The sequence below is a fragment of the Pteropus medius genome, unplaced genomic scaffold (assembly GCF_902729225.1).
Source record: "Pteropus medius unplaced genomic scaffold, Ma_sr-lr_union100, whole genome shotgun sequence".
NCBI classification, from domain to species: Eukaryota; Metazoa; Chordata; class Mammalia; order Chiroptera; family Pteropodidae; genus Pteropus; species Pteropus medius.
The window spans coordinates 9,074,698-9,146,786 of record NW_024351730.1 but is presented as its reverse complement, the minus strand read 5'-3'; the positions used below and the strand labels follow the sequence as shown (position 1 = coordinate 9,146,786).

At 42.3% G+C, this 72,089-nt stretch overlaps 1 protein-coding gene and 1 long non-coding RNA gene across 6 annotated transcripts in view; both read right to left on the bottom strand.

The window, feature by feature from the left end:
• LOC120588073 (uncharacterized) overlaps window positions 1-832 on the bottom strand; it is a 12,879-nt gene extending 12,047 nt beyond the window's left edge. The window contains exon 1 of the long non-coding RNA XR_005649137.1: window positions 1-832. This exon is cut by the window's left edge and continues 2,575 nt beyond it. This is a non-coding gene — a long non-coding RNA (uncharacterized LOC120588073).
• Window positions 833-12,959: 12,127 nt separating this feature from the next.
• Window positions 12,960-56,932, bottom strand: PDGFRA (platelet derived growth factor receptor alpha). Of its 5 annotated transcripts, none has more exons than XM_039845196.1 (23): window positions 56,728-56,932; window positions 47,421-47,481; window positions 45,625-45,939; window positions 44,143-44,403; window positions 42,864-42,994; window positions 41,080-41,251; window positions 40,800-40,989; window positions 37,170-37,285; window positions 36,085-36,211; window positions 34,797-34,990; window positions 33,817-33,911; window positions 33,472-33,604; window positions 31,659-31,763; window positions 31,158-31,268; window positions 30,747-30,900; window positions 29,717-29,883; window positions 27,362-27,477; window positions 26,892-27,014; window positions 25,421-25,532; window positions 24,063-24,162; window positions 23,845-23,950; window positions 22,782-23,023; window positions 12,960-16,599 (listed from the first exon to the last, which is right to left on the bottom strand). In XM_039845196.1, the coding sequence occupies exons 2-23, from the start codon at window positions 47,467-47,469 to the stop codon at window positions 16,452-16,454; spliced, it is 3,267 nt and encodes a 1,088-aa protein (XP_039701130.1). In that variant the 5' UTR covers window positions 47,470-47,481; window positions 56,728-56,932; the 3' UTR covers window positions 12,960-16,451. The 5 variants fall into 5 exon arrangements, with proteins under 5 accessions (XP_039701130.1, XP_039701129.1, XP_039701133.1 ...); XM_039845195.1 differs by lacking the exon at window positions 56,728-56,932 and adding an exon at window positions 55,534-56,115; XM_039845199.1 differs by lacking the exon at window positions 56,728-56,932 and adding an exon at window positions 55,283-55,468.
• Between the last annotated feature and the right edge of the window lie 15,157 nt (window positions 56,933-72,089).

Here is a 72,089-nt window from a genome sequence, read left to right as displayed (position 1 = left end):
GAGTCCTATGTGTCTCTAGTAGCAGCTATCAAGTCAGTAATTGGCTGCATGAGTCTTGAGCTCAGGAGAGAAGATAGCACTGGACATAGAGAGCATGTAGATGATAAATGAAGCTAGATGAGTTTGATAAGATCTACCTTGCAACCCCTGAGTAGGTAGGTATCAAGTGACTGTATGAAGACAATGTACCAACTCTATTTGATAGCTCCTCTTGCATTTTTTTTTTCTAATCTCTATTCTCCTGGGAGTCGATTGAATTTTCATATGTGGTAGAGGCTGCTAGTTACCTACCCATATCCATTCTCCCTTCTGCCTTAATAAAAGATTCTCATATTCTCAAAAATACAAAGCTAGAAAACCACATTTGCCAGCATCTTTTGCAGATAAGGATAGCTAATGGGTACAAATGGAAGTTGTTGAAGGGCTTCTAAAAAAGCCCTTTGAGGGGGTTGACTCATCAAGGAGCCGTGTACCCTTTTGTTTTTACCTTCTTTTATTTCCTCCCTGGAACTTGGGCCTGATGCCTGGGGCTCCAGTGGCCATAGTACACCATGAGATAATCTTCAAGATAGGAGCTGTACATAAAGGGTTGGGAAATGGACAGAAAGATAGTTTCTGGGTCTCCGATGACTGTGGAGCTACCATACTAGCCTAGGTGACTTGTAAGTTTCTTTGATGTGAAATAAAATATTAACCTCCATATCATATAAATTACTCATATTTAGATTTTGTGATTTATGCAATCAAACATAATCTAATTGACGCATCATTTATGTCATAATCAGACAATACAGCAAATTCAAGAAAGAGACTGTACAGGAATGCACAGGAAAGGATAGGCTGATGCATGAAGGAACAAAATACTCTTTCATGTATTATCAGAGAAAATTTCCATGTTTCTTGCAATGCTTGAATTGGCAGTGCAGCAGCCAAAGTGTGTCATCTTAGATTCTTCCACTTGGGAGTCTGTTAGCAATTGAGCATCTCTGAATCACAAGGGAATGTTAATCCACATACTAAAAAGAAATATAAAAATAGTACTCATTGTGATTAAGATCTAATAACTATAATTGAATAATTGCAAAGTTTACAATGTTTCAGACAATTAAGAAAGCACAAGTGTCTTAGCTACATGGAGTACACATCCATTTTATAAAAGTTTCCCAAATATTACATATATATACATATACATATATATATAATTATTCTCAGTTCCCTTTAGTCCACTAATTCTTCTAGAATTCTGTCTCTAGGCTGCCTGACCAAGGGCGTGAATGAGGACTGAAATCCAGCCTGAGCTTAGCTCCCAAAGAGTACCCTGGGATCAGGCCAGGCCAGCCTGGAAGAAGTGGCACTTTTTGCCATTTGTTCATCCAGAGAGGCACCCTTTAGCGCTTAACACAAAGTTGCTTGATGTGCTAGCTGGTTTCCTGGTGAATACATGGGCCCACTTTATTCTTTCCTCTGAAAGCCACATTGATTTAGATTGTGTTCAAGAAGCTGAGAAATAGGAAAGCATATTAGGTGTCTCTCTCCAAACAGCAAAGACAGACGAAGCACTTTGAGGGGTAGGTATAAAGAAAATTATTACAAGCAGACAAATATCAGTAACCCACAGAAGAACCATATCTACTAAGTAAATATAACCCCGAATGGAAGAAAACTTCTTAATTCCTAACAAGACTAAGAAAATGAGGATATGGCCAAAAGGGGAAATTTTAAAGAAGTTCCTTTAGAGTTTCTGTTGCTCTCTAGCAACCCCTTGTGGTACCTGAAACAATCTGCAGCCCAGTGCCTCTATTCTAAGCCCCACTCTTTCTTACCTGCAAGAGATTTGAACCACAAGAAACTGATATCTTGGATGCATTGGAATATCTGTCCTAGACACAAGAATCTTATAGATCTTCCAAGAAAAAAATAACCAAAATACAACCAGCAATGAATCTAGCTCCTGCACACCACTGAAACTCAATTCTTTAAGACAACCAATTTGGTTAAGAATCTTTCTCTCTCTCTCCCCACCCTGCCCCATCCCCCCCAAATTTAATAAGATCCTACTATGTACCAGTCTTACAATTGTTGCTCAGGTAAATAGATGGACACAGTATCACAGTGTTCTAAGACAAAGAGCTAGGAGATGGGCAAGGGTCGGATCATAAAATACACTTTACATTCTGCTGGAAAATTTGAAAGAGATAAGGAAGCATGAAAGATGTAAACAAGGAAGTGATGTATTCAAATCTGCCATTTACAAAAGATCACTCTGGAAACAGGGTGAAGCTGGGTTGGGTGTGGGTGTAAGGGAGAATGATGGATTATGAGACTGAGAAGTCAAGTTAGGATAATCTGACTCAAGGCAAAGGAGTAGGCATAAAGAAAGAAAAAGACAACCTGAAGAGATCTTTGGGAGTAGGATTGAAGGACGTAGCAAATGGGTCAGGGTTCTAACTAAAGCAGCCAAGTGACTGGTGGTGTCAATAACTTATTTGTCAAACTTAGAAGGCTTGGAGTAGGGTAAGGGGTATGGAGATGGGACAAGGGAGAATTTGATGAGGAAGTTAAATGGTTTCATGGAAAGATCTTTGCATCTGGAATCAGGCTCTTGTTCTGACGGCACTTTGTTCTAACTGTATTTTCTCAGACTGCATTTGTCTATTTGACGTTCAGTAATCACAGGGCCAAACTAATGTCCAAAGTTGTTTACTTCACCCATGCAACCCAGCTTTCTCAGGTGCAAAAGAAAATCATATTACAAACCTTATCAATCCCAAACCCATACTTCCAACCACCTATTTTATCTAACTCTCACACATCAAGTCAATACTTCCTCTGTCCAAGTCAACCCAGGGCTAGATACCAGGCAACTAGGGACAGCCCTTAAGCCCCAAAGCCTACTGAAATTATTCAAACCAGCGAGTCCTAAGTTGTTTACTTTGCCTTGCCTTTCTAACAGAAACCCAATAAGGCTGTACCTACACTTTTCCTTTGCCTCCTGACTGAATATGGGACTTCTTCATGTGGCTTGTATGGCATGGTGTGCCCCATCCCCTCAGGATATATAAGTAATAAAAAATCTTCTTTTGATGGCATTAAACTCTTCATGTTGTCACTCAGTCCCCTTATTAACACCTGGGCACAGACTACACCTCTTCTTTTACAATTTTAGACATGTTACTTCTTTCTTTGAACTTTCTTTAGCTCATCTAAAATATAGAAATAACAATAAGAGTTACTTCATGTGATTATCATGAGGCTTATTTAAGATGTGATAAGTCTTTGCACATTATAAGGATGTTTATTATCATTAGCCCCGAAGAACCTAATCTGCTAGTGCCTTTTCCCAACAAAATCAACTTCTGATTATTTTTCTGACAATATAGTTAATGAATCATATTCATGGAGGATCATTATTGTTCAGGTCTGGGGTTCTTATCATAAGCCGGGTAAATTTGTGCGATCGGACTAAAGCAATAGATATAGAGTTACAATTAGCTGGATTGGTTTGTCTTACCTAACATAATATCATATACAAAAGTCTGCATTTGAAAAAGAAATGCATATATATAAAGACTAGATTTATGATCGTTCTAGTCATAACTTTTCAGAAGTTCAGGTAAACAAAGCTTGACCATTAAGCCTTTGCTTAAGCCCAATTGCTAGTTTATAAAAAACTTCCTACCAGATTCTTAATTATTGTTGTTTGAAATACAATGATTTGGCAACAAAAAAAATGAGATAAATGATGTTTTGGGAAAGAAAGGAAGACAATGGTGGGGGGAATAGGAAAAAAAAAATCTGACCTTTTCCAGCAGCAAAATGGTATTTGTTATTCCAAGAAATAACAGGGTTTCCACAGAGAGCTCTCCATAGTTTCAAGATGCTAACAAGAAAAGCCTTGTCCAAAACCAGTCAGAGAGTATCAGAATCAAGATGATCACTCTATTTAAAGGAACTCATCCTGAGGAAATTCTAGATTTCCTGAAGCATTTAATGCTAACTCCATTTGGCTCAGAATGAGAACTGATTACAGCAGGACCATGATCAGGGTGAGGCAAGTGAGATGCCTGGGGCACTAAGTTTAAAGAAGCATTCAGGATTCCCAATTCGGTGAGCGCCCCTGGTCCCCACCCTACATGCGGCTACAGGGAGAGAGAATTTCCATTCTAGTGTCTTTAACATAGAGGAGCTCTATCAAGTGCTATCCCTCAGCTGTAGCATAATCATAATACAGACCATTGTAAGCTGCACTCCAGGCTGAAGCATGCCTCTATGGATAGACTGGATTCTTTGCCAAGAAGCCCCCATCCAAACCTAACCAGAGTCCTGAATTTAAAGAGGAATTGAGACTAAACAATGTTTGCTTATTCATACCAGAAGTGGAACAAATGCTCACTCTTAGTGAGGTAAAAGTCAGTATTTCTGAGAAATTCACCTCAAGTTCTACAAATACACATGTGAGTTTCTTACGAAAATAGCCAGCACCCAAGACCACCCATGTACTTAATTCCAGTGGTGCTCAGGATCAGAAATGCCTCTGTCTCTGTCTCTCATTCCTATTGCCTCACTCCAGGATTGGACAGTTTGCTAGCAAAACTCCGGGTTTTATTTAAAATAAGGAGTATAATTCTTCCCATAAGTCTAAAAGAGATGTTATGATGGCAAATGAGTGCATTTGACAAAGTGTTTGTTTTTTCTAGATTCAGGGGCTCTATTTAAACATTTTTCAGCAATTTTCAGATGTGTCCCTGCTAAAACCTTTTTAAATTCACTATTATGATAGTTGTCCCTTCTTTCACTAGCGCAGAGCACAGCCATTACATCACAGACATTTTGGATTGACACACGTGGACAGGAGCCTAGGAACAACATTGAGTCTGGCCTCAGGAGTTACCAAAGACTTCATGTTGCTTTCTCGGTTCATCTGCTGCCCTGAAGCCCCCATAACTCCTCCCCCTGTGGATGGGTGATTCATTCAATTCTGCAACAAATATTTATTGAGCACTTACTCTAGACTAGGCACTGCTCTAGATACCAGGGATATATCAGTGAAGAAACGAAACACAAATCCTGTCATCACATAGCTTACATTCTAGCAGAGGACGTAGAAGATGGCGAACACACTGATAAACTGTACAATAAATTAGAAGATTGTAAGTGAGGGAATAAAGAGAAAGTAGAGCAGGACAAGTGGGAAAGGAAGTACTGGAGGTAAGGTCCAGCGTGGGATGGGGTGTGGATGGTACCAATGTTAATATTAAATAGGGCAGTCAGGGTCAGCCTTATAGAAAAGGTGAAATTGAGCAGACGTGCGAAGGAAGTGGGAAAATTCTCCAGACATAGCTAGGGGGAAAGCATTCTGGGCAAAGAGAACAACCAGTTCAAAGGCCATAATACGGGTATATCCTTGTTGTGTTCCAGAGACAGCAATGAGGCCAGTGAGGGTGGAAGGGAGTGAGCAAAAGGGAAAATGTGAGAAGGAGATGTGATGGAGGCTGGATCTTAAAGGGCCTTGACAGCTATTTTAAACACTTTATGTTTTACTCTGAGTAAAATAGACAGCCATTGCAGGGTTTTGAGCAAAGGGGTCACCTCAACTTCATTTTAAAAAGATGACCCTGGTTACTGTATTGAAAATAGTCTGTTTTGGGGAGGGGAAAGAATACATCAGGGTAGACTTTTTAAGAAACTACTACAGTAATTCAGGCGAAAGGTGATGGTGGCTTGGCCCAGGGTGGTAGCAACGAAAGTGGTGTGGAGTGGTCATTTTCTGAATACGTTTTGGGTATGCTTAAGGTCAAACCAAAGGCTTAACAGATTAGGTGCAGTGTGAGAGAGAAAAAGAATTGTCAAAGACGACTCCAATATTTGGAGCATAAACTTGCCATCAGCTGAGATGAGGGTGACTGAATGTGGATAAAGCTTGAGGAAAAGAAGTAAGTGTCAAGTTTTGATGTTAAGAGGTCACTATTTGACATCCAAATCAAGATGTTGAGTAGGCAGTCAGACACATGAATCTGTAGTTCAGGAGAGAAGACTGGGTTGGAAATATATATTTAGGAGTTGCCAGCATTTAGATAGTATTTAAAACCATGAGATTAGATAAGAACAAAAAAATAATTGAGGTTCAAAGACTTAGCCCTGGGGCACTCCAACTTAAATAGAAGCCAAGAGAAGGATGAACAAAGAGACTGAGAAAAAGTAACCAGTAGTGCAGGTGGAAAACCAAGAGAAGTTGCTAGAAGCCTAGTGAAGAATATTAAAAGCTGAAATTACAGACATTTCTATGAAACTTTTTAGTTTGTCACAAAAGGGTTGCATCACTTATGAATGCATTTGTTGCAAGTGACCAAAAAAACCACATGAAAATAACCATTTAGACATGTATTTTTCCATGCAAAAAAATAAACTAGAGGTAAGACTAATGCACTTATGCAAGAAAGTCATCTGGGAGCCTGACTTCGTCTACTGACTGCCATTTTTAGTGTATTGTTTTTAATTTCATGGTCAAAAGGTGGCCATTACAACTCCAGGCAGTGTCTTCAAGTTCCAGGTAGGAAGAAATAGGGTGGACAATGTGAGAGATACAAAAACTTTCTCAAAGCTTTGCCTTTCAATGCAATAGGGAAGTCCTCCCCAGAAATTATACCTACATCTTTATCAGCCAGAATTTATGGCCAAATTTTAGCTGCAAGAGAATTTGAGTATTTTGCTTTCCAACATTTGTATTAGAAAAAAGCAATAAAATGATATTGAGAAAGAATGTTGAGTAAGCCAATCTATAGTATCTGCTACAGAGTAAGAAATTATATAAAGATAAATATCTCATGCTGTATAAGTAGATGAGAAATCAGAACTTCCAAGTAATATCTTTTAATAAATGACTGAATCGTAATGACTTTACGATTTAACCAGACCATTGCCCTATTGCTTCCATTTGAATCTCATTTTGTCTTTATTTTGAACAATAGCCAAGAATTTCAAACATGACAATCCTTTTTTGAACCAATACCATTCTCCTTTGAAATGGTATCAGCTAAATGGATAACCTCAAGAGCCAAACAACCTTTCAGCCCCATCATCATTTTGGTTTATGGAAATGACTGGCTCTGTCCCTGCCTTTCAAAGAGATGTAGACTATACTTATTAAATATTCATTAGCACGTTTTTTAAGGGAGAGGTCAATTCATTAATCCTGGCTTATTGTTCTTTTGGCTTAGACCGTTCCTATATTCTTCTCAGCTAGAAAAAAAAGTCCTTCAAAGCCCAGCTCAAATGCTTCTCTCCAGTATCCCCTAGCTTGATTAAAGTCTCTTTTTTCTGCATTATATAATACTTTGAATTATATGTCATGCTATATTTTACCTACATTCATGAGATGCAGCTAAAATAATGCTTAGAGGGAAACTTATAGCATTAAATCCTTATATTAACAAGTGTTAGGGTCTCAAATAGATTATCTAAGATTCTACCTTAAGAAACTAGAAAAAAAAAATTAAACCTAAAGTAAGCGGAATAAAAGAAGTAATAAAGGCAAAAGTAGAAATCAATGAAATAAAAATGGGACAAACAATAGAGAATAGACAGTGAAACCAAAAGTTGATCCTTTGAAACTATCACTAAAATTGATAGACCTGTAGTCAAAATCATCAATAAAAAAATAGAAGACACACAAATTATCAATATCATGAAGGTGGAGACAACACTATAGATCTTACAATATTAAACAATGATAAGAAATGTTATCAAAAACTTCATGCTAATGAAGTCAACAACTTTATACTAATAAATTTATAACTGATGTGGACAAATTGTTCAAAAGCACAAATTATCCAACTTACTCAAGAATAAATAGGTAACTTGAATAATCCTGTGTCTGTTAAGGAAATAGAATTTATAATTTATAACTTTCCAACTAAGAAATTTCCAGGCCCAGTTGGCTTCAATTGGGCAAATTATATGAAACACTTAAAGAGGATATAATACCAATTCTACACAAACTCTTCCAGAAAATAGAAGAGGTGGAAACACATCCAAACTAATTCTGTGAGGCCATTTTATTACTTTGATATCAAACCAAGGCAAAGACACGACAAAAATAGAAAACCACAGGCCAATATTCATCAGAAATATAGATTTCAAAATCCTTAACAAAAGAAAAAAAAAAGCTAACTGAATCCAGTAATATATTAAAAAAAAAAAAGATAATAATAACTAAGAGGATTTTAACCCAAGAATACAAGATTACTTAGCTTTTGGAAATAAGTCAATTTAATTAACCATATTAACAAAGAAAGAAAGAAAAACTATATGATAATCTCAGTAGATACAGAAAAGGCCTTTTATAAAACACAACATCCATGCCAGTTAAAAACTCTCACCAAACTAGGAATACAAGAAAATTTCCTTAACCATGAAAAACCTATAACTAACACACTTAATGGCGAAAGACTGAATATTTTCCCCCTAAGGTCAGGAACAAAGCAAGGATGTGACTTTCACCATTTCTACTCAACTGGAATTCTTACTCAGTGCCATAAGGTAACTAGAAGAAATAAAAGGCATCCAAATTGGGAAGGAAGAAGTAGACTTGTCTTTTTGTTCAGATAACATCATTGTCTACATAAAAAAAAAAAAAAAAAATCCTAAGGAATCTACAAGGTTGCAGAATATAAGGCCAATTGCATTTATAAATACTAGCAACAAATATAAATGAAAAAAAATGCCATTTACAATAGCATTAAAAATGAAATATTTAGAAGTAAATTAACAAAATTTAAGTACACAAAAACCTACTATTATTTAGATAAAATAAAGAAGACCTAAGCAATGGAGAGATATACCACATCCATGAATTGGAAGACTAGATATTGTTACAATGTCAAGCACATAAGTCCTTTAACACAAGCAAATTTTAAGTTTCTATTGTATCATGTCTTGTACCTGTTAGTCAAGTCCAATAGCAATGAAGTGAGAAAATCTGTTTCTCCTATGAAAGAGAGGAAAAGGAACATAGTTCTGGAGTATAATTCAGTTTACCATAATGTTCACTGAACATCCATAATATTAGTATCCTTAGAACTTAACATATGGGAAATGGTTGTCAAATAATAAATAAATGTCTTTTAGAAAAGTATATCAAAATATCACTTCATGTTTCAATTTGGAAGGATCTTTGTTTCAAAAATCATACCTAGACTATCACAACCTTACCCTATGGCGATGACGTTACCTTACTAACCATATCTCTGAGACTCTCATCACTACAGTCTCATGCTGGGAGCAAAAAGAGTTATGACAGGAGTTGAGTGGCAGCACCAAAATACTCACATCTCTCTTGCTAAGAATGAGAAATTGCCATTTTTTTCTTCCTATTTTTATCGAGTGGAGGTGTAATGCTAAGTCAAACATGTATAGAATAGAAAATAACCTTAATTAATTATTATCTCATAACTTCTCCTACATACCTTGTTCTATAGAGTTCATTCTTCCTGCCCCTTTGGATAAAATTAAGAATATGCCCTTTGATATTTTTCGTTTGCTTAAATAATAAAATGTTCTATTTCCTCCAGTATGTAACCATAAACTCTGAACTTTATGTGAAGCTTTACTTTCTATTTCTTCACCTTTGATTTACTGAAGAAGAAAAGACTGCAATGGCAAAAAGAGATGAATATGGTCAATTTCTTTCTCAACTAATGCTTTTCATTCCACTACTTTCCTATTCACTTTGTTGCCACTGGTCCCCCCAGGGTTAAGAGGAGAATCATTTGGTGAAGTAAGGAGATAAGAGAGACCTCACCTGACCAACCTTTGCCCCAGAGGGAGATATTGTCCTTATTATATCAGCCACCAATCAAATCTGCCCTCTGCTCTAGAGAGAGACTAAATCTTCCATGACATAGAGATCTTGTCTGTTGTATTAATTTCTGAATTTCAAGGCCTAAAACAGTCCCTAGCTTAATAACATTGAAAAATAGCGGTATAAAAGTTGGGGAGAATAGATATGAAGGTGGCCGTGGAAGTGTATGGAATCAAGCAAGGCCACCAGGTTGGGCCACCCCAGGCTTAGCTTCTCACTGTCAATTGTTCCAACACTTTGTGTCCTCTGGTTGCAGAAAAGCTTTAGTTTTAACGAAGTCTCCAGTAAGCTATTCTCTATATCCGACTCATCTGGCTATTTGTTACACCCAAGAAGAACTGTGGCCTCCACCTTCCCACAATTTTCTGCTCTGTGACATAATATTCCCCTCAGGTAATTAGCTGGTTGCAGTCAACTCTGCCAGCTGCCTCATTTAGGCTTAAACATTCTAGAGATCAAGTAAACAAAGAAGAGGCGGTTCTCTAATAAATATTTGTTGAAGGAATTAATTAAAAAATGATTTTCTGCAGCAGGATCATTGCATCATGTTCTCGTGCATTTTCTCCACTTAGGAAACCAAATCCCAACCCTACAAGGGAGAAAGAAAGGATGTCTAATAATCTCAGGCTAATGAAAGATGCATCACTTTGTAATTATCTTCAGGCACCAGATATTACATGCAATCTGGTGAGACAGCAAGAAAGAAAATGAGAAATGTAATGGACTACTCCAAACAGAGAAGAAAAGGTTTTCTTCATTTGAAAGTTACTTAATTCCTAATCAAGCCTCCAACTTCAACCAACTAAATGATCTGCAGCTCAAGAGCCACACAGAAAATACTGGATCCAATTCTGTTTGGAGCAGTCAGCATGAAATGTAATGAAATTCAAAATAGACAGGATACACATGCTCCAGAGGGAAGTCATTAATACCCATGAATAATGATATAGCAAAATACCATCTGCCAGGATAATGTGGCAAATCTTTTTAAAATTCCAATTAGCCTATAAACCAGAAACAGCGAACAAATATGCTCCCCCTGCCATGTGAGACTGTGTGTCCTTGATGTCTCCATTGCTTTATATGTAGACCAAAATGTGAGCGATGGAACCATTACCCATGTATGAATATATTTTAGAGGACACTTCATTATCTTTTGGGACACGGGTGCTATTTTGTAACCAGGTGGAACAGAACGTTAGAATCTGCTAATTAAGACCACATACGTATCTTCGTATAGATTTTAATTGTAGAGGTAAAAAGATTGTGTCTGTTCTAAAAACACAGTATATTAATTTTGCTATAACAATGTGGTTGAGTTTAATCCTTATATAGATTTGGAGTCAGAGATAATGAAGTATTTCTATCGCTCTGTTATCCTAGGAAAATTTGTCTAGTTTTTGATGGATTCAAATATGCTAAGCCATTTTCCTGAACTGCATTTTATAAAGCACATAACTATTAAAATCATAATGTCTGTTATTAGAACTGTTGCAGTAGAGCCTGAAAAGAAATTGCTCTTATTACAAAAGCACAAAATAGTTCTACAGGCCATCTAGTTCATCACCTGTCTTTTGAAACATCTCAAGAAGCAAAGCAACCTACTCTGAATGCTGACATTTCCCACTATCTCTTGCTTTTCCATGGTTTTTTGTAGTGTAAACAGCACTGGAATTCGTGTAATTGGAATTTCTGATCCCAATTCTCTCATTACTCAGTCACATGCTTTTTAGAAGTCTTTTGGTTTCCTCATCTATAAAATGTCTTCCCTGCCTCAAAGCACTATTAAAAGAATCAAAATAAGTAAATATGAAAAAGATCTTCAGAAGGTCTTAAAAACCCTCCGGGTGGTAAAAGTCATTTTTTATTATCATGATAGATAAAGGAGGCAGAATTGTCTGCATTATATTAAGAGGTAAAATTATACATTAAAAAGAAGAACAAAACAATCTCTCCACAGGCTTGAAGCATGGATTTGATGTTAGTTTAGGCAGCTATTGTTTAATCAGCGGGATTGTTATTCCCAGTGATCTGTCTCCTTCCTGGGGCTGGAAGTGAGGTTGAGCCAATACCCAATCTCCATGGAGCTCCTCCCAGCTCTAACTCCAACAAGGTGCACTTTAATCTGCAGGCTACTTGACCTTGGATAACAAGGAGTTAGGTTGGAATAAGGTGCTGCATTCTAATTATGAACAACATAATGAATTTCCTTTATTCAGGTGTCGAAAAGAAGGTGAAGTCTATCATGCTTTTTAATTTTCTAAAGTCATTTGATATGGCATGCTTCAGAAGACAAAAATCCACATACTTCCACATGTATCACATTACAGTGTGATATGAGGCAGAGGAAAGCCTAGAAAACTGCAGATAATCTACAAAGCAGGCGATTCACGTGCAGATGTTCAAGAATTTACTGCTACGATCATATCTGAAGACTTGAGCTCAACATTAATTCATTTCTGCACACTCTTTGGTCTAGTAATTTTATTTCTAGAAACCTATCCTTACAGAACACTACTCTGCGTTGGGATGTTCACGAAGTCATTTTCATAGCAAAGAACTGGAAACTCTAAATGCATACATAGGAACACAAGAGCATAAATTATAGTACATTTACACAATGGGGTACTATGCAGCTGATAAAGGAGGGAAGTCTACCTATATATACTTCTCACGAAGATCTCTAAAACATAGCTTTAAAAAGAAAAGCACTGTGGACTCTGGTGATAATGGTGTGTCAGTGTAGGTTCATCAATTGTAATAAATGTACCACTGTGTGGGGATGGTGATAATGAGGGAGGCTATGCATGTGTGGGGGCAGAAGGTATATGAGATATCGCTATACCTTCTCCTCAGTTTTGCTGTGAACCTAAAACTGCTCTAAAAACATAAAGTCTATTTTTAAAAAGAAGAAAAGAGAAAAATAAATTACAAAGCATTACATGAAGTACAATCCCATTTAGGTAACCTACGAAGCAAAAATAGGTATGTATACAGGCATACCTTGTTTTATTGCACTTCACTTTATTATGCTTCACAGATGTTGTATTTTTTACAAATTGAAGGCAAGACTCTCCACAGCAAAAAGATTACGACTTGCTTCATCATGATACTCGCTTTATTGCAGTGGTCTGGAACTGAACCCGCAATATCTCCTAGGTATGCCTGTATATGTATATAAGCAGATACACAGAAAGGGGGCTGAAAGGATAAAAGAACACACACCAAATGATGCAGTTCTACCTTTGGGAAACAGGAAGAAGACAAGGTGAAAAAGGCCTCTAACCTGTACTTTACGCTCTTTTACAATGTTTGAATTCTGTCCAGAGTAAATGCAGTCCTGTACCCCCTTTGTAGGCAAGAAAAACACCACATAACAATATGCTATTATAACAAACAAACGAACAAACAAACAGACAAAGGTAAGATCAAAGATGAGCCAAGTGACAGTCATCTTTAAGTCAAATGCTGGGTCTGAGAACTAACTAGTTCAAATGATGTTTAAATCTTAAATTTTCTATTGGTTTCATCAAACCCATAATAGAGAGAGTCCTACTGGAATGTTGCCAAAAAAGTAAATTGAACAGGATTGATTTAATTTACACGATTAAACTAAAAACAAAAGTGCTGGAACCTTAGCATAACTTTAAATTACATACATATATATATATATATATCTCATTTATTGAAATATAAAGATCTTCATTTACACGTTTAAAAACAAAAACATGAACAGGGGTATTTGTAATACATTTTGCACCATTAGACCCTTCCTATCAAGTTATTCTTCTCACACATTCACCACACCACTGTTTTGGGAACACTTACGTATTTTTCTCTTTATTATTTCTAAAATATAAATTTTGGACATTCAAAAGTGCAACAGTTAATGTGCCTGTGGGGAATATCACAGTTAAAAAAATATAAACAAAGGCAGTGATACAGCTTGTCATAAATGTTTGGCAATATTCTCCAAGTCTATATAGAAATACATATATACATATTGATGTATAACATCATTTTATCTTATGTCCCTCTTCACAAAAATAGGACCATTTTGTTACAGATTGGCAGACCACATTTTAAGGACATCATTGATCATTTAAAAAGTCACGAATTGTGTTTCTCAGGCTAGCTTTGATTGTCTTCATAAAAATAGAAAGCAGAAAGGATTGGTAAATTTTCACCTGGGGACTTTGCAGGAGGCCATAAAGGAACAAATCTGTGATATACTGAAAACACTGTTTTAAAAAAATGCAGTTACACACACATTCAGGTGGGAGCATTCATTAGCACTGGAACCTGCTGGTCTAAGAATTTTCATCCAGTCTCATGATGTCACGCAAGCCTCAAAGGAACATCAAAATGCAAAGTACCAACAAAAGAAGGCTGTACAAGGGTGAGTGAGTGATAAACAGAATGCTTGAGCTGTGATTCTAGAAACACAAATGTATTTCAAGTCTAATTGACTTTACAGAACCTAGTCAGGTTTTCTTTTTTAATTGGCCAATCTGGCTCAGTCTTCAGACCATGAAAAAGGTGGATATAAAAAAGTTGGAGCTTGCACTAAGATTACACCACTAGGTAGTCAAGTACCTTGTTATTGCTTCAACATCTTGCAAAGCATCACCTGCCAGGAGCACATACAGTGATTGCAGTAATCACAGCCCATGTTTCATTCATATGGTGTCAGCGATTAAGCATTATTGCAAAGAATGCCAATGAACCCACACTAACCAATGTGATAGTTTGGATGGATGTGACAATTTGTCTTCCCATCTAAACATCAGTAAAACTTTTTTTTTTTTCAACAAAATATTGAGCTGGTTATAGAGACCTGGCACACTGAAGTGCATCATTTTTGTATATGCATTTTGGGGTGTGGGGAGAAGGGAGTTCAGTTCCTCCATGTGGTGGAAAGCAGTGTCTTTACTTTTAGAAGACCTGCCAAACCAAGATTTAGCTTGCTCAGCCCCAGCTAAGACTAAAAAGTTAAATTAAGGGTAGCAATTGCTAGATATATGGCATTAAATGGCACTGACCCAAAGCCAAAGAGTTAAATGATAGGCTTCCTGCATGGTTGACTTTCAGCTCAGTTCCTAATTTCAAATTAGCTTTTTCCCATGGCACTTTTCTGTAACCTAAGTCAGTGTTTCACAAAGCTGGCTGATCAGAACAGCCAGGGGTGTTTATAAAAATACAGGTTTCTGCTGCCCCCAGACTTAATAATTTAGAATCTCTAGGATGGCGTCCTGGAATCTGGAGATACTCGTTGCCAGCTCCATTTGGGAACCAAGGATCCAGGCTAAGGTACACACAGCCTTCACTAAGCAATGTCTTTATGGTCTCAGAGTTCCAAACTATCTCTCTTTGGGATGAGATGAAGGGAGAAGGCTCATGTTCAGGGCATTCTTCTGACTCTTTTAGGGTTTGTAGAATTTTAAAAATATATATGTTGGGATCCATGAAAGTTGAGATCCACCAAAGTTATCACAAGGCATGATAAAACCTCTGCAAATCTCATCTTTTTGCTGATGATTATATTTTCTGGGTAACATGAAAAGTCATGTTAGGCATAAGCTTATACCTTTATATTGAGAACATTTAGGATTTAGGGGTTTTGATTGTTTCAAATCCCAATACTTCTGAGGGCAGTTTATTGTTTTTAGTACAACAGAATAGGGAACCTATTCAGTACACAGTTAAAAACTCTGACTTCCTGGAAGACACTACTTTTACTTTGTTCTCTATGTTCAACTAAACAATCCACTAAAACTATTACCGTATTTTATAGAGAAACATGTTATTTAATATAAATGTCAAAAACTGTCAAACTTATGACCTACTTAGTAAGAATTTTTTTTTAAATTGTGCTTTTTCTGTGGGGAAAACATGTTACATATCACACATTTAGCATTACTGATAACAGTAGTATTATTATAAGTGTAGATTACAATATAAAAATGAGTTGTTGGATTTCTAAATGACCCAAATCTATTAAACAAGGTTGGTTAATCATTAGCCTTTATCTCTTTAACACTAAAAAAAGTAAAATGCTATAGTACCAGTACCTTTTAAGGTTCAAAAGTGGTTTTGCATGTACTTCACAAGAAAATTCAACAGCAGCTGATACCAGGTTTCAGGTGGGAAGCACATGGATGGGTTGAGTGGTCGGTCTCTTCAGAGGTCCAGAGAAGATAGTTAATACAAATCTAAACACATCCTTGGTTAGAGTTATTTACATAATTACAATGCTGGAGTTTTGTTGAAAGAAAAATTGTGTACATTGGAATCTCACCAATGCCCTTGAAACACAAAGTTGTCTTCTGTGGCCCATTGTTTCCTTGTCCATCTACCTCCAAACTCCACACGTTGAGATGCTACTGAAGCATTGCAAGAGGCAATGCCGAAAAAGTTATTTCAAAATATCCCATTCACTCATATTTAGAAGGCTCTCTGAGGCCCTTGGCTGGGAACTTCTCTTTACACATCATCCAAGTCCTCCTCTCAAACTTTGCATTGCAATAAAGTGGTTTTCTTGAAAGGATCCAAGATGGGTTCAGGAGTGGAAGGTACCCTTCAAATCTGCCAGTTACAGGAAGCTGTCTTCTACCAGGTCTGAGGAATCTATACCAATGTCATCCATCATGTCGATGTCTTCAATGGTCTCATCCTCTCTCTTGATGAAGGTAGAACTGCTGGAACCTGTCTCAATGGCACTCTCTTCGGAGGTCTGTGAGCTGGAGGAAGGGAAGAATAGGAAAGGTTACAACCATGTACAGACCAACTAGACCATGGTGGTGTTTCTAGGGTACCCCACAAAGGCAAAGGAGGTCTTTCTACAAGATCCTTGGCATTCAAACTCAGGCTACTAGGTCAGGCAAGATTCTGCAACCAAGCCAAATAGCTACTCATCACCCATCACACTGCAAGGGGCCACATAGAAAGCCAAGATTCACGAGTCCTCTCTATACTTCAGCTTTCCTTCTCTTCTGCCAAATCTTTCGTTGAAGTTGCTAATAATCTGCAACCATTCCTACTTTCCCTACTCAATTCAGCCTGTAAAAGTTAGGAGGAACCTGGGATGCTCTGGGATGCTCTGGGTCTAGCAGTCAGGAGTCACCATGGTGGTCCAGCCCTCTCTTCAAGCTCAGGGTGGCCTTGGGAGGGGAGTGGGCAAGAGTAAGGCAAGGCTAAATCGTGCTCCCCTAAATTCATAGGCTGAATTTGAAACCATATTATGACTATATTTGGAGATAGGACCTTTAAGAGAAGTAATTACGGTTAAGGTCATAATAATGGAGACTTAATCCAACAGGACTGGTGTCCTTATAAGAGGGCGAGACACCAGAAGTACTTACACACAGGAAAAGGCCATGTGAGGACACAGTGAGAAGGTGGCCAGCCACTTACAAGCCAAGGAGAGAGGCCCCAGGAGAAACCAAACCTGTCAACACCTTGATCTTAAACTTCCAGCCTCCAGAACTGTGAATAAATAAATTTCTGTGTTTAAGGCCCCCAGTCTGTGGTATTGTGTTATAACAAACTAAGCTAAGACATGCATTATGTTCAGCCCACCTGTCAGGGCCGCAGTCTCACCTGACCTTGTTTAATCATTTGGGACTCAATTTCTGTGATTCAAAAATCAAATGTATCACCTCAGCAGAAGTTCTAATTACCTAATACAACAACTATTTTATCAACTAGAATTGTTCTCTCTATGGATTATGTATCAAATTCTGCAGTCTGGCCTCTTATACCTCTAGAAATGTTCTGGGTACCTTTTTTATGTTACATATCCCAATGTGACTTTCTAACTTTATTTAGAAGCATAATCCTTTTTAGAACTGAAACATTATTCCGAGCCCCAAAACACAAATTAACCAAGTAGATGATAGATGTGGTGGAGCATACTGAGACCCACTGCTCTGCCTTCCCACCCATATAAAGTTCTAATACAGATCCCCAAAACCTGGACAAACAGTATTTGTTAGAGGAATATAAACACATTTTTTAAATTCTCCTAAGGAAAGGATAAATAAGAGCTGTCTACACTTTATGCCTCAGTTGTCTGAGAGTGGTCACAATCACAAGCCTCCAAAATAATAATGTCATGTGTTTCTACCTAAACAATTGTATGTAGTCAACTGAATGACTGAGGCAGAAGGGAAAACAATATCCTCAATGAAAAGGGCAAAAAGAAAGAGAGAGAGATTCACAGCAACTTAGATTTTGAACCAAGGGCCACTATCACCTTCTCCTGACTCTGTTCAAGCGCTATGCAAACAGAGCGGGAAATTGGGTCATTCCATCTGGACTGTGTGTATGCCAATGGTTATAGTTATGGCTGTGCATTAGCATCATCTTGTAGTAAATTAATGGATCTAGGTAATGAACATCAATGGCTGCTAGTGTCACAAAAAGAGAGATAACTGGACAGTAGGTACCTCCTGACAGAAGTATACAGCACCATCTTTAAAACAAGTTTGCTAAAAACCTAACCTGAGTCAGATCAAGTCTCAAAAGGAACTATTAGTTTATAACAAATATAGGAGACAGAAACACATGATAAAACACAGTACAGGATGCAATCAGCAAAATTTCAAATGTGGGAACTCTATAGGCAAATGCTCTTGTGGTTTCTTCACAAATAATATGCAAGGGGGCAAAAAGAGGCAAGACAAACTTATACAGACACACCAACCAAATGTGTGACTCTTATGTGGGTCTAGAAAAAAAAACAAATGTAAAATACTTATGAGAAGATCAAGGAAACTGGAACACTGACTGGATATCTGATGCTCTTAACGATTTATTGTCAATTTAAGGGGTGAGATAATGGTATTATCGTTAATTCAAATAATTAGTTATTTTTCAAAATAGAGCACTTATCAGGGATTGCCAGACAAACGGCAGAGTAGGTAAATGCTGCACTCATCTCCTTCCTCACTCGCGATCACATCAAAATTACAATTAAACTACAGAACAACCATCATTGAGAATCACCTGAAATCTAGCTGAACAGAAGTCTTACAACTGAGAACATTCAGAAGAAGCTACCTCGAGACTGGAAGGAGGGGCAGAGATGTGGAACAAACTGGTCCCACACCCACATGTGGCAGTTAAAATTTGGGAGGGATAGCTCAGCTATGGAGGTCTCCCTGGAGGAGTAAGGGGTCCTGGCCCACACCAGGTTCCCCAACCTGGAGCATCAGTGCCAGGAAAAGAAGTCCCCACAACTTCTGGTTTTAGAAACCATCAGAGACTGTGGCTCAGTGAGACCAAGAGCTGTGAGAGTCCCAGGCATTCCTCTTAAAGGGCCCACTTGCAGACTTATTTGCTGATGGACTCATTTGCTCTGAGCTCCAGCACTGGGGTGCAGCAGCTCAATAGGTGCCATGAACATATGAGGAAAAACTGAATTGTCTGGCTTCAGGGAGAGTGCCAGAGGGACAGCTTTCTCTCAGACAGAAGGACTGGCAGAGCCATTGTTCCTTTGTTGATCCCTCCCCAATCCCAGCATGCAGACTTATGTGGGTGGCATATCTGAGTCTCCATCAACCTGGCTAACACTGGTCACCCCACCCTGGTGATCACAAGGCCCCACTCCACCCAATTTGCGAGCCCACCCAAACTGCTTCCAGTGGCTTCTCCATGCAAACAGCCTAGGTAGGTTCATGCTGCAGATTTTCCTAAAATCTCTCAAAGGTTCACAAAACCCAAACAAGCAGCATCTGGCCTTGGCACTCCCTGTACCTCTTGCTGAGCAGTCCCAAGCCTGGCACTAGCGACAGCCATGCTCGGTTCACAGCCTAGCCCCTCTGAGGCACCTCCAAGCCCAGTATGGCAGAAAGATATCTGTGGATCACTTTGTGGCTCATGACAGGTGGCCCCAGGCAGGGCACAGGCAGCAGCTGAACTTGGCCTGTGGCAGAGGCCCCTCCCAGGAGGCCCTGGAGTCGGCATGCCTGGTGGTTGCTTCTGAGCCAGAGCACTACCCAGCTGCCTCCACAAATGACACACTCAAAGGGCAGATTGGGCAAGCACCAGAGCCCTGCTAAAGCCAATCCTGCTCCATAGGGGTCAGCCCCTCACCAGCCAGTCCTCACACCCAATCAGCCTGAGAATCAACCCCTCCCACTGAAGTGCAAACAGCAACCAAGGCTCAACTACAACAGGAGGGTACACACAACCCATACAAGGAACACACCTGGAGCACCCAGCTCAGGTGACCAGGGAAGACTGTGCCACTGTGCTTCACAGGACACCTACTACAAAAAACCCCTCTACAAAGACCAGGAAATGTAGCAGCCCTACTTAATACATAGGAACAAACACAGGGAAGCAGCCAAAATGGGGAATCAAAGAAACATGTCCCAAATGAAGGAACAGAACAAAGCTCCAGAAAAAAAACTAAACAAAATGGAGACAAACAATCTACTAAGTGAAGAGTTCAAAACACTGCTTATAAGAATGCACAATGAACTTAGGGGAAGAGTAGATGAACTCAGCGAGAACTTTAACAAAAAGATATAAAATGTAAAAATACAGATAGAAAACATAAAAGAGAACCAGTCAGAAATGAAGAATACAATAACTGAAATGAAAAATACATTAGAGGGAATCAAGAGTAGATTAGATGAAGCAGAGGATTCAGCAACAAGAAAAAAGAATCCAAAAAAATGACGATAGTTTAAGGGGCCTCTGTGACAACATCAAGCATACCAATATTCCCATTATAGGGGTTCCAGAAGGAGAAGAAAGAGAGCAAGGAATCAGAAATCTATTTGAAGAAATAATAATGGAAAACTTCCATAACTTGGCAAAAGAAATGAACACACAAGTCCAGGAAGCACAGAGAATACCAAACAATATAAACCCAAAGAGGCCCACATTAGGATATATCATAATTAAAATGCCAAAGCTTAAAGACGAAAAGAGAATCTTAAAAGCATCAAGAGGAAAGCAATTAGTTAACTACAAGAGAGCACCCATAAGACTGTCAGCTGCTTTCTCAACAGAAACTCTGCAGGCCAGAAGGGATTAGTATGAAATATTCAAAGTGATGAAAAGCAAGGACCTACAACCAAGATTATTCTACCCAGCAAAGCTATCATTTAGAATCAAAAGACAGATAAAAAGCTTCCTAGACAAGAAAAAGGTAAAGGAGTTCATCAACACCAAACCAGTATTATAAGAAATGTTAAGAGGAATTTCTTTAGGAAAATTAAAAAAAAAAAAGATCAAAAACAGTAATAATAAAATGGCAATAAGTACATCTAGCAACAATTACTTTAAATGTAAATAGATTAAATACTCCAATCAAAAGATAGAATGGTTGAATGGTTAAGAAAACCAGACCCTTACATATGCTGCCTACAGGAGATTCACTTCAGATCCAAAGACACGCACAGACTAAAAGATAAAAAAAAAGATACTTCATGAAAATGGAAACAAACAAAAATCAGCTGGGGTAGCAATACTTATTCTAGATAAAAGAAAAAAAATGGCTACAACAAGAGACAAAGAAGGACTCAGTAAGCCCACTTCTGGGTATTTATCTGAAGAAACTCAAAACACTACTTTGAGGGAACATGTGAACCCATACTGCAACATTATTTACAATAGCCAAGAAATGCAGGCAACCTGGGTGTCCATCAATAGATGAATAGATAAAGAAGAGGTGGTACATGAATACAATGGAATATTACTCAACCATAAAAAAAAAATGAATGAAATCTTGCCATTTGCAACAACATGTATGGACCTAGAGGATATTATACTGAGTAGAATAAATCAGAGAAAGATAAATGTCATACAATTTCACTTATATGTGGAATTTAAAAAACAAAATAAAAGAACAAACAAAACAGAAACAAACTCAGAGATAAGAGAACATTATGACAATTGCCAGATGAAAGGAGGGGTTGGGAGTAGTTGAAAAGAAGGGATTAAGACATCCAAACTGGTGGTTACAAAATAATCATGAGAATGTAAAGTACAGCACAAAGAATATAGACAATACCATAATAACTATATATGGTGTCAGATGGGTACTAGATTTATCGGGATGATCACTTCATAAGTTATATAAATTTCAAATCGCTATATTGTTCACCTGAAACTAATGTTGTATGGCAATTGTAGTAGAAAAATAAAAAATTATTCAAATTAATTAATAAGAGCACTTATCTTTTAGCAATATATACTAATATCTTCACGGATGAAATGATATATCTAGGATCTGCTTCAAAATAATCCGGAGGGGACAGAGGAGGAGGAGTAGGTATAGCTATGCCTGCAGACTGGCCATGAGTTCATAAACGTTGAAAGTGAGAGATGGATACCTGACAATTTCACTATACTCTTTGAATTGTGCATGTTAGAAATTTCCCATAATACAAAGTTAAAAAGAAAGAACAAATCAGCCAGGGCACGTTTGGGCCCTACTCCCAGAGATTTTACTTTGTTGGTCTGGATGAGGCTTATACACCAGTATTTTTCAAAACTCCCCAAGTAATTCCAACTTGCAGTTAAAGTTAAGAACTGTGATGGAGCATCATTACAGTTCAGTCCAGCCTCCTCAGTGGAATGACTAAGAAAACAAGAGATGCTTACAGTATCTCAATAACCTCAGGTGCTGTGTCAGTTTGATCTAATTACCTGAGGACTTAGGTCAAAGATTCCCCACCAGGGAAGCACATCTTTCCTTGCCCTATACCTCCCCCATCTCCAGGAAGCACAAATTAGAATCATTTGGGAAATATTTTCAAAACTAAATAGACCCCTTCAAGATTCCACTCCTCACTCCCCGAGAACAGATTCACCACCAGGAGCCTCATCATCCCGACAATGGCTCCTCTCCTTCAAGTGGAAGGATGCAGAGGAGCTTTGCCAGAAGCTGAGGTGTGCCCATGTCTACCTATGTCTGTTTCTCTTGCCCAGGTCTTCTTCCTCAGGCACGGGGTCGATGTCCGGCAGAGGGATGATGTAGCCGCTGTCTGCACTCAGCCTCTGCTCATCAAGGCCACCCTCCCAGTCCTTCAGTTTGTCCTCTTCATTTTTATAGGTGACACCAATGTAGGCATTGTCAGCGTCCACGCGCATGCGTGCCACCGCTGGATGGTCACTCTTCAGGAAGTCCAGGTGAATCTTTTCATAACTCTGTAAACATTCATTTCACATAGTTAATCAAATACTATTGACCAAACTGCAAAGAAAGAATACAGACGCTCGAACTACCTCACAGGTGTGGAGTTTAGACAACTGAAGGAGAGTCAGATGTTAACTATCCCCAGTGATGCAGGATGTAAATGGCCACCAATGGCACAGATCTCCTGCTGGCAAGTCTTAAGATATCAAGAGCCCCTTCTCCAAGTCAGTAGCAATGCCTGTGCCCCTCTCCCACAAATATTCTACATGGTGACTAATCTGAATCTAAGAAATTGAGTTTATTACACAAGTGTGTCTGGGTTTCTTTCTCAGCATCTCAGCAGAAAGTTCTTTCATTCATTAACATATCCTGCTTGGTGCCATGAAATTACATTTGTTCTTTTGAACAATGCTTCTCATTCCACAAAAAAACCAGCTGGAGCCACAGATAACAGCTGAGCTTGTTCCTTCCAGTCAGCTGGTAAAAGCTAATTTTGCATGGATTTAAGTGCATTCAAATTAGTGATTTAATGGCTGTGGATGCCCTGAGACTTCTGACTGCACAGTAGCTTCAGATACTCAAAACATCTGGAGAACAAAGTGCTTACAGGTGTTGCACCCTGAAGATGAAAAGGGAGGGTTTTCATTCACCATTGTTACCAGGGCCTGGGGAGCACTCCATGAAGCCCAACCACTGTATCACTCCATCTTTTTCTTCCTTTGAAAATGTTCCTAAAAAACAGTAAATAGTGCTCCTTGCTCACATAACTATCTGCTACTGTCTTCTCCCTTTGCTCATTCCTTTTTGCCCATCTGAAGAAGCCCAGACAAACCTTTTTATATTGTCCAGGCAGCAGGTTCTCCACAATTTCACTCAGGTGGTAAAAGGAGGGTCTCTTCTCCGGCTCACTGTTCCAGCACTTCACCATGATCTCATAGCTGGAGGAGCACAGAACTCAGAGTGGGCACAGGGAGGAGCTACAGGGCACCCCCCGCCCCCACAGACCCACTGAACATGAACACAAGGCCCGTGGGATGGGGAGAGGCTCACACTTCACTGGTGGCGTGGTCAGGCTTGGCCATCCGGTACCCACTCTTGATCTTGTTGTAGAAAGTAGAATCCACCATCATGCCCGGGTAGGGTGTGCCACCTGAAAGCCAAAATGGAAAGCAGCCAGAATTAACAAGAGTGCAGTACATTGAAGCATTTGGGGTGATACAGCACCCTTAGGAAAGGTTTGGGGATCCCCAGCTTCAAGTACTGGTTCTTTCGAGGAAACAAAATGTTATCATTTCTCTGCTCATATCTTAAATTTAAACAGGATTCGAGGTTGCTCAAGCCCAGACACCCTAAGCAAAAATTCTACATCTCTAGAAAAAGCACAAAAGAGTTTTCAATGTTTCTAACTACCGGATCTACATACACAAAGTGAAATAGAAAACCAAGAGAAATTCTAAATCGTTGATGGCAAAAAAGTCATTTTCACCAGAAGTGTTCAAATAATTAAAGCAAAAGTCAAAGTTGGGGCTTGAAATGTTTAGATCATTCTCTAGTTTTAACGGACTACGAACCCTGGTTAAGCTGCAAGCTGGGATGGTCCGTGGTGATATCCAAGAAGGAAGAATTGGGATAGAAAAGGATAGCAGGCAGGGAAGACATGCTTTACTATCACATCAGGAGAACATTAATTCATGAAACGCTCCAAATGTCTACGGTCAAGGCCAGGTCAAGTTTAGTTTCCTCGCCAAAGCCTTCCAAAACCACTCCGGGACTCCTCTCTCCTTTCTCCGAACTTCCATTACAATTTTAAATCAGGACCACAGAGTTTATCACTAAGGTCAGAGTCATGAATCACTCCTCTCTTAGGACCCTCACTTGGCAACACGGGGCACCTGTGTTTTTCAGTACCCAATGACTGACTAAATGACTAGGAGTTTTCTCTCCTCTGGAATGATGACCAGGAAGGGGAGGTCCCACCCTTTTCCTTGCCACACTACCTTTCACCTGAGCATCTATCACCACGAGGTGAGGAAGCAGTTACTCTCCTCTAGCGAACCCACTTAACTTAAAGTCCAGCGTGAAAAAGCAGTTGGTGAGTGGATGTCATCGGGAGCATTTCCAGTAGGATAAAGTCACTCTGGGGTAGCCCAAATGAGGGGAGGGCAAAGGCCAAGGGTGAGAGCAAAGGTCGAGGGTGAAAGCACAGTTTCCCAGGACCCCCATCTCATTCTGCATGGGCACACAACAGATGCTGTACATGCACAATGTGTGATATAAACTGGCTGCAGGGCGTTGGACTCACACTAGGTATCTTACATTGATTACATCCTGAAGCTTGAAAAACACAGTATTTCCCTTCCACTCTTGTTCCAGAACAACCCAGACTAGCAGAGATGTCAGGCCCATACCAAGGGAAAAGATCTCCCACAGCAGAATGCCGTAAGACCAGACGTCGCTCAGTGTGGTGTAGAGGTTGTCGAAGATGCTCTCAGGAGCCATCCACTTCACAGGGAGGAAGGTCTGCAGGGAAGAAGGTAGGAAATGAAACCCAGTGTACACACCGATGGTCTGCAGCAGCAGAAACAGAAAGGGGTTCTCTTTGGGCTCCTAATAACTTATACTAACAGCCTTGCCCTGCATGAGTATCTCTCGTGTGTGTGTTCACTGCTGTACTCTCAGCCCTCCGAAGAATGCCTGACACCTAGTGGGTGCTCAATAAATAGCTGATGGTCAGTGCTGCCTGTGATGTCCTCCCAACGAATAACATCCAAAAATATTTAATCCTGAATTTTTTCCCAAAATGTATGAATCCTGAATGGATCTTCCCCTATTTTCAGGTGTTCCTAGGAGCAAAATTAAGAACAGATCCAGTGATCTGAAAGCAAATTACATTTTTGAACTTTGAGAAATAGTCATTTGCTATTACAAAGAGTCTGACATAATTATAATTCTACAGCCTCTTTGTGAAGCCATACAACCTTCCATGGACATACTAAACTAAGGCAGATACCTCCAGTAGCCCCATGAGTATCCTTCCACCACCTGAGATTGCTGGGGAGATAACAGAGATTCATAAGCTTTTTGAACAGCTAAGAAATGGGCTCTACCAAGTCCACTGATTTGTTCAAGGTACCTAAAACTAAAAGTCATGACCACAAAGTACATGAAACACACAGAGCGTGCACAAGCACAGAGTCCTTCTCTAGGTGGATGCAGCAGCCCCATGAGCTGTCTCACAACCAGTACAGTGGAGTGATTTGAAACTGTTCCTACAGGTGGCACATGTATCCCCAGCTACTCCATCTGCTTAGAGGTGAAAGGGGTGGAGAGAAAGGTCAAATGTGAGATAGAATTACTATCTTTAAGGAAATTGTGCCTCTAAGATATATGAATGTAAACAGTTTTAACATTTTTGAGGTCACAGACACCACTTGAAATTTTGATAAAAGTTAGTGACACTTTCCTTGGAAATGAATGCATATACACAAGTGTGCACAATTGACATGTTAACAGCTAATACTCATTGGGTGCTTGTAAGCGTCAGGCACTGTCCTAAGCATTTTACATGAATTCACTGACTTAATCTTCCACAGTAATGCAGGAGTTGGCTACTATTATTGTGTTCCTGCCACAGACAGGGAAACTAAGACACAGAATGGTCAAGTAACTCATCCCAAACCTCACACTAGGAGCTGGTGCTCACACCCAGGCAGTGTGCTGCAGAGTCATGCTTTTCTTCCTGACTCCCTGGAGCCCTTCATGAGTCTCATGGACTCCATGTTGAAAATACAGGCACCCAAATAGCTAGAAGCAACACCTGAATTCAGAATTTCAAGTGAGGGAGGACGAGCATGCCAAATGACAGAGGAGAGCACATACGCTGCCTTTCGACACGTAGTTGGAATCGTGCATAATATCTCTGGCCAGGCCAAAGTCACAGATCTTCACAATTTTCCCTTGTGCCAGGAGGACGTTGCGAGCGGCCAGGTCCCGGTGGACACACTGCACAGAAAGGGAAGAAACGATGTCAGTCAATCCATCCGCTGCTAGAGAGCTTCGCTCCTGAGAGACTGAGCACCTCATGGTGGCGTGTGGACCTACCCAGCACTTCTCAGGGAGGCATAAAGAGCTCACCTTCCCCGGGCTCTCATCCCAACCTCTTCCAAGAATGAGAAAGCTCTAGAGATAAGTAGACACCTGATAGTGTCAGACTCCCTGCTCTGCTTTGGGGAAGAGATAGAGAGAAGCAGCCATTGCTACTGGCCTCTCCAAGATCTATCTTCCACGCTCACCACGCTCAGACCTACAGCCTGGGTCTAAAGAGTTGTCTGATCCTTGAGCACACTTACATTTTTTGAAGCCAAAAATTCCATTCCTCGGGCAACCTGATAGGTAAAGCTCAACAAATCCAACAAAGTAAGGCCTTCCGAGTTATCATCTGAAAGAAGGTTTTTGACTTCCGAATCTGCAGAGAAGGAATTAAGCATGTTGGTGCTGGTGGATGGCATGAAACGTCACCCACTGTGCCACTCCCACAGGGTGGCCACTTGTCAGGCTGCAGAGGCTTGTCCAAAAAAATATATCTAAAATTTTTTCTTATATAGAGTTTCTGCGTGACTGGTTAGTATCTAAACTATGCAAGTTCTAGACAAAATACCTTGGAATTTAGAAATGACCTTTTCAGATGGAAGTGAAAATCTGTTAGTAACTCGCCTTATTCAGGACTAAAGACATGAATAAAATCGGACTTTGTTAAAAATATACATGTTACATATTTAAGGCTAAAGACTAAAAAAATCTAACTATATTATAAAACAGAAAATAAGTAAATAAAAATTGAAAAGTAAAAAATACTATGCAAAGCCTCTATTTTTAAAAAGAAATATATCAACAGAAACATATATCTAGTTTAGTATATATGTGTGTGTGTGTGTGTGTGTGTATATACGTATGTATATGTATATATATGTATATATACGTATACACACACACACACACACACACACACATATATACTAAACTAGATATATGTTTCTGTTGATATGTTTCTGTTGATATATATATATATCCATAAGAACCAATTTAATGGATTCTCACATATTTTGTGGTTTGCCTCCCAAATTTCTTTTTCAATTTTAGTTAGCAAATCACCTCAGCCACCATTAAAAAACACATACCCACTAAAATCTTCCATCATGAATATACATGAGGGCCCTTTGAAAAAGTAGCTTCTAGGAATTGCTTTTTTTCTTTTTCTTTTTAAAGCCACCTTCATAGTACTTGGCTTATTTGGTAAATGAAAGCAACCACCAGTCAGACTAGAGGTAGTAATCTAAAGATCAATGCCAATGACTTTGCTTTTAGGTCCCTTTGTAACTTGTCCACTTTCCCATATTAGTCTCATCTGGAAGGGTCCCAGAGTTTTCGAGGAAGGAGGCAATCTAGGCCAGCAGTTCTCAGTTCTTTTTGAAAATTTTCAGGCAAGTGCAGAGTAGCTGCAGCCATTCACATTTTTCCAGCCAGCCGGGAGCAAGCCAGAAAACAGCAGTCTGCCTGCCAACGGGTCCTGGGCTGCGCATGAATCAGGTTCCCCTGACATCTGGAGCCAGGTCCAGCCTAGGAAGCAATGTAAACTATTTTTAGCAATACAGGAGGGGAGAGGAAGCACTGATTCCGACAACCCTCACTGGCTAATCTTTAAAAAGAGCTTGGAAGTTTACCCACTTGGCAGTGGGAAATGAATGGAACTTGGAACTGCAGTGATGGAAAATATTGTGTACTGAACTTTGCAAAATGAGCACATTCTTTTTGTAATGGATTGTACCTTTCACTTAAGAACCCTGAAAGCATTCAGAGCACATCGGTGATTTTCAAAACAATTTCCACAGCAGCTCAGCGTTTTCTTGCATCGACCAATGGGCGGGTTCAGACCCAATAGTACAAGTTCACAGAACAAGTCAACATCAGACCCATTTAGAAGCCTCCTCCCCACTCCAAGCCTGTGATTAGACTAGAACGCTGGAGAGGCCACCCCCGCTGCAGATGTGTGGTGGTCCATCTAGTCCGGGCATCAGCTGGGCTTTCTGGAGTTTATGAATCAATTCAACCCTGACACATGCTCATCTGCTTTGAAAACAGAGGGACCTTCCTTCAAATAACATTCAGTTTTAGAAAATATAACCTCAAGATATCCACTTTCCAGTTTCTATCACAAATTGGGTTTAGCAAAGCTAAAAGAAAGGCTACTGAACTCATAGATATCAGAGACTTACATATTTAAATTTTACAAAATAGTATTAGGAACCAACATAAGATTGCCCACTTTTAATTTTGCCAAGTAAGGGCATTGAGAAAAAAGATCAATTATCATCAAACTGTCATTAAAAAAAAAAAAGACATTAACATAAAAAAATAAAGCTTCTATCAGAATAAACAATTTTTTTAAATGATTACATTTAAAATCTGAAAAAATTTATTACATAAGGTCTGTCTTTATTCTTTTTCTTCTTTTCAATTCACAGGCCACAAACCGATGAAAACATGGCACAGACCTAGTTGAAATGCAGAACTGCATTTAGGGACCGTGTGGCCTGGCAGTTCTACTTACCACGCCTGCTCACCTCCCTCTGAGTATTTTAAGTATCACATTAAACCACCGGAAGATCACAACACTCAAAGAGTGAGGTGAGCAAAGACATTTTTACCTAACATAGATTTCTTCTTATATGAGGCTGGGCGATCATACAGCGATCTCTGGATGTCTGAATATTTAGAAACCTCTTTCCTTTCCAGCATGGGGACATACTGTGTGGTATCAGCTTGCTTCATGTCCATGTAGTCACCATTGTTTTCAAAAGATAAAATAACATAACTGTAAAAACAGAAAAATAATCCTTATCCAGGCGCCCCTCTGTAGTGATCGGCAGTATTCGGTCAGTGACAAGCAGGTGCCTACCGTCTGCAGGGTAATATGGTGGGCAGGAGGGCAGCAGTGGGAGTGAAAGCAAAACCAACGCACACCCTTCACATGAGATGACACAGTTGGGAAGATGAGTGTGAATCAATAACCACACAAGTACACAGATCATCTCAATTCAGGTGTGCCTGTCTTAATTCTGTTTTTCAATTCACAGGTCACAAACCCATGCCACATGACCATGTGCCTTAGACAGACAATTCCTGCTACTCAATAGTTTTAGCACCAATTTGGTGTCCATCGAGTAATTTAATGTAAAGTGAACTCACTGTACTTTCCGATGTTACAGAACTTCATATCTGCAGAGATCTTTACAGCCGCTCACAGGTTTCTGCAGTGGGGATCACTATCATTGGCTTGATTTATAGGCCTGGGTTCAGCAAGAACCAGTATCTCAAGTTTGAAGATCCTCAGAGAGTTTCTTTCACTGAGGCATCCCTAGCCAGACCTGCATTCGATAGATCTTAAGCGGACCACATATAAATAGGAATATGGCTCCCTGAACAATTTCAACTCTTGCTCTCATTCAAACCTATCAGCAAGGCCCCCCACATGATATCCTGGTCCAAAACACCTCCACATATCATGTAACAATAGCCACCATGACGTGGGACGATGGGGCAGGCAGTTGGACTCTTGCTATCTCCTGGCACGGAATCTACATCTACAGACATGGATTCTGTCAGGACATGGGGTCTCTCTACTGGTGAGGCTCATTAGACAATTATTCACAGCAATGTCTCTCTCTCCACACTCACCTCCGCGTGCTTTCATCAGCGGGGTTCAATCCGAAGATGTCCAGCTCTTTCTTTGGCTTCTCTGGGTGGCGGCTCAGGAAGCTGTCTCTATTCTTATGCAAATAGTTGACCAAATCTCCATAGAAACAGTACTCAGTGATGATGTAAATGGGGCCTGTAGGGACCAAAATGGGTTAGGAGATGAGTATGAAAATGAAAAACAGAGAGGCCATGAATTGCTGTTTGCACTGGCAGGAGATGTTGCTCAAAAACAACAAGCTTTCATTAGTTCAATGGAATCTAGCCAACTCCATTCAAGGGACTTATATTCGTTGGCATGTTTACAGAACGGAGAATTAAAAAGCCGGTTTGACAGTTTTTACAAAGGTATGTGTTCTATGAAAATCCTCCCTCCCAGGTCAGTAAGCCTACCTGACTTGGTACAGGCTCCCAGCAAGTTTACAATGTTTAAATGCGGCCCCAGGTGAGTCATTATCTTCAGTTCAGACATGAGAGCTTGTTTTTCACTGGATCTGGCTGTGGCTGTTGAAGAAATAAATCACCTATCATTTCAACTGAGCTACCGACTTCCCCAAAAAAGCTAAAAACATGGCTAATCCTGTGATCAGATATTATCTTATTTACCAAGAGTCTAAAATAGAAATAGATAGTGGTTCGATTTAGACCTTAATAACATCCTTAGTCTTTACAGTTAAAAAAAAAAGTAACTAAAAATCACTCTTGATTTTCCAACATACAGGCAATAAAAACAATGTAAATATATCTAATCGACAAAAGGGTCTAAATACATATAAAACCTAAAGTCTAAAGAACCGAGGTTTAGTCCTAGTTTTGGCATTTACTAGCTCTGTGATTTTGAGCAATTCAGTTAATATCTCCATGCTCAAAAAATCCCCAGGAAGGGAAACTTACGTTTAAGCATCTTTACTGCCACTTTCATGACAGGTTGGGACCGGCTTAATCCATAGGCAGTTCCTTCAACCACTTTCCCAAATGCACCAGATCCCAGGATACGACCTGTGGACAACCAGAACTATTAACACACAGAGACATCAGGCGTCTCATCGGCTTTATTTACCACAGACAGTGCTCATGGGTGCACAGTTGGGTGGTGTTTTTCCTGTAAGCATAATGATTCCTCCAAGACATCATGTCAAAGCCAGAATTGAGGCCACTCGGAAGGAAATTAGTATAATTGCCTTTGTCAAATAACATTTGCAAAGGAAAGGAAAACACAGACGGGAGAAAGGAGGGTGCAGCACTCCCTGGTGGGAGCATTCTGTCTACCAGCTCCCATGCTGGGCCAGACTATGCTCAGGCTCCGTAGCACTTGCTTTCTGTGGCTCTCGCCCAAATCCCCTGGTCCTCTGCCCTTCTGTTTTCCATATGCAAACATAGGCATCTTTTGCATCAATAAGTCCTTATCCACTGGAAATACTTAAGTATTCAAGATGTCCTTGACACTAGTGAGTGATGAAGTAAATTTCAGGCTAGTCCCTTTGCTGCCTGTTTCTCTTGAAGACCAAGAATTGCACAGGCTAAAGCTGCCCAGGGAACATATTTGGCTGCATGTTGGGAGGTACAAAAAGGAATGCAAGCTGTCATCTCTCCTCTTAAAAAGCTCATGGTCTAAAAAGGGACCTTTCCCAGAGTGGTCAGTCTCACCACGTAGAGCCAAGTTGGGCAAGGACAGCTCCTAAAGGACACTAAGAGCACTGCCTCTGACCGCATGTCTGCACTGCTGGAAGCTGCACCTGGAGAGGCACTGCTTCCCCAGCAACTGGGAATACATCAGAGCAAACAGAGCCCAGAAGTGCCCCTGGCAGGTTAGGGATGTTGCCCTTTTCCCCATATTTTATTGCTTTTTAACTTCCCTCAGGTCTTTGTCCCTTTTTGTAAAAAGGGTGGGGATATATAATAAAGAAAGTTTAGTTCTCAGGTATAAGTACTTGAAATTGAGAGTATCTGGAATGTCTTGTTTGAATTCAAGTTAAGCAACTCTCTAAGTCCCAATCCCATTGTATTTTGGAATCAGACAAGTTGATAATTAAAAACTACCTTTGGCATTCTCCAAAGTACATACCATTAGAAAAAACATGGTGACACAATCTAGGTCTAACTTTCATTCCTTTGTCCTGTTTTCATTCATTCAGAATGTGATTTTTTAGAAAATGCCCTGGACTAAAGCTTCATGTATTTGGTCTCAGCCCAAGATTGAAATATTTGAAAAGTTCGTGCTAAACTGACTTGATTATTCTTACATGTTTTGCTTTTTAAAATGTACCTATAGTTTTATATTCTAAATATGTATATTCTAAAGAAGTATCTACTACAACCTCAGAATGTACTAGGTCAAAATATATTTTGTGGTTGTCCTCATTCATTTCTCATCTGTTTCCTTTTAGTCACAGAAATTCAGTTCATTTTCAACTTGTGTCATATCCAAAGCAAAGCCATTTTGATGGGTATCTCTGGCACGTCTCCTCATATTCTCTTCTCTTTTTATAAAATGTTCTTTAACCATAATTTGCTATTTTAAAAAATCACTACTGATCTAATTAACTCATTTTCAAGACAAAAAAATATATATTCCTGAAAGCCAATTTCTATTGCCTAACTCTTAAAGCACAAGCTCAGACCCCTCATTCTTCCATGGGCCTGTAAAGAGTCCAGTTATATACAAATCGAAAGGGAGTCTTGGGAGGTCACCCCAGTAGGAGCTTACCCAGCACTAGTCCATCTCTTGGAAACTCCCATCTCGAGTCATAAGGCAGCTGCATCGGGTCCACATAAATATATTCATGTCCATCGGGGCTGATTGATTCAATGACCCTCCAGCGAATTTCATACCTCGGTTTCTATAAATGACCAGGACAGGTAACTGGTGAATTACCAAGTCCAAAGGCACCAAAGCTTAACTGCAGCAGCAAAGTGACTGGACACAGTAGGATTCAAAACATTCATTCAACACGTAACTACTGAGCTCCTTGTATGTGCCAAGCACTGAACTAGGTTGCTATTCTTCTTGTTCTTACCAGCTTCGAAATTTTTAGTTGAGAAAAATATCTACCTGTTTCCAAATGACAACCAGGACAATCAGTGAGATGATCACAATCACCAAGAGCACCAGGACTGCGGCTGCCACCGTGAGTTCAGAACGCAGAGCTGGAAGAGAAAGAGAAAGGCATGATGGAGAATTTGCATGAACATGCAGAGGGCAGAAAGTCAGTGTGCCTGTTTCTGGGCCAGAAATCTCTCATTGCTGGTGGAGAAGCATGAGGGCTGCCTGGATCATTTTGTGGATGGGCAATTATCTATACATGAGACTACTCCAGCTCCTCCCTTTGAAGAGAATGGGACAAAATTCAACCGGGGGAATGCAATACTCTCTCGAAAGGTGCTCCAACATTAACCTCCTGGACAGAATGTGAATTGGGATATAAAGACTGATAAATGAGATTGATAATTACTATAATTTCAGAAATTTAAGTTCAGTTTATTTTGAAAGGTTGCATTTTGTTTATGTTGCTTTTGGCTTCGTTAATTTTTTTAAAGAATTCAACCTGTCTCAACTGTTGTGAGGAGCAACAAGGCAAATGATACTTCTTTCTCCTTCCATTCCCACACTCAGACTCAAGAGACTGGGTAGTGATATCGTTAGATATGTGAAATGCCAAGGGCGCCTCTGCAAGGTTCAGTCCTGTATCTGAATCTGAAAGAAAGGGCTTCCACACAAATGCCCTGAGAAGGCCCTGTAAGAGTGTTCAGAGCTGAATTTCTGCCTTGGGACCTTCGTTCCTGGAGTCAAAGTTCCACCTGAGGGAGAAAGAGCTCAGCTGATGATTTTTTTTGAGGGTTTGTATTTTAATTTATTTTATTTTATTTTATTTTATTTTATTTATTTATTTATTCGTATTTTTAGCCATTTTTTATTAAAATTATTGGGGTGACATTGGTTAATAAAATCAAATAAGTTTCAAGTGTACACTTCAATAATATGTCATATATCGGCTGATGATTTAAAGTTGTCCTGACTTATGAACAACTCACTGGGAGCCACCAGCTTCAGCTCTCGGTTCTCAGCCCCAAGAAGATTCTTAGCCAGACATCGAACCGCAATAGTCTCCTCCACTTTGGCGAACGTCACCCGGCCCTCCACCGTACTCCTGTCCCGGAGGTGGACCTCCGTGACGATGTTTGAGATGTTGTTGGCCAAAATCGTCCATGAAGTCTCATTATTACATCTGGAGGGAGAAAAAGTACATAAATACAAAGCCAATCATCAGCAGTAATGGAGGTGAGTGGAGCAGTGAGAATTATCTAAGATAACATGCCATTCTTACCTCGTCTACATTTGGAGCTGGGGCGACAGATTGATTTTTTTATTTTACAAACATATTAACATTAACATTGATTTGCACACACCCAATAGAAAATAACTTATATGTGGATAATTGAAAGTTAACTATTCATGAAGGCAAGACAGAAATAAACACGATCAATGAAATATAACTGCCAATCCCAAGCCTCAAACCCAGGAGTAAACTGAACAATTTGAGTCCAAGAATGTCCCAATTTCGCCCTCCTTCAAAAAGGCCTGGCAGCCTCCCTTCTCTCCATCTACATTGTGAAGAGCTCCTAAGGTGTCCCTGGGGTTGGAGTGACCTCCTGGCTGAGTTATGGAACCTAGATTCCAGCTCCAGTTAAGGTCCAAGACCAGTCCCTTGGCCCTAAGAGAGTGCAGATCTAGGAGTCTCAGCCTTAAGGAGGAGCAACTGAGGCTTTTGAACACAGCCAGTCGCCACAGGCAGAAGTGTGACCATGTCACTCATTTGCCCATTTGAGAAGGCTAAGGAACAGGGGTGGAGGGTGAAGGAGGAACTGGTGAGCTAACTCCCACCAAACAGCAGGTAGGCAAATTAAGTAGTGAGCAGTCACGTGGGCAGTACTTTTATTTATGTTCACATGCCAGTCTAGCCACCAAATAAAGTTTACCATATAAGAATTGTGAGGTGATAATGTAGGCCAAGCTAGTAAAAATCCTCTTATAGTAATAGTTCTTAAAATTCATCTTCTTCTCAGATTACAGACTCTTTGAGAATCTGATGTAAACCATGGACCTTCTCCTTACAGCTATTCATGAACACACAAGTGTGTGTACACACACACACATAAGGTCCATGTTCAGAATCCTAACGTGTAGTTTATGAGACAGGCTGAATAAGAATCACAAATACAAAAACGGGCCAGCAAAACAAATAAAATACATTGAAGATCCTTTGCAACAAGAAAGAAAAATTCTGACCACAAATGAAAAAAGAACATCTGGTTTCCATACTTCTTAATATCCTTGCAAATCATCCATTCAATATCAGGAAGAGGTGTCCCTTCAGCTGTGCATCTCACAGTCTGTCCCCCTGTAGCGCCATGGTGATCGTCGACCAAGTCCAGAATAGATGAGGGAACTGTAAGAGGTGGAAAGAAATCATAACTGAATGGTTTGTGACCCAGAACTTCTGGGAACTACAAAGTGGAACATGAGATCAGAACTTGCCCACAGGGCATTCGAACCTACAAATCGAGGAACCGCCTGAGATGGGGCTGGAACCAGTTGCTAGCATAATAACATCCCAGTTTGCACAGACGCACTTGGTTAAGAGCATTTTCACGGTTTCATTGTTTGGGATTTGTGTCCTATGGTATTTTAAATCTGGAGTTAGGAAAGCAAAAAGCCCCCATGGTTATTTGGCTTGAAAGTCAAAAAGGCTCTTAAAATTAATATGGCTTGGGATTCAACTAATGGATTCAACTAAAGTATAATCTAAAGCAGCACTTACCAAAGTGCATCTGTGGCATATTGTTAGTTTTTAAAGGTTTTTTAATCTGTGATCAAACGATTTAGAAATATGCTAATGCCGTATCATAGGTTTACTGTGAGAGTCTAATGAGCCCACCTAAGACAGTACCTGGCACACGGTAAGTACTCAATGAATAGGCGCTGAATCTGAATATAAACAGACTTGAGCATTCCCTTCTTAAAGGCCACACTGAACGATGGCTACAAGGGAAGCTAAGCAAAAAGGCCAAAACTCTGGAACACTCTAAAGACATCTGGACCAAAAAGTATCATTTCACTCTTTCCAGAACTATAGGTGCCAGATTGAGAAGCAAGTGGTAAGGAAGCTGTTGGAGCTGAGGAATTCCCAGTCAGACTGTTCCAGAGTAGCCTGGGACCTCCCAAAATTGTGTGAATTAAGTCTAAAGAAGCTATCTCTGATACGTGACATCTACAGTCCCTGCTTCTCCTCTAAAAGTGTTGCTCTTCCCTCCACAACTTGGGAGAAAAGTGCCAGGCTCTCCTCGGGAGATGCTCATTCACTCGTTCATGGAGCAAGCATTATCAGACTGCCTGCCCTTACACACCTTGAGTTAAGAGTTCAAAAGTATAGCTCTTCGCATCATCTTCATTTTGAACTATAATAGTATAATGGCCACTGTCTTCTTCCTTAGCACGAATCAGCTTTAATTTGCTTCGATACCTTAAAAGAAAAGGATTTTGTTTCAGCAAGTAGAAGCCAAAAAAATTTCAATCACTTCAGCAATTACCATGTTCAATTTAAATTTTATTTTTATAAAAAACAAAAATATCTCTTCGTTGCTTTTCTGAAATTTTCTGTTACACTTTCTACATGTTGAAGGTCTGAGTTGTAAATGCTTAATACTTTTTTTTTTTAAATTAAATTTATGGGGGTGACATTGGTTAATAAAATTGTATAGGTTTCAAGTATACGATTCAATTACATATCACCTGTATATTGCATTGTGTATTCACCGCCCACAGTTAAATCTCCATCCATCACCATATATTTGACTCCCTTTATCCTTATCTACTTCCCCCTTCTCCTCCCCCCTTTCCCTCTGGTAACTACTAAACTGTTTTCTGTGTCTGAGTTTTTGTTTGTCTTGTTCATTTGTTGCTTTCAGTTTTGTATCTCACATGAGTGAAATCTCAAGATCCATCCATGTTGTTGCAAATGACAATATTTCGTCTTTTCTTATGGCTGAGTAATATTCCATTGTATATATGTACCACAGCTTCTTTATCCAATCATCTATCAAAGGACACTTCAGTTGTTGCCATGTCTCGGCTGCCATGAATAAAATTGCAATGAACATCAGAATGCATTTATCTTTACAGATAAATGTTGTCAAATTTTGGGGGTAGATACCCAGAAGTGGAATTGCTGGGCCACGTGATAATTCTGTTCTTAATTTTTGAGAAACCTCCATTCTGTTTTCCATAGTGGCTGCAGCAATTACATTCCCACCAGCAGTGTATGAGGGTTCCTTTTCTCCCGCAACCTCTCCAACACTTATTACTTGTCTTGTTGATAACAGCCATTCTTACAAGTGTGAGGTGGTATCTCATTGTGGTTTTGATTTGCGTTTCTCTAATAGCTAGAGAAGTTGAGCATCTTTTCATATATGTAGGTGCTTAATTCTTAAGCAGAGGGAGGGCCAGACATTTTGAGATGAGCAATGACTTATGTGGCTCCAAGAGCAATCAGCTCTGGTAAGGCCTGATTTCTGAATGCGAATAAATACATTTAAACAATGTTTCTTTAAAAAAAAAAAAAAAACTTTGATTTTTACCTTTTTGAAAAATACTTGCTTCCCCTAAATACCTATCATTTAGGTAGCTGAGCCAAACAATGGAATACTGTTGGAAGAATGAGGCACTCTCTACATATTGACACGAAGAGGTCGTCAGGATATAACATTCCACTTGCTTGATTTGCTTAAAGAAACTCTGGAGGTTTCACAAGAATCTAATGAAACTAATGAAAATGTTTCCCTGGGGGTGGGGAGGAGGGGAACTGGAGAGATGGGGACAGGGACAGAATGAAGCTTCTTACAATGCACCTTCTTTATGTTTGAATGTTTTTAAAGACAAAATTTTAAAAAATAATTTTAAAAAAAATTTAGAAAAATATATTTCTTCATGCTTTATAAAAGAGAAGTTTCTCCTCCAAATTTCTTACACATATTACAAATGACATTTGGCCATGTGTGTACATGGACACGTGTGTATGCGTGTACATCAATATAGTATTTGCCCATTTGATTGTCCTTCTACGTAAAACATCACAGGATGGAAAAGCAACCAGAGTGGAGAAGAGCACTGGTCATGGAGTGAGCAGACCTTGGGCATTACTGAAATTCTCCATGCCTCAGTTTCCTCATGTGCAGCATAGAATAATTGTATGCATAACTTAGCGTCATTGAGAGAATGGATTAAATGCAATTACATGTGTGAAAGCATTTCATAAGCTCAAAAGTTCCCTCCAAACACAGAGCCTTCTAGCCCCAGATGCCAGTCACTAGGACCTGTGATGTGAGCATGTGTGGCTGCACCGTACTGGACATGCTCCAGGACTGGGTTTCCACAGAGAGAACCCTAAGGCACATCTGGCTGCTGATTACCAAACGGTCTTCTGTCCTTCCTCTTCTATACTTGTTCAGCCAAGAAAGCTGATGGATCCACTAGTTCTGAGCTCCAGGAAGCCAGATACCCCATCCATCGCGTGCATCATGTGTTCTCTGACTCATAATTGGAAGGCGAAGAATACGTGCTAAAGGAACTCTCGAATCCCTCTAACGGGCAGCTTTCCTGAACCACTCAGCTGGCGAGCTTTGTCTTGATTTGCTATTGATCATCACTTGCAGATAGTGCTCGCACATGTGTTTGACGCATTGGCCCTGCCAGGGTTACCCTAGTCCTCCTGGCTTCATAACCTGGTAGAAGGTTCAGCACTTCCCACCTCTTTGTGCACCTTTATTTCATGTCATCACAATTCAGTATTCTACTTCTTTTTCCATCGCCAGCTACAGAGGTCATAAATTTCACTTTCTAAGATGCTGTTTCTCAATTACACATGGAATTTAGGTTCAGAAAGAAGAAAGCGAATCCTGAGATTAAGTGAACTGATGAGAGAGGTTCTATCTCCTCTCCCCTGGTGGCTTGAAGCAGAGAACTGGCTTTTGTCTCTGAGATGGCTTCTGACGAGGGGGCAGGGCTGCATTAGCTGGGCCCTTCGGGGTGCACCTTCCGCTCCTGAATTCTAATCAGAGCTTAAAATTGCAAGAGACCTCAAATATCATCTGATCCGATCCCTTGCTTTGAAGGACACAGATATTATTATCTTACATTGTAGATGAGGAAACTGAAGCTGTGAGATGACTTACCCAAAACACCACCACCAGTTAATAGATGTGACCTTCCTCTCTCAACAGAGGGCAGCTCTCCAAACTCTTCATTGTTCATTTTCTCCTAACCAAATTTAACCAGGCTCTATTCTTATTTCCTCACTGAGACAAATGTGTTTCAAATTAACTCAACGATGATTTGTTTCATGTCAGCTTATGTGATAACTGTCTTCCAATGGATCAGCATGGGCGTTTTGACCTGCTCTGTTTCCAACCTGACTGGTTCATTCCACCTTAGGCAACATGATGGCCTCCTGGAGCTTCCCGGGAGGTCACCATATTGATGCCGAACTTAGTGCGGACACCGATCGATTGGCATAGCGCACTGCGGCCCAGAACTCCTGGGCTCTGGCGATCCTCCTGCCTCAGCCTCCCGAATCGCTGGGACTGTGGGCGCTCGCCACCACGCCCAGCTCAGCCAGAATCACCATACATGTCTGCTTGCAATATGAATGATGGGCATCAAGAAATATATTCAATCCAAGTAGGTCCAATTTTACTTTTTTTCCTTCACTCCTCACCAGATCCAGGAACCTATCTTTTATTGGAGGCAGAGCTTTTCAGTTCTTCCTTCTTATTATTTTATCATTAAATACTTACCAACATACTATTACCACGTTGCAATGTTATAATTAAGGGTACTTGATTTTAAGTATCTCTTAACTCGGGTTGCTAAATTTTCTAGATTGACTCTAGGTTTGGGTTGTAAGACATGCACAAACCTCAGTCTATCTAGGGACACACGAGAAAAAAAAAAAGCAGACTTGGGAAGGGTGTTTTTTTTACCTTATTTCCTGAATCTTTTCTATGTCAGTGGTGATCTCGGTGAGGTTTTCAATCAGAGTCAGGTTGTCTTTCAGCCAGGATATCCTGGGAGGGGGGTAGGCCTGCACGTCCACCACGAAATGTTTGACTTCATGCAGGTTGACAGCCTCCAACTGGCTGAAGTTGGGTTTGATTTCAATGAACCCTTTCTCTGCACAGGGAAGAGTTTTCATTAAATATGATTACCGCACAGTGGATCCACGCAGATCGGACGGCTGTCATTTTAGAAAGTAGAATGTACCATGGACAGAAATGGTGACTTTCTTCATTTCTTTGACCTCCCTGGTGGCCTGGCGGGCGGCACATCCGTACTCTCCACTGTCTTTCACTGTGGCCCCAGGGACCCTCAGTGTGTACACCAGCTTGATGAAGGGGACCTTGGTTTCCTCCAGCGTCGTGACGCCTTTGCCCCTCTACAGCAGCAGAGAGAGAAAACGGACTTTAACAAGCTGGCTCCTGGGGACAAACCCACACGTAAACTATGGACTGTGAGTGACAATGCTGTGACAACACAGGTTCATCGATTGTAACAACTGTGCTACCCTGGGGGGGTGGCGATAATGGGGAGGCTGTGCACGTGTGGCAGCATGGAAATCTCGATACATGCCACCCAATTTTGCTGTGAACCTAAACTGCTCTAAAAAATAGAATGTGATTTAAAAAAAAATTTAAGCTAGCTCCTTAGAAAATCATGTTTTAAAAGGACATTTAACGACATAGTAAGGTGTTTGTGCTATATTGCCAAAGGAGAAAGGACATAAAGTACTATTTAAAGTATAATACCTATTAATTATTGAACATTTATCTATGTATACAAAGTATCTAAAGGATTTATCTCCCTAAAATATTAACAGTAATGCTCTGGGAAGTGGCTTTTCCTGTTTCTGTGTATTTTGTAAAGTTTCAATAATACACCTGCATTACTTTTATTACCAGAAAAAAAATCGATTATATATACTTTTATATTTTTGGACCAAATACCATGTACTTTGGTTTGGGGGAAAAATACCTTCCTATAATAAATAAAAATAAATTTTGTTTTAAGGATTAAAGGCAACCAACTACGAAGAGAAAAAACAACTAGCTTCATATTTCAGGGAAGATGTACACCTACTGGACTATGCATGAGGCTTATAAGGCAATATGTCAAAGTGCCTAACTTCCAGTCAGATGCCCCAGAGAGAAAGGAAGAGCATCGGCAAAGCTATCAAATGCCAAAAAGAGCAGAAAGCAGACATTTGTATATCAGGAGTAACAGGAAAAATATATAGATGTTTTTTGTCTTCCCTGAGGCTGCTATGCTAAGCACTGTTAATCATTTCTGCATTGGACTGTCACCACCTTTTATATTCAGTTCTCTCACACACTTAACCACAATGCACTAGCATAAGCGAAACACTGTGTATAAATTCCCAGTGACCAGAAGTGGCACAGAGGTCCCCCTTCCCCACTTCCAACTCCACCTCTCCCTTCCTCTTCCTTTTGTGCATGGGCTGGCTTCTAGCAGACTGCTTGGGATTTAGCAAACATCACTAAATCTTTGCTGAATGAGTCAAGTGATGCCTGTTCACTGAAAGTGAGCCATGCAAAGACAGACCAGGCAGGTAGGAGGCAGAACAGTGTCCTGGGTGGCGGGCAACAAAGCAGAAATGGAAGGGAGGCAGGCGATCAACATTATCAGATGCCTCAAAACCCAAAGGCCTGGGAACCAAGAAATAAGAATTAATGACTGTCTCGGAAATTAGCATTCATTTTTTGCTTTTCTAATTTTTTAGTTGTTATCTTGCAACCATAGACTCCTCCTATTTCTTTCTGACTTATGAACAAGAAGTCTCAGTGTACCATCCTGATACATGCTGAACGTCCTGGTCCAGCTATCGTCATCTCAAACTCTCCCACTGCTCAAAGAGCCATAAAGTCATCTAGCCAAATGTGTCCATTGTGGAGATGGGAAGATGAGGTGACAGGTCTCCTGTGCTCTGCTGTGCCCTGCTCCATACTGCCGGGAGCCTTGAGGGTACCTACCACTTCTCCAGGATAAGTCCACTGAAGGTCAACCACCTCGTTGTTAAAGACGGCACAGGTGACCACAACCGTTTCTCCTGACTTATACACAGTTTTAGGAGCTTCCATTTCTAGATCAAGTTCTGATGTTGCTATTTGAAAAAAGAACAAACACAAGGACCTAAATATCCATGGTATAATTGAGATCCTATAAGGTTTGGGTGTTTGTTTGTTTTTTTAAGAAAACCTTGAAAAGCAATTTGAAAATCACTTTGATCAAAACAAAATTTTCTGTACTCTTTGTATTTTTCAAGAGCTATTTTGTAAATAGATGATGTATTTCTCCATTGAAAACACAATTTTAAACAACAACAACAACAACACAATCCCCCTCAAAAAAAAATTTTTTTTTAAATCTCCAAAGCTCTGATTTTGAGTTGGCATACATAATATGGCAGATAGCTATAATACAAAATAACATACGCACCTATTTAGACAGGGTAAAAATAGTGAAAATAAATTCCAATTAAACAGAACACTCCATTCCTGAACATGTGTGACGGCAGACTTTTGCAATCACTTTTCTTGACATATTTATTCATTTAATCAACCAACCTTTACTGACCAGACTCCTCTAGGCACTTAGCTCCCACCCATCATTCGTTCTCCTCTTCTTTCCCACTCTGCTCCCCAAATATTCTCAGCACTTTTCCAGAACCTAGCACAGTGCCTGGCATAAAACAAGCCCTTGATAAGAGTAAAATGGCACATTTTTGCTGCTGCCATACCTACATGTAAGTGTGCAAGAAATCATTGACCCAAACATGTATTACACTTTCCCACTCTCATTAACCACTCACGTCAAAGGGATGAAGTCTGTGGCAATAAGCTTTTCTCAAAATCAAAATCACTTTTCTTTAGTTACTAAAATTAATGTAGGCATTCACCCCACCCCCCAGGTGTGTGTTTGTTTTTAGGGCCTCTGTAGTCAGGAATGTGGGTAAAACAGTAAGAGGCTTATACAATAAAAGAATTCCTTACAGTATTTCGAAGTGAACTGATGAAACACGAAATCTCACAGGGGTAAGAAAGCTTTTACCTTCAGGAAGGCTAAGCTTCGTATTATTATAGCCGCAGAGGTCAGCCTGACGTTGCATGGGAAACGGGGGGCACTAAATCCCCACAGCAGAATCCAGGCTCTCCATCACTGGGGATGATGATTTTGTTTTAAAATTCTATATGCCTCTGATGACTTTGCCTGGAACTCTTATTTAAAGATGTAGATAGAGGGTACACGTACCTTTTAAAGCATAAACATTAAATGGAATGGTCTGGAACTTCCTCCCTCTGACGGTGGCCTCGCAGATATAGAGCCCAACGGTGAAGGTTCCATTAAAGCCCTGTCTGCTGTCATAGGAGGCGAGGACCACCCCATCACTGCCGAGTAAAGTTACCGGAGTATCGGGGTCGGTTGTTCTACAAGGTATGATGGCAAAGTCATCGTCTTCCACGATGACTAAATAATCTGTCATTCCCAGAGGTACAAAGGCTACATCTGGGTCTGTGTTTTAAAAATGAAAGGCAGGCATATTAGGTATTGATTTCACCTTTACACATATATGCAAAAAAATTTATCCCATTGGCATTAATCTCATTAGGTACGAATTTTACCTTGTCCAGAAGCTGTCGCCCCACTGGCCTTAGTCATTATAATAGCTACAAGATGACTTTAAACTATGAACAATGTCAGTATGTCCATACCCTAATAGAATATGCTGATGATGCATATAAATATTAGCCAGGAATTAAAATTAAAATTTAAACAACTACTAAAAACTGGAAAATAATCAAATCTGTTCAAAATAAGAAAAAATATTTAGTTTTTAAAGTAGGAAATGCTTTTTAAAATTCCTATCCCCTGTAGTCAGCTCATGGCTAAGCCTAGTCAATCAGGATGGCTGCTGTGAGAAAGCACCACACATTCCTCCAACTGCAGGGCCTCTGAAACCCACAACCCAAAGCCACACCTCCTTCAGCCAGCGACTGTGTCAAACCAGGGGTCTGTAGGCTGGAGGACTCCTGGACCTTCCTTAGAGGCTAAGATTCTACCTTCTTTCCTTCAATCCTTCACTTAGGGGCACACTTGCCATGCAGCCAGATAGCTCTCCCGGCCTCTGCTGGATCCCTCCCCACTTTTTCTCAGAGGCCTCTCCCATAATAAAATCCTTGCTTGCATGCTTAATCCTATCTTACTTCTGTCTTGGTATCTGCTTCTCAGAGGACAACAGATAACATCATTACTGTGGGTTTTGCCCCTAAATTCTAATTTAAAAAAAAAAAAAATCCCTTCGAATTCATCAAGAGTAGATATATGTTTTATCGAATTTGAAAAAATAGCAGTTATTTGTCAACTGTTGAACTATAAGCAATTAGGCCTACCCAGCACTTAGCATGATGCCTGACACACGGGAAATGCACAGTAAGTATTCGTGGAACTTGACTGAACTGAACAGAAATGAATACATTTCAGATTTTTTTTTTCATAATACCAATAAAGAATGCCACAATAAAAATTATTTTCAAAACAATATAGTTCCAAAAGTGAATATTTCTTGACAATGACATTACAAATGATCTCAGCTTCGTTCTGTGCATTCTCCTGAATTTTCCTAATTTTCTGCAATAAACATTTATTACTTTTATATTTTTTAAAATCTCTAATGAGGCACACGGAGGAGTCAGGACAATGGCAAGGTTGGTCCAGGGGACCCATGCGGCTCACCTGGCACGTAGATGTAAATGCGCCGACCTTCAATCTCATTTTCTTCTGTCTGCGTGTGGTTGTAATAGCAAGTGTACAGCCCCGTGTGGGCTGCCGAGGCATTGACCACTTCCAGCACGGTCACAAAAAGGCCACTGTTGTTCTCCTCATTTCTGATTTCTACGTTGGAGTTCTCGTCAAACAAGGGGTACTGCCAGCTCACTTCGCTCTCCCCAAAGCATCTCAGAGAAAAGGATGAATTCAGCTGCACAACCTTTTCATTTTCGTTTGGGAGGATAGAGGGTAATGAAAGCTGGCAGAGGATTAGGCTCGGCCCTGTGAAAGAGAACAGGCTCTGAATAGGATGCAGTCAGAAGGGACGGCCTCACTCAGAGAACCGAGAGAAGCAACAGTAGCTGCTTATATGAACAATGACCATTTCTACACGAAAATCCGTTAGCCTGGATGCCCATGAAAGGCCCCCCATTATGACAGCCACCGCATCTGCTGAGAGCAGCAAATGCTCCAGAGGCTTCAATAGCTGCACCAAGCCCCCAGACTCACCCCCCAGACACTTAGACGGATAGAGGACACCTCATTCCAATTCCATATTTCAGATTCTTATGTGTTACCATAAAATATCCCAAGATGGCATATGCTCAAGCACATGTGGGTTCTTTATCGCCCACACTCCCAGCGGAGGTTTCCCTTGGTAAGAGAGAAGATGAGCACGGGGCGGGGAGACTGACTGAACAAGCACATAGCAGGTCTGTGCTCGAGAACTGCACTGCTTCTCTTTCTTACATTCTGACATGCCTTCTCTAGTGATTCCCAGAAACCAAAGCAGGGCGATGTGGATTTTCAGTCAAAAATAAGAATAAGTAACTCAAAAGTGAAAAATCTAAGTTTATCTTAGAACTTAAATTTTCAGTCTCATGTCCCCTGCCTATAAAACTGATGGCAGAGATATTATGACTTAATATGGACTCTTAACCGCCCACGAAGCCCAATGTGGGGTCTACCCATTTTCAATATGTGCCCGCTGTGATTCCTGCAGCTCGTGAAGATGGACATTGGAAGCACATCTGGGTCACCTATTGCCCCGTAGATGGCATCAGTTAGTGGAATTTAGAACTACTATATCACTGATCTTGCTCAATTCTACTTTATCCGTATATATAGGACCTAAAGACACCAATAAGCTTACGTTAATTCCTCAGACTAGGAAAACATTGGTTTCATGGTAAACATCTGCAATGCATAAATATCTGGATGATAACTTAGAAAAGTCTAATAAATATTTCAACAAATAGCTCCAACGGCATCCTCCTGGCGGGAAAGTTAGCAAGATTCCCAAGAGTCAAATATTCTATTAGATTCCCAGGGAAAAGGTGGTGCTAAGAGTTTCCAGCAATTTAAGCACCTTCCACTTAAGACAGGTATGATTTTTCTGGACACAAATTTTCCATTATTAATTTTTTTGAACATTCTTAAATTTCTCTGATCCACCTTGACTGGAAACCCATGTCCCAGGAGGAGGAGGAGGAGGACAGTGGGTAAATTTAGACTAACAACATTTCAATACTAGCATTGACATATACTAAATTGCCCCCGAAGAATATTCTTTTTGAAATGGAATTAGTGCAAAGGGAACTGAAGGTCTGTGGTCACTTTAGATAACGTCCTATAATTTTCTACTTCTCTCCACTCTTTTGGACTATTTGTACAGAGTACAGCTAATACACCCCAGAACACGTAACTCAGGAAACAAGACTTCCCCCAGGGATAACGAACTTGGAGAAGACAGGGGTCCATACCTGCAAGGAGACAGCCTAAGACCAGGAGTGCGGGATGGGAAGTCCCCATAGCTCTGGAAAACTGAAAAAGTCAAAAGTCAAACAGAAATGGTGTTAGCCTTTAGAAGTAACCCATGAGCCTAGTTCTCTTTGTGCTTTGAGCTATGGAAAATGACAATAACATCATTTTAGTCAAAAACATCCCAGTTGAAGATTCACAATTGAAATGGTAAGAAGCTTAAGAAAAAAAAGAATCAAATAACCTGACAGGGCCCCAAGATCATGGCAGGAGCTATCTGAATCTGAAACCCTTGACTGCGTGCAGTTTTCAAATTCCGAACTGTCTCGCTTTATTGCCTTGGAATGTGTCTAACAAGATAGGAGAATCGTTCCTTTTAAACTATTTCAATTAAAAACATGAAAAACAAAAAAGTAAACAGATGTATTTACTCAACTTTCAAACTTGAGCTGTTTTCACTCAAAATGAGTTCCCAGTTGCTTTGTGTCATTACAGAAAGCACATGAACGTCACCTCCTCTGCAATCTCTGGAAAAGACGTTTGGCTAGAACAAATATCTCATTCTTTAAGAGCCATTCAATTCTAGACTTTTTGAAAATCTCACTAACCAACATCGCTTAGAGGATAATGTCAGTCTGTGATACAGAGGCCGTAGCAGGCTCAGACCTGAGCTCCCAGCTCTCATCCTCATAGGACCTACCACACTCACGATCAAGCTAAGAAAGGGGCAAAAGCCCAGAGCACAGGTGTGGAAGGGGGAGCAGTGAAGAAGGAAGAGGAAATAGGAGAGAAAAGTGTAACTAAATCCCCGGTCTTGCGAGATGCGGTAGTCCACAGGATAAAATTCCATAGAGACTGATGATTCATTTTCACATTAAGGTAATAACAGTACCTACAGAAACCAAGCTCTGGACTCTGATTTGCTTCAACAAAATCTGAAGAATGTAAAAGAAGTAGAGAGATTGAAATTGAATGTCCATAATACACAAGCAAGGAAAGCAGTGGGCAAAAAGGAGGGAAGAAAATTAAGGAACAGAAAAAAATAGAGAGGGGCCCAGGTCACCCTGTGATAAAAGCAGGGAATAGTCTATTTTGGTCAACTCTCTGAAAAGACTCGTTTTCTTGATCTTTCTCTTCATGTGCACCCCCACTCACTTTATTGTATCTCCCCCTGCACTTCCCACATGAGGTCACCAAAGGCAATGAAAAGGAACTGTAGACAGGCCCGTGACATTGCAGGACTTGATTTGTTCCATCACTAAGATGTGTGCACACGATTCCTGAATAAAGGAGAAATTCAATCTCTGTCTATTTAGCTCTAATTGTTTGTTTTTGGTTTGTCGTGGGGGTTTGTTGTTGGAAAATACCCAATAGGTAATAGCTTAGTAGTTTTTGTTGGTGCTTGACGATGAATTTTTGCTTTAAAGTAGCAAGGTGATCTACTTGCAGAAATCAGATTTCTGCTTCACTAATTCTACCAGAAAAATGGAGGAGGATGAAATGCTGGTAATGGAAAACAGTGTAGTTGGACAGAAAAAAAAAATGTTCATTGTTTTCTGCAAAGCAGGAATGAGAAACCAATTTTTACTAAGCCAAAGTTCTCACGTATATGCTGTACTTGTTTATAACCCTGTGACATACTTGATTTTAAGAAGTGGCAGTTGAGGCTCAGAGGTTTGGTGACAAAGCCAGGATTCTAACACAAAGTCTGTGTGATGCAAAAACCATGCTCTCTCCAATCCACCATATGGGTCTCTCTCAAGGGAAGGTCACAGTTTCAGCCTTATGTGTCTCCACCCCCCACCTTCACCTCCTCCCCCGCCCCCAACAATTTCCTAATGCAAATTAGGGCCCTGCTTTTCCTCTCTGCTCACCGCCATGAGAGAAGCACAATTGCAGTGCTGTGAACCCAAATGCAATTTGCACAATGCTGGCTGACTGACGGCTTCTGAAGATCCTGGCATGTGCCCGGGGACGTAGGATTTCCACTTTGCTGTGGTGACGGGCACAGCGGGCCCCAGAGCCATGATGGCCAGCCTGATTTACCTCAATTAGCAGTAAGGGCTTGTGTGTTTGTACATATAAATATCAGCCTCCCACTGATAATCCACTTAGCGAGCTTCAAAGGAGCTCTCCAGAGCCAGCTTGCTGTCTTGGGTTTTATCACATTTATATCCTGTATTTCTGTAGCAGGGCTTGCCAACAAAGCATCTTTAAAGCATTCCCCAGCTTAAGAGAGGGAGGGACTTGCTGCTTCTACAGGGCAGGCTCTGAGCAGCGTATTGCCCTGGCCAGGCCCCACCAGATTTCCTTCTGTGCATCCATATACTGTGGATCTTCTGCCAGGTAGGATACTTACTGACATACAAAGTGGGCAATGAAAACAGAGCCTAGGAAGGAGTGATTATGATGTGCATACTGAGAATCAACATGTGTTTGCTTCACATTTCAAACTCCTTCTCAGATAAGAGTAGTTCCCTGGTTAGAAATTCAGGTGGATTTGTGAAGTTTTCTGTCATTACTCATTTATAACTCAGACAATTTACTCGTGAATAATTTCAGAGTGTTTGCCATATTGGCAGATAATGAAAAACGACCAGAATGGAGGCTCCTCTGCCTAGTGGCCCTGTAGTGAGACTCTAGATGTCTTGCTACTTCCTGCACTTTTCTACCCTGGGAAAAACACCCATCCTTAATCAGTAACCCCTCTCCTGAAGCTCATCCAGAAGTCAGATGTGCACGTATAAGTAACTAACATTACATATTCAGAGAAACATAGCACATTATGAGTCAGCAAGAACAAATCATTATGCAAGGAGGAACAACAGATTTCATCCAAAGCTTTTTTAAAAAATCATAATCATTTCTCTCATGCCAACTATGTGTTGGACTTCCATCTCAATCCTCTCTAATCATAACCCAAAAACTTTTGCCACGAGTTAAGAAACAAACAAGAGATCCTTGACATGTCCAGTTTCAGGCGAGTGACTTGTGATCCTCCTTCGCCACCTCCATTCTCTTTCCTTCTCATTCCTTCTCTCAGAAGACATGATGGAAATTGCCTAGGCTCTGATTCCATATGACACTTAGTTCACCTCTCTGAACCTCAGTTTCTTCTTCTGTAAACTGTAACTAATCACACCTGACTTGCCAGCTTGCCTTATTACATTATTATAAAGATTTAAATATATAGTTTAATTGAAAGTGCTTTGAAAACCACAGCTATCGGTTTTCACATTGACTCTTTCTGCAGACTCCTCAGATGTTTTAGGTGAGGGACACACCAGAGTGGCTACTTCATTTTCTCCTTCCTGAGAAAGTCAGGCCCCAAAGGTTATATGACTTGCCTTGCCCGCATCATCTGCCTAGGGGAGAAGCTGATCTGAACTCAGACTCAGCCCGGCCTGGTGTAGCTATCAAGACTATTTTAAGTCGATCCAATAAACAGTCATGTAAACAGAGAAACAAATCTGCGGTCATAATTCTTTCTCTTTAACAGGATGCCATCTCCTTCTCACAAAAAGAAGGAAAGAGCCATTGAGTGTGACTCCAACCAAAGGCGATATGCTAAGCTAGAGAGTAAACAGCAATGCGAGGGTCCTATTTCCAGAAGTAAGCATTATTCTCATAAAGCCACAGAGCTAGCTTCTCGGTCACCAACTGCACAACGCACCCACTGCAGAGCCACTGAATATTGAATTTCACCCCACCCTGGCATGATTAAAGGCCACAGGAGACTCTCTCACAGTCCCAAAAGCCACTGACGACTTAAAGATTCAGATTTCCGAGGTTTAGTTAATTTCAGCCCTCCTAAGTTAATTCTAACTGTGAAAATTACATATCTTGTTTTTTCCCTGTGACAAATGTTCTACTCAGTCTCATAACTTCAGCCCAGGCAATCCAAGTGCTGGTCTACACTGGTGGCAACTTCACAGAGGGTGTATTGGCCAGGATCTATACCTCACCAGAGCCTGCTTTGTTGTTTTGATCTCCCTGAGCTCCAGTAGACATTCCAGTGATGGGTGAGGGCTGGAGTATTTTTACATCGAAGCATTTTATGGGACAATCTGAGCTCATAAACCTTTCTGCTCTCCCTGCACCAGATACTTAACCATGATAGACTAACATGACACTTCCTTTTGATTGTCACCAAACCTGTGGGATGACCTTAGATGTAGCAGCCTGTAATAGTACACTTGAGCTGGAGAGCACCAAGCCCCGGACACTAGGGCTTCACTTATAAAGGGAAATGCAAATTCTGCTCTGATGATCACATGTGGGAGGTCAGCATTTTGCTTATGACACAAATACCAAAGATTAACAACTAAATCAAAAAATTACACCAAGGTCTACAAAATAAATACTGCCTGCCCAATGACTCTTGCAGCTTTATAGGAAAAGAAAAGCAATCATCATCTTTCACTTGCTCCTACGCGGCCAAAAATGCATCTTCCTCGTGCCACGACTTGATTAGAATCCTCGCAAAGCCCATTCCCCGCAGAGGGTCGCTGCAGTTCTCGAGTGTAGCCAGCAGATGGCAGTGTTGTTCCAAGGACGTGCGTCCAGGGGTTCGTCGCAGACGCCTCTGTAAATTCTGAGCTAAAATGTCCCAAATCTTAACTTCCAATCTCTTCCTTTCTTGGGTTGTACTTTTAGGTTTCGTGGTAACCTCAGTTCAAAGCCTGTAGGCTGGAAGCAGGAATAGGGAAACTTCTGCTGAAAATGGTTAACTCTCCGTGGCGCCCCAGGAGAATTCAGTGGACCGGCACCATCACCATCACCACTGCAGGAGGGGGCAGTAGGGCCAGGGGAAACAGGAAAATGACGCCATCCCAGGCCGCAAAAGTTTAGCAGGAAAAGTCACTCGAGAGAAGGCTGGGTGGTTCAGGGTTTTGCTTAGGCAACGCTCTTTCCACCTCGGAGTTTCCGCCCACTCGGGGAGGTATACCACTTGGGCCGTACTGGGTGCGGGTGGCGACGCGGTTACCGGCCTCGCGCTGCCCAATCTGTTCGCGTGCCATTATCACCCCCTCGTTATCCTGCTCAGCCCGGGCCGCGACGGCCGCGCACCCGGGGATCGCGGGCTGATTGGAAACGACTGTTCCCGTTGCACAATGACGCGGGGTAGTAAAACAAACAAACAGCAACAGGCCGGCTGCGCGGCAGGGGAACTTGCGAGGGGCTGAAAAACAAAAGTCGGCGACTACTTCCCCTACAGTGCCCGGGACCCTTTAACCTCCGCCTTCCTCCGCTTCCCCCACATTTGATTATTACGACGCCCCACCCTTATCCCTAAACCAGGGACCGCCACCCCCTCCCGCCCGCCCAGCGCCTCCCAGGCCCACCCAGTGCCTGCGAGACTTCAATTCGAAGCCTCCAGAAGGGGGAGAGGCGACCAGGTTAGCCTTTCTGGCGCCCCGTTGGTCTCAGCTGGGCGCTGAGACGCTGCGGCGGCGCGGACCGCCGGAGGCTGACGGAAAAGGGGATTGCGCTCCGGGGACCCGCCAGAGGGCGCAGCAGCCCCGCAAATCTTACCCGCTGGCTTGCTCGCTCTCCCGTCCGCAGCTCAGGCTCCGGGTCCCCGACAGCGCGGCCGGGACCGCGGTTCGCCCACCTTCTCCCGGGAGAGTCTGCGCTGACACTTTCCTGCCCCTGCCCCGCCACACCCACTCGTACACGGGGCGGGCTGCTCCCCCTTCCACCGCCTCCACGCCCTCCGCGGCTCGGTCACCCTGGGGGTGGTGGCGACGACCTCCGGCTCCCGGGTTGTGCGCCCGCGCCCTCCGCGCTCCCGGCCTCAGCGCTGCAGCGGCCGCTGCGCCCCAGGCACGACGCTTGGCGTTTGCATTGTTTTCGGTCGAGACCTGAGAGGGGGCCGGACCGGGTGGAGGGAGAGGGGCTGGGCGGGGTGGAGGGAGAGGGACCGGGGGTTTAGAGTTACAGTCGCCCGCCAGCGCCTCCTATGGGCCCGAAAGCGACACGGCCACGGCCAGCTGCTCGCGGAGAAGGCTCCCCGAGCCGAGACTGCGCCCCCTCCGCTTTTAAGAAGCGGGCGGACCTCCCCCATCACCCCCTTTGCCCGACGCTCGCCTTTGCCGCGGCAGCACAGTGCACACTTGCATTCGCCTGCACCTTTCGCTCCCTTGCGCGGGGAAGGGGGCCTGAAGTAGGAAGGGAAGAAAGCGCCCCAAGTCCGAGGTCTTCTTTATCCTCTTCATTCTACTTTTCTAACCGATCCCTGGCTCACTGTTCAGTTCTAAACAAAAGGAAATGCCGCTGAGCCACTTTAGCAAAAGACTAGCAAGCACTGGCTGAGCCCGGACTAGAGAGCAGTGAGCAAAAGCAATTTGCCCCCGACCCTTGCATTACGCGCGGGGGGCTAGCCCTCAAGACCTCTCCGTCGCCCCCTTGACGGCTGATGCTGCGCATAGACCCCGCAAAAGCGGACGTGAGGGACACTGAGAGCCGCACCTTTCAGTCACCGAGCAGGCTTTTAGCTCTTTCCCCAGAATTGTCACGTTCCCATCAGCAACACGAAATCCTGAAGCAGCTTCACAGTGGCCAGAGAGAGTCCTACTAGCTGAGGTTTGCAGTAAGGCGCGGGCCACCACGTCCCCGGGACGCGTCGCAGCGCTGCGCGCCGCCCATGGCCCATCCCCAGGCGCAAAACGGGTCCGCCTCGGCGCCAGACGCGTTTGCAGCTGGAAAGCCCGGCCTGATGCCCCTCCCCCTTCACCCTTCCTTAGCCCGCGCCCCTGTAGCAAAGCTGACTTGGGCTCCAGAGGCGGGAGCCGAAGCTCTACTTCGAACCCCCCTTGGTCTATCTAAGGCTAGTGCAAGGGCCGAAGATCAGCTACGGGTTCTTTCCCGGTATCTCCCCCCACCTCCTTCTTCTTCTGCCTTCCCCCTCGCTCTCAGGACTCCCATCCTGGAGTCTAGCTACTCTTGGGTCAAACCAAAAGCAAGACTGTGCAAGAGCCCCGGAACAGGGACTGACCAGAGCGTCAAGGCAAGGCTGGTCTTGTCCTCACCTGTCGGGGAGCTGAAGAAGGTCCCCTTTATGGTGAGGATTGTGAAAAAGAGGAAACCGAGGGGAGGAGGGGGAGGAGAGAGAGAGAAGGATGCAAAGCAGCAGCACCAGAGTCCCAGTGGGTCAGACGGCGGGGATGGGGGTGGGCGTAAAAACCAGAGCAAGCGCGGCAGCAGATGAGGTGCGCCTACCCTGGGCGTCCCTTCCTCCCCTCCAGCGGCCCCGGGGCCCGCTGGGCTCTGGAGTGTTAGTCTGGGGAGCTATGCGGCTGACTGTCATGTCTGTTTGCCCTGGATGCCTCTCCCTGTTCTAAAAAGCTGCCTAGTTCTGGTCGGGAGCGACTGCGGCGAGGCTAGGCGAGACGGTCCAAAAGGTTGAGCAATTCGGCTGCGAAGCCAAAAAGCCATTTCCCACACCGCCCAGCCCCGGGCTTTTCCAGGCAGCTCGGCCAGGCACGGGGCAATCCGGACCTGATAAGGGCCATCCACGCTCCCTCTCCAGCCCTGGTTTGCCTCTCACTCTCGGAGATGAGTGGCAAGTTCTTCCAGGCAGTTTCTGTACATCCTGGGATCTTAGCAGGTCTGGGGAGGCAAAGTGCGGGATGGGCGCTCTGGCTGCGGGAGAGATAGCCAGCCGTTCCCGGCTGAGACGCTTGACCAGGCCATTGGCAGCTCCACACCTGGCCAGGGAGTCTGGCCCCCTCCAGCAGGCAGCCGTACTCAGATCGAGCTGGCCGCGACCACCCCTTCCGAACAGAACCGCTGATCCCAGTTGTTTCTGAGCCAAGTGGACGCCGCCCGCTCCCCTTGCGCTGCCGGGAGAAGTTAATCTCACTTGTAAACGCCGATTTCCTTGGAGCTAGACGGCGGAGGAAGGAGGGATGAGAGGAGACCACTCCGCAGGGGGCAAGGAGGCTGGCTCTGGGAGCGGAATAGAAACTGGAGGAACTGGAGAAGATGAAGGAGCGCCCAGCTAGTGCAGGGGGCGAGTGCCACAAATTCCTGAGCGGAAAGGGGCATACGAGGGAGGTCCAGGGCTCAGGGCCCAGAGGAAGATGAGGGTTGTTGGCCTCCCTCTAGTCTTACCTGGAACCAAGTTTCCCCGTTCCAAGTCATCCCTAATTTCCTCACACGAAGTTCAGCACTTTTCTGGCGACCTTCCCTCTTTCCTTCCAGCGGCCGGGACTGGGCAGCAGCAGAGCCCCTGGCTTCGCAGGAACGAGTCCACCCAGGAAGGAGGCGAGCATAGACGAGTAGGGGTGAGGAACCCAGCGCACAATGCGGGCCCCTTGGAGCGCAGTTCGAAATTCCTCAAATCCCAGTTGCTGGAATACGAGGCGACGACGACTTCTTCACTCGGAGCCAAATGTGTTTGTCATTACTCCAGACCTCTTGCCCGCCCCCCTGCGCCGCCGTCACCCCCGCGCTAGGGCGCGCAACCCGAGCTCACTGCGGGGCTGGCGCCCGCTTTCTCTCGCACTTCACTGATCCCACGAACAGCTGGGGAGCTCGCCAAACCCTGGCCCAAGTCCCCAAGTCTGCACCCCCTCTACTGGTCTTGTAGCCGACACGGTTGTGCTGAGTCTGGCCCCGGCTCGCACCCGGCTCAGCGCCGTCCAGTAATTACGCGCCCTGGGCGGGCGCCTTGTGCACCCGGCCGGCACCCAAGATCCGGCCTCCTCCAGCCGAGCCCTTCACACCTCCCCTCCCAGCAACCCCTCCAGCACCCCACCCCGCGCTCTTCTCTCCCTCCTACCCCGGTGCTCCAGCCGCACTCCACGCCACCGCTGCAGCGTTGTCCCGCCAAACCGCGAGCGAGGAATGAAAATACTCATTAAAAACCTGTCGCCTTCCAGGACCCACTGCCAAAAAGAGGGCAAACACCTCTGCCCCCACTCCCAGTACTACTTGGTGTTCGTCCCGGGATACAGTAATACCACCCCCAACCCAAAAAGAAACCTCAAAAATGTAAGCCTAAACAATTTCTTTGGGAGGCCATAGAGTTGTTAGAAAAACACTGCTTTTAAAAATAGGTCTGGAAATGTGTTTTTTTAAATCTCTAGACTTTCGAACTCTACGACTATCTTCCCTCCAAGCGAAGTGTATTCAAAATAAATTACTCTCTGGACACACAACTGGAATTCAACTCCAATTTTGTTATTTTTGTTTTGTTTTGTTTCTCATCGCTCAAAGTTTGAGTGAAGTTACTTCACTTCTAGCCCAAACGGCCTGACAGAGACTTCTCTTAGAAATAAAAATCTTTTTTTTCTTCTCCCTTACCTTCTCCTATGTCAATTCGCAATGAAAATCCTACATGTGGAGTAAAAAGTGTGTCCACGGCCTCCGGTCCTCCCCTGTAGTCCCCTCCTCTGTTTCTCTCCCTCTAGTTCCAACTGTAATCGGCTCAAAAACCGCGTTTTGTAATTGATTCAATGTTATAGTCCATCCTTCTAAAACTAATCATTTGCTCTAAGTAAATAGCTGTCAGGAAATGAAGCCCCCCCCCTTGGCCTCTTCAAAATAAAAGTTTCCTCTAACTCTGCACTCTATTTGGGATACAAGCTTCTGGCCATGCTGCCTTACCAATCAGGGGTCTGGGTCTCAACCCCAGACTTCGACAACTGGCGGGGTAAGGGGGGCGGGGAGAAGCCAGACCAGATGGGTGGGGGTGGTGGAAGGGGAGGTACATGCTCTGACGGGAAAGAGGTTCGTGAAAATGCAAACTGCCCATCATTTTTAGAATGAGTTTGCCTCCTGATTGGGGGCAGGGGGGGAGGAATCATTTCCCTACTGCTATATTGCTTAGTGTTCTTCTCATCGAAAGGAATAAAAAGAACATGTAAAATCGTAGTTAATGCCCTGAGAGAATATAAACCTAGAATCGAGAAGTGTCCCTTCTGTAGAAATTCCCAGCCAAACTAGAGATAGGGCCCTCGGGAGAAGTCTCCAAGGGGTTGCGTCGTTTTGAACCTGGGGTCTTTTAGGGAAGTGCCGTGTAGTTGCTAATCCTTTAATGGGATTAGACAAACTGTTGAGTCCAATATGAAGATGGTGGGGGGTTTGTTTTGTTTTTGAAAACGGGTTTGAAAGAGGGTACAAAGAATCGAGGGTCTGCGGAGGTATGGAACGTTCTCCTACAGAACGACCTTTACTCCCTTGGAGCCACTTATCTTGTCATGCCTTTGTTTTCGGGGTTATCTGGGCGAGGTTCCCTGGTTTCTATCACGTACACAAAAAGGCTTAAGCTTGGGCGTTTGGGGAATCGTCTATGACAAGCCCTCCATCTCCACATTCAGGGGGAGGGTGCATTTTGACCCTCCCCGCTCTCCCTCCGGCTGCGTGAGTCAGACTCTTCCAATGCGCTGCGGTTGAGAGCGGAGCCCCAAACCCTATTCCCAAGGCGCGAGGGCAGACTGTGCCGGGAGAGAACAATCCTGCAAACTAAGGAAAGGGGGCGCTGACGCTCCAGGAACCAGACCCAGGCGGAGTGGGGCTTCCAAGAGAGAGCGGGGGAGGGGAGCGCGTTCTCCTCCCCGCCTTCTCTAATTTTGAATTCTCTTGTTGGGTTCCGGGGGGTCGTCTTTACTCCCACCCTATCACACATTCTGAGAATGGCCTAGGCGGCCTGATAGAGACTGGAAGGAATGTCTGATAGCCAGCATCTTTCTCCCTCATCAGGAGGGTGGACACGGGACAGCCGGCAGAGGAGAGTCACAGAGTACTTCAAGGGGTGCTGTGCTTAACTGGGACTGGCTCCTGGGGTGCAGGCTCGGGAAGACGCCTGGGGCTGAGCTAGGGGCCCCATTCCCCAGCCCTTCTGCGCGCCTGCCTCTCGTGCATCTTCAATTCGGGTGACTGCACTGCTCACTATTACTTCCACATGTTCCTTCAGGAAATCATTGAAGGCAAATATATGAACAGCCCCTTGTTCGGAATGCTAACAGGATACCGTAATGTTTGTAGATAAGGAACCCGTACTAACGACCCCAAAAATATCCGAGTGCGGAATAGGAGAAAGCGGGTGCTGGCTTTTATGTTATTAAGAAAGACAAGTTGATACCTAGGTTTTTATACCAAATACCCAAGAGGGTAGGAGGCGAGGCAGGAGGGCCTGCTCCGCTACCGGGAGGTGCCAGCCGGGTCGCACCGGGGTCTCATGAACGCAGGACCCCAGCGTTCCCCGCCCACAAATAGTAACTTCACAGTTCATTTCAGAGATGCTTAGTGGGGCCCGAAGAGCCAACGGGGCGGGGGTGTCTTCAGGCCGATACTCCACGCGAGTTTAAAGCAGAGCGAATGGATGAACTAGTGAGCACCCAGTTGTCCTTCTGGTAGTAATTACCTGCCTAATTTGAATGATGCCTTTGTTATGATCATTAACAAACATTTGTTAAAGGTTTCCATGTGTGACATTCCAGAAGGTTTAAAGGCCTGGGGAGCTGATTCCCGGGATAGCACACCGGTGGGGGGTGGCGCAGGGAAACAAATGGTTGGGGGAGGATTTCGCGGAGTCTGGGCCGAGCAAAGATGGAGAAGAGGTCAACATCTGCCTTCCCTGCCGAAGCAAAATAAACGCAGTGGTCAGGAGCAACCTCGGGGCTGGAGGCTCACGGAGAGAGGCGGTTCGTTCCTTAAACCGAGTCCTGCCCGCCGTCCCCACCCTCTCGCCCCTCCCGCAGCTCATAGGCGAGTTTGAATCCTGCCGTCTGCCCTCCGCTGCTGCTCCGAGTCTTCCGGAGAGGTCGGGTCTGAGCTCAGCAGTCGGCCCGGGCGTCGGGGGGAGGTGGGGCGGGTGGGGCCGCGCTCTGCCGTTGTTGTGCTAAGATCCTTCCAGATTGCTCCCGGGTCGCCCGGGGTCCTGGGTGGTCCTGGAGCCGCAACGGGCAAGAAGCGGCGCCGGGCCAAGACAGACTGTGGGATCTTTTCTCCGCTCCCTCGGCTTCTGCCCTGGCCACCCTGGGCGCCCAGGCCGCCCTGTGAGCCCTGAGGAGTGACCTTCGCCGGCCTAGATAGGTGTGCGAAGGTCCCAACCCGCACCCGGGTTTTGTTTTTCAATCTCTTGTGTTTTTTTCCCTGAGATCATCATGGGGTTAAGAATGTCCCCAAAACGGGAGTCTGGGCGGCCACGACCCTCTGGGAAGGAGGCCCAACTCTAGAGCTAAGCTGGGCTGCGGAGTTTGCGGAAAGCGGCGGTCCTGGCGCGGCGTCGAGCGTCTAGACCCGCAGGCGACAAGAAATTGGATGCGAAGGTCTAAAGAGATGTAGTGGAACCAGCTATAAAAAAAAAAAAAAAAAAAAAAAAAAAAGGAGGGCCCCTGCAAACATTTTACAACCAAATCAAAATGGTCACTGAAAACAAAAACAATCTCCCACTGCCCAGCCTCCCGGACTCGTTTTTTTCGGCCCCCGCCCCTCGGTGACCGCGGCTGCGGCCCGGGGAGTCACACCTTCGGCTTTCGTGGGCGTTTCCCACTGAGTTGGCTTTTTGTTTCTTATCCACTCCTCCGTCTGCTGTCAGCTCCACCCCCCAATTCTACTTTCCTCTGAGAATTCCGATCCTTTTGCCTCAGAAAACCTTGAGCTGTAACAGTTACCACAGCCGCTAGTTGTGAAAATCACATGCAAACAAATTTGTGATTTTTTGATGGGGCTGGGGTACAGTTCTAGCTTTCTTGAAAATGAAGGGCCGTTTGGTGGTTTGCCAAAGAAAATGGCGTTAACTGCCCCTTCCTCCACGCCCTTCAATTCCTTACTGAGAGCCGCCTCTCTGGGCCCAGCGAAGGGAACTTCGTGGGGAAGACTCGGAGGAGGCTTGTGGAAATGGCGCACAGATGTGGGGTCCCTGAGGGGATATCGGCGAGAACTCCACTTTTGCCTCGAGTCTGAACTAGCTGAGGCCTGGAAGCTTGTTCCATACCCCTTTATAGCCCAACTCTTGGGGGGGGAAAGTTGAAAGAATTCTCCAAAAGGGTCCCCACTGGCGTGTGTAACTTTGGGAGACATATCTCTTTGAAGGCCTCCTCGCACACGTCCTCTTCTTCTAGTTGCTGGTTGGATCCAAGGGTGCGGCGTCTTTCTGAGTTCCTTGGGGCTTTCTCTCTAGAGATTTGTCTCCAGAGAGAAGTGGAAAGCAGTTCCCTTTGGCTGGTGAGTAGCTGCACCCTGTCCTAGGGTTCCTAACACCGCAGCCTGCTTAGGGACCTCACTTAGGACCAAAGATTGCCAGATCTGTGTGTGACCGGCCCAGCCCAGGTGCGCCTGCACACCTCAGAGGTGGGAAAGATGTGGATCTGGATCTGAATTTTTTTATACCCTTTTCCTAGTGAGAGAGCCCCCACTCTTGCAATACTTTAGTGCCTTCTACGCCCCTCTCCTTCTCTTTAGCCCTTAGCTTTTAGTTACTTTTAATTTGAAAACCCCCGCGAGGGGTGGGGGAGGGACTGAGGAGATTGGGAGGTCTGCTCTCTATTAGGGGCCTCAGCCATCCAGCTTTCCAACACACAGCTGTGCCTTGGAAGGGGAAGGAGGGCTGGCTCTGTTTAGGTCAGCCTGACTGAAGAAAAGGCCTTGTCCTCTAGAAGTCCCAGGAGTACAGCAGAGCCCTGTGAATTTTTTTGGAAAAAAAAAAAAAAAGCTCCCAGCAGAGCAGTGTTATGAAGTGGAAAACTAGTGGAACCGTGGGTTTCACACTTACATTAATTATAGTGCATAAGTTTGAGTATGAGCCACACTATTTAATCAGGGTATTGTTTTATTTAATATCCAAGATAACTGTCTGGGTTGTACATGATTGTCCCCATTTAATAGATGAGCAAAACAAAGTCAGAGGGATTAAGCAATGTGCATACAGCACTGCCAAGATCTGCCTGGTTTCAGTTACTGTATGATCTGGTCAAGAAAAGTCATGTCTCTGAGCCACAGTCTCATATGTATGAATGAGCATGTCTGCATGATGTCCCTAGATCGTAGTGAAGATTAAATAAGATGATGTATATGAAGCCCAGGGAAAAGCTAATAAATATTATCTTTCTCTTCCTTTTTCAGGCTTTCCGCAGGCATAGTCACTGTCACACTCATCTTCAGTTCTCTTAGATTGGCCTCAAGAGCTGGGTGAAGGCCGGTCTGGCTTTCTATTTCATATTATCAATTAGGGATGGGGCGGGGGACATCTTGGTTCCCAGCTATTACTCACCAGTGTTTCATGCCCTCTCAAAAAACGGGCCCCAGACAGGACTGCAGAAGGAGGTGGAGCCAGGAAGAAGAAAGCAACTGAAAATGAGAAGATAGGCCTGGCATCACCAACGGGAGCATCTATAAGAAAACCTGGAAAAAGGAAAGCTGAGGTTTCAGCCTGGGGGAACTTGGAGTGAGAATCAGTGAGGGAACCCCTTGGGTGTCTTGTAGGAGTATGTACCAGATGCTCTGACTTTTGAGAGGATGCACTTGGTAGGGCAAGGTATCCTCTGCATGCATCTCACACATAGCCACCCTCCCCAATCAGACTTCCCTCTAAACTTGGTTTTGGAAGAGTTTCTTTTTCCATTTTTTTAATTCATCAAAAACATATGACTTATGCCGATCAGTATATCTTCTCATCTTTAGAGAGCTGATTCATTGATTCAAGAAAGATTCATTGATTCGAGAAACATTCATCAATTCAAGAAACATTCACTGAGCATCTACCTTGTGTTTGGCTCTATTGTAGGCATTAGGGATATAGGAGTAAGCAGAATGACTATGGTAGCTGCTAGATACTCTTATCTAGCCACCAGGGTTTCCCTGCATTGCAGTTCCACTTCTGAGTGTTGAGAGAGCATCCGTTGAAACAATACTCATTTCTTTGTGAAACTGTTATAAAGAAAATGGCTAGAGAAGGCAGAGCAGGCTAAATCTTGAATCGTGGGCCACAGAACCTCCCCAAACTCTCCAGAATGTGTATAACTGGGATCTCTAGCCTGGACTGTCTGAATCCAATTCAATGCAATAAATACTTAGCCTAAGATGTCCACGACTCTTGCCAAATGCTAAGGACACAGCCCTGCCTGCACAGGGTTTATAGACTAGTTAAGCAAATAATCAATTAAATATAAAGTTGCACTGTAGTGCTGTAAGCAAATGTTAGAGGGGCAGAGTGATGTCAGAGCGCATAAGAGGCCCCTACCGCCAATTTGGGAGGCAAAGAGAACATCTTAGAGGGAAGGGACATTATCTTTGTGAACCTAAGAAGAATAGAATCTAGCTGGGGAGGAATCTCATGTGCATGGGCTTAAAGGTGAAAGACGGCACGAGGTGATCAGGAGTAAAAGAAGTTTGGAATAGCTAAAACTTGTAAAGGTCCAGATGGATAAGAGCAAGAAAGAGAGGCCAGATCCTGGAGACTTCCAGGCCATGTTAAGAGTCTGGATTTAATTCTACTGAAGTACCAGAGTTGATTTAAGGAGGGGCAGAACTGGGGCAGAGTTGCATTTTAGGCAAGATCAGCATAGATGATGCCAGGAGGCAGGGAGACTCCCACTGTAATCTAGCAAGATAGGATGCTTCCCTGGCCCCAGGCCTGATGGCAGGGGTTTTGGAGAAAGTGAATCAGAGAGAAGGAAGTAGAATGCACGGTACTCTCAAAAACGAAAATGCTTGCGAGCTGTGAGGGAGAATCAAGTTCCTGCCTTAGGCCATAGCTAGTGCAGTTTACTCAGATTGAGAACAAAAAGAACACAAATTTGAGAGGGCAAAGGATGAGTCTACTCTTAAACATGATACTTTTGGAAAAGCTTAGGATGGAAAAGATTACTATGAGGAGAAAACCTAGAACAGATTCTTGAGTAATTCCAGCATTTTCTAGTGGGCAGAGGATATGCTGAGAAAGAACACCCAGGAATTTTTATCTCCTGAATATTCAGCTCTTGCCTCTGAATTCATTCTACGGGAGTTGGTTGAATTTAAAGAGCAGACATGACTGGTGATTTTGTATTTATGGATTATGAACATTCTATGAAAACATGAGAGTTTTAATTGTTATATGACTGGCAATACTAGATTATTTTGCCCTCATTCACACTCTTAAATATATGTTTGTATCCATATTTAGATTTCAGATCGCTCAAAGACCTAAGCAGAGTTGAAGCCAGATTCTTGTCCTAAGAGTATCTAGTACTAACTCTCTATCCCCCACTCCCAGCCTGGCCTTGCACTGAGAGGTTGAGGCAGGGCTTACTTTCAGGGGCAATGTATATATATACATGTATATGATTACAGTGACAAAGATTGCTTATTATCCTCCAGTAATCTTTTTTCCTTATCAGTAATTGAGCCTCTGATTTTTTTGCTTCCTGGAACAAAATCTTTCATAGTCTCTCTTGCAGCTAGATGTGGTTATGAATAAAAGTTATGGCCACTGGAATGTAAGCAGAAGTTGTGGGTGCAACTGCCAAGATGTGTCCATACTCATAAAGGGTACATCCTCCTCAATCCATCCAGTCTTTTTCCTGGATGGAAAGCAGATGTATGACTGGAGCTTCAGCAGCCATCTTAGACTATGTGGCAATCTTGAAAATAGAGACCATGCACTAAGGTGCAATAAAATGGAAGGTCTCTGACCAGTGAAGCACCAAATAAACCCTTATAAACTATCTACTGTCTTATTGAAATGAAGGAGAAACAAAATTCTATCTTTTCGAGCCTCTTATTTTGAATTTTTCTGTTATTTACAGCCACGCTTGATCCTAACTAATAAAGTCAGAAAGGATTTGTGCATTCTAACTACAAACACAACCACCTCCACTCAAAAGTGAAAATTGTCTGGGGAAAGAAAGGCTAAATACACATACACAGTTGCGTGATATCCCCCATTAAGCCTACCAAGACTCGATCTCTCCCTGCCGACATGCTCACATTTACAATCTTCCTGTGGGATTCTGTGTGTGTGTGTGTGTGTGTGTGTGTGTGTGTGTGTGTGTGTTTAAAACACTCAATTCAGACATGCTGCTTGTTCGACTCAATTTGTCTTTGGCTAATCAGTGACACAAAAGGAAATCTCAAGAAGACAAAAAAGGGACATATTAGTTCTCTTCTCCATATCCTTTCTCCTGGCCTAATATTTTCATTCTCCATTATAATCTTGTTCTTACTTTTCATTGTATTCTTACAGTCTGCACACTTCCAGCCTTCTCTCTTTGCCACTTCAGATCCCCAACATATTTACATTCTCTTTGATTTTTAGTGCTTTGAAAGTACACCTTCAGAAAGGTAAACTGCATTCCCATATGTTGAGGTAAGAAAACTATCTGCAGGTCAACAAGCCACAGAGTTTAGGCCAGCATCCACCAGACAGAGAAATGCAACCCCACATATGAGGCAAGAAGATGATTCCTGCTTGATTCAGGAACTGGGTGAGAGAACTCTGAGTTTCTCCTTTTCCTGCACTAACACTGCTACAGATATGCATTGGCCTTTGGGTGATAATCTCAACCATCCCACCCAGTTATTGCTGAGTCTTTAATCATATACTCTTTCTGCTCATAATTTGAGTGAAGGAGTTCCTCATAGCCCTAAAATAAGAATCAAAATCAACTTTCCTCTGTAGGTTTTCTACTCAGCAAGTAACCTGCTGGATTGTATCAGGCAGTTGACAAATGTTTATTCAGCATCCTCTGGGCCAAGCATTGTGCTAGACTCCAGGGTCCTGTAGTAGAGGAGCAAACAAGACCTCTCCACTATGAGACTTCACTTCTGGTAGGGGACACCGACAACAGATGTTAAACAAACCAGGCCCTGATTAAAGGGTAGGTGTGACAAGTACTCTGCTGTCATCTGGTGCTGGGGGAGACTATCATGGGAAGTCAGAGCTGGTCTGGTACCTCAAAGAATCTTCCCTGAGGAGGTGATATTTAAAGCTGTGTGCAATTCTGAGGAAGTAGCTATATTCTGCTATTATTTATTTTTTAGTGATTCAGAGAAGTCCTTCAAGTGTATGATTGGGGCAGTTATAAAGATAACAAAGAATACTCTCCTGTTTCTGAAATGACAGTTTTTAATGTCCCAAAGGAACTGTAATTTTCTGATATTTAATCACAAATGATTGAACACACTCAACTAAAGAACTGTCCTTGTTCAAAAGAGACAATTTCGTTCCCCTGGGATTGGCTATCACAAAATTTGAATGTAACTAAGATTCTTGACATCACCACATCTTATTTCTCTGTCATCCTGGGGGCAGAGTTGTCTTGAGGAGATAAGAAGAACACACCCTGTTGTCCAGCTCCCTGAGCTAATGTTTTATAGGCTGACAATGACGGAGTGATTGCCTTTGATTAAGCACTTGTTAGATTATTCACTGGATACATACAGCCCATTAGAGATTGCACTACGAAATGAAGAAGCTAAGGCCCCTCAAGGATCCTATAAGATAGTCCAAGTTTCTTACTGTGTGTGCATTTTGTTAATTATTTTATTGCTCCTTAAATATATTTATGAAATAACTTCACTGCATAGTAGATGTCTGTCTCAGAGGTTAACATTGATTCCTCCTTGGACTTGTCTGTTGAGTTCTAGCTCTGCCCAGCTGTGATTTTAAACCACTAGAGGGCGAACCAGGCCAACTCAGAATCTAGGTCCACTCTAGGCAAGTCCATAATTAGCGCCGGAATGGAAGCCAAATCTCCCCAAATGTTCTGGAGAGAAAACAGGTCAACATTTCTCCCTTCCCTAAGACTCCCCAGTCACCCCTGGAAAGTAGTTCAGTGCCAGTCCAGGCCTCAACAAGTCTGAGGTTCAACTTGAAAGTCTAACCCTGTCTGTAGTCATCCTCAGAACACTAAAGTTTATGTGTCAGTGCAAGTGAGAGGGGAATGTGTGACGCAATTAAAACTACAGCCAGTTCCATTCCCTACCATGTGTCAGCCTCTGTGCTAGGTCAACAGACAACTTCGACATAAAAAAGACGGTGATAACAGAGGTACAAATGTAAAGCCGTGAAAGCACAGAATTGGGGCGCCTTACTGAACTTCAGAGGTTGGGGAAGGCTTCATGGGACCGTGTCTGAGCTAAGACTTGAAGAGTGAATGGAAATAACTACGAAAGAAAGGTGAGAGAGGTGTTCCTTGTACAGGGAACAGCTTGAGCAAAGGCATAGAGACCAGAGTGGGGAGAGGAGAGGCCACGTACTCCATAGCAGGCAGGGAGTGACGGCCTGTAGGCCACTCTGTAAGCTGATTTGAAATCCAACAGGCCCCCAGGGACTTCAAAGAGATAACTCAAGACTTGAACTTAAGTTCAACTCAAATTAAAATGTCCAAAACTGGCCCCTGTAACAAATATCAGTGCCTCATAATGTTCAGGCTACATAGATTGCTGGAATTCTCAAACATCAAAACAAAAATCTCAGCAGCTGGTAAGAAATGTCACAGTAAGTTTTGCATTTATTACACAAAAACAGTATTTTGACAGACTGTCCTGCATTGTGGAGCTAAACAATTTAACTTTCTAAGGCTCTCCCATGGAAATAGCAATGTAAAGTCGGCAGGAATTATGGGAAATATTTCTTATCGAATAATTTTCTATGGCAGCCCTGTGAAAAACCTGATATTATTACTATGTGTTAGCCCCATTATGTCTACTTGGGAACATTAAGGCCAATTGAACCAGAGTGATTTATCCAACTAAAAGACATGTTTTAATGGTTAAGTCATGTTACTACAGAAATAAGTAACACTTGACAGACACATACATCCATCTTTAAGAAGGATCTCGATAATTCAGATCCAATACGGATTTCTATTCTGGTCTAGTTCAGGCATAATTGTGATGACTTCTAATCTTTGCATTTAATTCACTACCACTAACCCATCTTCTACTAAATAAAGGTTTAATGGCATGATTTTATTTGTAGAAACACATTAAAGCAAATTTGATTTAAGATACATTTCAATACTCCTTGAGATAATCAGAAACATACCACTATCATGCATGCAAAAAATAAGGAATGACTATAAATTCTGTCAAAGGTTTCTATGGGTCACCTGAATTTGCCAGTGACCAAATCTGAGTTAGATTTGACAACTCTGGCATATATAACTACTGTTTCTGTAGGTCTAAAACCAGGTGAACATCAATAATTCACATGGTTTAACCTAATACCTAGCCTACTAAACTAGTCTATTTTTGTAGAATTTACATTATATATCTATTCTGCACACTTAATGAATGAATTGTCTATAGCTATGTGCTTGAATATTTAAGTTTTGGTCTGGCATTTAATGAGATTGGGAGTATTTCCAAATAGGAGACAGTTTAAAACTGCAGGTTCACACTTCAGATAGTGGTTATCTTATCTGCCTGTCTGAGTGCTGTTTGCTTTTCCTCAAGCCACCAATAAAAGTTGAGAAAGTGGAATCATTCATTCAAAAATTCCCTGCCTCCACTCCATCTGATGATAGAGGAAGAGTTCATCTCATGGGTGCTGCTTAATACTGGGTCTTTGAGCACAGGGACTTGCCAAGATGACTGATTAAAATGTATAGCCCTCTCCCTGACCATTACAGTTTCATTCTAAAGCTGTGTGACAAATAGCTCATCCTTATATCACAGTCATGCATACCATCCAGAGGACAAATGTCAGCTGAATCTACATGTTACCTGAAGAGCGGATAAAGAATAAATATGTCAATTACCCTGAAACCTTCCAATTCAAACAGACTACTGACAGTATGGGTCACTTTTCTTTAATTTCAGCTTTTCTATTCCATTTTAGATGATCTCATACTCCCATGTCATTTTCCAAAAGTGTTCCTGAATATGCCAGCTTATCTGATGCCCCTCAAGGCCATGGGCTGAGAGGGCAGCAATTCATCACCACTTGACCACACAGAAACTGAATGGGAGAGTTTGATGACTTATCCAAACTGTCATTCTCAGGTAGGAAAAGAACAGGGACCCCTCTGGCTTCTAGCAGTGATCTCCCCACAGCCATCATCATACTCTTTGCAGTTAGAAATAATTTTTGTGGGCATAATAGAGATAGAGTTGCTAATCAAAAAACTCAGAAGTAAAATGCATTTTTCCTCCTCTAATCTGAGTGGGGTAGGTTTTCATGTTCCTATGCCATTTTTTTCTATTATTATGGTTCACATCATATAAATGCCACTAAATTCAAAAAGCATCCTATATACCTTATATGTATAAGGCTAGGTGCTAGGTGATCAGGAAGCCACAAGAAATTATAAGAAATAGAGAGCTATTTCCTGAAAGTTTAAAATCTAATCATTAAGAAACAAACCATTAGCATATGAATAAATTTGGGTAGTCAGTGATTTGATGCCTGGGGATAGGGCAGTATATGACCAGAAAAATGAGGATTCTTATGGGAAGTAGTATTTAGGTTCTACCCAAGTCAGGATTCAACTGGTTCAATTTAAGCTACTCCTCTAAATCTGCTTCCAGTCCAGTAGTCTTTTAATTGTTAATTAAAAGGGTCCCTCCAGCCGTGGCATTGCCCTTGGCTAGCCCTTCTCCCTCCTCAAATGAATCTGTTCAGTCTCCAAGACCTCCAGACTTACCTCCCAAATCTTTCTGAGCAGCATATTTTCCTTTCCTTCCCACTTGCTGCCGGGGCCCTATTTCAAATCCTCAGCATCTCCCCTCCAGACTGATCACAGCCTCCTAACAGCTTTTCTCAACTCTAATCTTCACAATACTGTCAGTATTCCATCTAAATACTGTTAGTATTCCATTTAAAATGCAAACCTGACTGAGCTACTCAGAGTTCTTCAGTGGTCCCCCAATGACTATAAGATCTAGTTGCAGAATTCTTGTCACAGCCTACAAAGCCAATCATAAAGGGTCCCTGACAGCCTCTCCAGCTTCGCCCTGGACATGTCTTCCTGCATTGTAGCTCTGTCAACATCCTGTTGTTGAGTCAGAGCCTAGGCAGTTCAGAAAACATTCTGCTTATCCTTCCCCCGTGTCTCTAGCTGATATTTGGGTTCCTTTCCTTTTTTTCCTAGTAAAAATCTTTTCTTTAATAGTAACTACTTATGATCTAAGGGGAAAAGAAGGGAATTTTCTATTTACTGGCCAGGAGAGGAATGTATGGATATCTTGTGCTTTCCTGGTGGCAAAAATTTGCTTGTTAGATCCAGAACTAAGGAAGTGACGAGAAATTGTAGAGACTGTGGAATCTCAGGAAGGAAATATCTCATTTTGAATGAGATGTCCCCTCTTTTTCTGTCCAGAGTCCATGTCAGGACTGGCAAGGCTATAGGTATTCAGAGTCGTTGTGACCTTCTCTACTTCCTCTGGAATCAGCCTCATACCAATAGAGGTGGTAGGAAGTCTTTATTGACAAACTATAGATTTTCACCTGAACTTGATTCTTCCCTAGTGTTTCCCATCTCAGGCAACCATCCCAAAGTCCCAAATCTAGGAGTTTACTTTGTTCTTCCTTCTCCTTTACCTTTCACCCCCACCCCCACCTCATATTTGGGCCATTAGTGAGTTTTACTGATTTTACCTTCCTGTAGTATCTCAAATCTGTCCCATCCCCTCTATCTCCTTGCATCCACCTAGTTCCAAGAGACTCCTCTCACCAGAAATTGGCTTTAATTGCTTTCTACATCTATTCTTGTTTATAGTTAATCCATTCTCTATATAACAGTCAAGATGCTTTTTTTAAATGTAAACTCTTATTTTTTTACGTAAGTTAAGTATATGTTGTTGAAATATACGTATACAAAAAGAACACAAATCATAGTGCATAACTCAGTGATTTTACATAAAATATATAATTAAGTGTTTCCACATAAAATGAACACACTCATAACCAGTATATCAGAAATCTCAACATGCCCCTCCCACACTACCCCCTTCCAGGATACCTACTATCCCACTTTCCAATACCATGGATTGGTTTGGCCTGCTTTAAAACTTTACGTAGATAGAATCATACAACGTGTACTATTCTGTATCTGGTTCCTTTCACTCAACATTTTGTTAATGAAATTCAACATTTTGTTGTTGCTGGTAGTTGTAGTTTGTTTATTCTCATGTCTGGGAAGTATTCCATTGTATAAATTTACTACAATTTACGTACCCATTTTAGTGTTGATAAATAATTGAGTAGTTTCCAGTTTTTAGCTATCAAGAATAATACTGCTATAAACATTCTTATGCCTGACTTTTGGTGAGCTTATGCTTGCATTTTTATTGGGAGTGTAATTGCTGGGTCATGGGGTATACATACTCTAATAGATATTGCCAATTTCCCAAGTAGTTGTACCAATTTATGCTCTCATTAGCAATGTATGAGATTTCCATTTGCTTTGTATCTTTGCCAATTCTTGATGTTTATCTGTCTTTTTAATATTAGCCATTCTCATAAGTAGTATGCTTGTTCATAAATCTGACCAATGTCACTTCCTACTTAATGGTCTTCAATGGCTTCTCACTGCATTTAAAACAAAACCCAGACTCTTATTATATGTAGTTCTGTCATACCCTTCCAATGTTGCCCATATCACTCTCTTTCCTTTCTACACTGGTCTTTTCCTTCTTAAAAGCTATCAAGCTCTTTCTCACCTCTGGACCTGCACACTGCTCTCCTTCAGCAAGGAAAAGTTCACTCCATCCTGCCCTCTCTCCCACAGTCTTCGCCAGCCTTCCTTCTCAACCTTTATATCTCAGATAAAGTTTGTCTATAAGATGTCCTTGAGCACTTCCTCCTGTTCTTCCCTTCGCAGAACTAATCATAGTGTTATGATAAGTTACAGAACTTATCACAGTTTGTAGTTGCATATTTATCCATCCCTCCCCTCTCTTTTTGTCTTTCTCATTAGACTATAAAGTCCTTGAAGACTGGGAGCCTGGCTGCTTCACAAACCACCCTGGGCAGACTTTGCAGACAGTGCTTGGCATATACTAGGTACTCATCAAATGTTTATTGAAACAACAAGTGAATGAATCCATTTCTTTCAGACTATGAGTAAAATAATGTTTAATATCATCTTTGAGTGTGGAATTTTGACTTCCCTAAAGGAAGAAGTTTTCGCTTGGGTACATGGAAAAAAATATATATATGGCCAGAAGCAGACATGGAGAGACCTGAGGGATGAACCAGCAACAGTTAGACAAGCAGCCCCAATTTGTCCATAAGTGGGGAGTCCCTGGAAAAAGACAGAGTTCAGGTTAATCCTAGAGAAGAAGAAAATGACTTAGTTCCCGAGGGAAGGTTTAGATATCCTAGGAATCCTAGGAAATGAATCTTTAAAAAAATTCAATAGCCTTTTATATCTCTAAGAAGCACCTTAATATATTCCAAGAAGGAATGGGCTTTTCTAAGGGTTAAACTATTCCTAGGGAGTGGTGTAAGCTTTAGTTGGCTGAGATCCTAAAACCGGCAACTTTCCTGTAAGAAAGAATATGCTTCAAATATTCTACCATTTCAATAACAATAGGGACAGAATTTGATAATGTGAAAAAGTGTTCCTGGCAAGAATTTTGAGAATGCATTAATTATTATAAGTTGGTAATTTTGTGCATTCTTAAATTTGTTCAGCCTTTCTTGTGTAACCTGATTTCCTTCTATTGTCTATGCCATCAAATAACACCCATCTGACAACCACTGCTATAGATTTCCTACTGGACTAGAGAAGCTA

Coding starts and splice junctions, on each gene's coding strand:
- PDGFRA (XM_039845195.1), bottom strand. CDS start 55,563: ATGACTTGGAACGGGGAAACTTGGTTCCAG. Junction 31,269..31,658: donor GGCAGTAAAGATGCTTAAAC/GTAAGTTTCCCT, acceptor TTTCTTCAACAG/CCACAGCCAGATCCAGTGAA. Junction 23,024..23,844: donor TGCCTGGACAATATAAAAAG/GTTTGTCTGGGC, acceptor GAATGTTTACAG/AGTTATGAAAAGATTCACCT.